At 47.3% G+C, this 72,089-nt stretch overlaps 1 protein-coding gene across 3 annotated transcripts; it reads right to left on the bottom strand.

Moving 5' to 3' along the window:
• Positions 1-26,800: 26,800 nt before the first annotated feature.
• Positions 26,801-64,546, bottom strand: OSR1 (odd-skipped related transcription factor 1). Of its 3 annotated transcripts, none has more exons than XM_086926290.1 (4): positions 64,297-64,546; positions 50,405-50,475; positions 37,746-38,443; positions 26,801-27,790 (listed from the first exon to the last, which is right to left on the bottom strand). In XM_086926290.1, the coding sequence occupies exons 1-4, from the start codon at positions 64,529-64,531 to the stop codon at positions 27,655-27,657; spliced, it is 1,140 nt and encodes a 379-aa protein (XP_086782416.1). In that variant the 5' UTR covers positions 64,532-64,546; the 3' UTR covers positions 26,801-27,654. The 3 variants fall into 3 exon arrangements, with proteins under 3 accessions (XP_086782416.1, XP_086782417.1, XP_086782418.1); XM_086926291.1 differs by lacking the exon at positions 64,297-64,546 and adding an exon at positions 58,869-59,047; XM_086926292.1 differs by lacking the exons at positions 50,405-50,475; positions 64,297-64,546 and adding an exon at positions 58,869-59,001.
• Positions 64,547-72,089: the final 7,543 nt, after the last annotated feature.

Here is a 72,089-nt window from a genome sequence, read left to right as displayed (position 1 = left end):
AAACTTACTGGGGCCAGCAGAGGAGCCCTCGCCTGCCCGATCCTGGCCCTGTTGAACAGCATCCGCCGCCTGCTGCTCCTGTGTCCTCCTCTCGCCCCTGGGGGGAGCTGACGTACAACATGAAAGAAAGAACAGAAAACATGGATGATTGTTGCTTGTCAATGTCAACCAAATCAAACATTTCAAAAGAACAATAACAAAATATTTCCGCAAAATTATATTGATTAGGGTTAGTTTTCATTTATTTGCGGACCTGTGACTTCGAAAGTCACGTAACTCACTAAACAAAGCACTGAAAGGTTCACCTAGGACTGGCAGGCAGCAGTCCGCAGGCAAGACGCAAAGTGACAGACAAACTCCATTGTGATTTCAGTCAGATCAGTGACAAAACTAACAGTTGCCTGCTACATTACCAGTCATTTAAATAGTCAAACTATCAATCCACCGCCACTATTTTTCTTATTGTCAGGGGTACAAAGGAAGGGGCAGATTTAAGCCCCTTGCGGCTCTTTTGCGCCGTTCTTGCGTGACTTTTGTGACGCAGCAGCTAAACAAAAAAGGGCGCCATGGTGCGGCATATAATATTATAACAACGTGACGCATTTGGGAGATGCATCCCGTTATAAAGCCCTGCGCCATCAGGGGGCGTTCCGGCGCAAGAAAGGGCATTCCTGCGCTGGAACACATCCTAAAAGTGGCTGAGGGAAATCTACAAAATTTCAATCAGTCACCTTTAGGACAATGATGCGTCACACAAACCCTGCACCTGCTTGAAGCAGACGTACGGCTTGACCCAGCATTGGGGAGATAGGGTACCCCAGAGCATTGCTGGAGCTGCGCCATCGTTGCGACGCAACTCCAGCAGTAAAGCTTCGGTGACGTTTTGGGCCCATGGTGCGCCGCATTGCAAATACGGCGCACCATGTTTGGTGGTGGTAGCGGGCCGCACAATTAATGGCGCATCCCTGCTACTTTGCAGGGATGCAACGGTAATTGCAATTCTGCCCCTTAGGGGCATACTTACTTACGCGTTCTGGCGCATCTCCAGAGATGCGCCAGATCAAATGCGTCACGCAAAACTACCCTTGCGACACGGCAGATGCGCCTCATTTACAATGCGGCGCGCCCTGGCGCAAGGGTAGGCACTTGCGTGACGCATCTCGTCACGTAAGAGCAGCGCATCGCTGGAGTCACGTCGCCAACGCAATGCAACTCCAGTAATGCTCAGGGCCACCCAATACTTAACATGCTGTGTCAGTCCTTTCGCCTGCTTCGAGCAGACATAAGGAATTGAATTGACGTAGCAGCGTCGCAGAAGTGCCTGCGTTAAATCTTGTAGATTTCACGCAGGCAATTTTGCGAGGCGCACAGCCGCCGGACCGCCCACCCTGCATACTAGGAACGCACCCATTGTGGTGCAGGCCCATGGCTTTATAACGTGACGCATCTCCCTAGATCGTCATGCTGTAAATGACTCGCAGGGATGCGGCACGTTTACGCCGCTGTTGCGTCACGCAAGGCAACGTAAACGTGGCGCAAGGGGCTTGTAAATGTAATCTGCCCCCTAGTGTCTAGCATTACGCAGTTCTGTAAAGTACACTCATACATAATAGTTACTCAGGCCAATGAGACCACGAAATAGAAAACAAATAAGCATAGTAGCAACGCCACTGAGAAGGAGAGCAGTGCACCTGAAATGCACAGAAGATTTTGAAATATAATTTAACTACAATGTAATCGTCATCAGCGTAATTATTGGCTTGCTCCATGTAAAAAACAAATATTTGCAATATAACAACACAGAGCAGGAGAAAACATCATAGTAGTGAGTGATTAAATGGCTACTACTACTCACCAAGCCCGGGGATCTCCAAGCCGAGCTGGTCCAGCAGGTCGCGCTCGCGGTCCAGGAGGTCCGTCCAGCGATGGGTGACCTGGCTGTAGGTGCGCTGAACCCCGTAGAGGTGGGATATGGCCCAGCACACCTTCTCCCACCGCTTCCGGCGCTCCCGCATGTTGTAGCCGCATTTCTTGGATCTCTCTCTGCTTCTAAATTGATCCCTTAACAGTACACATCACTTAGTCCACTCCACTATCACATCTGCACCACACATTGTCATTTGTAAGTGCTCCTACGTAATTCGCAAGTCGCAGCACGCCCCAGGCCGTAGAGGACTGGGATGGCCCCAATGATGAAGCATGTCACCAAGGGGCAACCCTGGTGAGTGAGGGGACACCTAGAAAAAAAGCAATTTCTCCTTTTCTATCTACTATACCTTCCAGACCAACCCCACTGAGTGTTGTTGTGAATGGATTTATAGTGACCAGCAAGGCTCTCGGGTATCTGGCTACAGAGACCTTATGTTGAATATCGTTATCAATAATTCCACACAGGCCCTGTACTGTCGCATTCTTTCTTCCACAGTTGTCGAAAGTACTACTTACTTTTCACTGACATGCATGCAGTAGTGCATGCACTTTCAAAGATTGATGGATAGGTTTGTACCCAAAGATTTGTTTATGTTCACAATTGTTTGTCTATGCTGTGCTATTTTTTCTTGTCTCCCAAAACCTTTCCCAAAAACCCCCGTACCATCCATTTTTCAAACCCTAACCCTCTTCCCCCGGGCTGTGTGGTTTTGATTGATGTGTGACTAAATTACAGCAATAAATCCACACACTTGCTGGGGAGGATAAGGTGATAGCAACAGGCTGGTGAAGAAATCCGAGGATATATTCTTACTCTGCTTGACAAAGAACCATGGCTAATGTCAAAGAACTTCAACCGAATTAGTAGTTATACTTTACCATTTGTTAGGCTACAATGTGGCACTGTTCTACTGTACTTCTGTCACCTGCTATATTCTCAGTTGTACCGTTGAATTGCTCAGGAGGACAAACCAGATTTCATTTTCTTTTTTTTCATAGGCATGCAACTGCCACTGTGTCACACCACTAGTACCACCGCTATGAGGAAATTTTATCCGACCAAGATTGCCAACCTTATTCGCTGTTTCCCGTGGAGCCAGCCCTGGGTCTAGCCCTACTTTCAAACACAAATTACAGGTAAGATAAGCGTTTGGTGGTTTGGGGGTAAAATGGAATATTAGTAGGAGAGACGAGAGACTGAAGGTAGTACTACTAAAGTCCTAGGACTCTTGGATTCACTTCACTCAGTCTGTGAGAGGCACTTAATGTTGAAAACATTTGGGCATTTACACTTAAAGGAAGAAAATGGAACTAAACTTTCAGGAAAACAAAGTCACTTTTAAACCCCCTCCCACCAGGCAAGCAGTAAGAAACGGGTATGCTCAGATAAAGTTTGAAAAAGTATATTTATATCCCTAACAAAATAATCTCCCGCAAGACCCTCCCTAACCCCAACGATTGTCCTTCAAAAGTCCCCAAAAACCCAACTCCCAATTCCCACCCCCCAAAAGTCTCTAAAAAAGGGGCAAGGGACACTATGGGTGGATGCTGTCAACTTTTTGGGCCAGGGCATCATGCTCCTGGCGGAGCAAGGCGTGCTCTACGCGGAGCCCCTCCAACTCCTTTGAAAAGTGGTGGAGCTCCTGCTGGAGGCGGGACACCATCAGGGTACTGCGGCGCAGGCGTGCCTTCAATGCCTTGCAGGTGCAACGGCTGTGAGAGGAAGCTGTTGTCCTTGCTACTCGGCGGTGGCGTTTGGCTTTGGCAGCCCGGCTCAGTCTGGGTGGACCACTGTGCTGGGTGGCACTGGCAGCCCGTGGGGGAACGGAGGCTGATGCAGACGACGTAGTTGTTGTGGTCGACTGCACACTTTCTTCGTCCTCCAAGGCCACCAGCCGCCGATATTCGGCCACAGTGGCATCGATCCTCCGTTGCCGGGCCGCTCTAGCCAGCTCCTTCCTCCTTGTTCGTTTGGAAGGAGAACCTATATGAAGAAAGAAAGACATAGTCTGTAACCAATGCTCTTTAAGATTAACTCAATCATTCAGCAGAAATTTGTGTTGCACTACAACTAGCAACTTGCAAGCGCATTACATAACTATTGAGGCCAGTATCTATCTAACCTCACACTTCTTCATCCTTGCTCTAACATTAGTGGGAGTTTAAGGAACAAATTCTACGAGCACTATGGACTTCCATTGGAGTCGACTATGAAAGTACACCAGTCTTATTCTTCTTCTTGTCTCTTGTTTAGGAAAATTGGTACGTTATCTTCTGCAAGCCGGCATAATGCCAGCGCAGTAAACTTGCACCGGAGAAAAAGAGACGCACGCCATGAGGAGTGACCTAGACTTGCGTTGCGTTACTGTACCCGTCCAGTACATGCAGGTGGTGAAGCTCTTACTTTTCTATTACGGGTGGCACTGAGAATACTCTGTTACAACTCAAGGGCTACTGCTTAATTAATTTAACTTTCACCCTACAGTGGAAATGAGTACTAGAAATGGAAAATTGAAGAAGATAAATAATCTGATTATCTATCACTTCACATGGGATGTTTTTGCTTATATATGGGATGACTTTAGGTGCTTTGCTTTTTATTGAGTGACCAGTGATACATCCACACATGAATGACTGAGTACTACTAAACTTATTAAGAGAGGTAGGGAGTGGCCACCGTAATAACCGGATCTATGCTGTGCTTGCAATACAAACTACTGCTACTATTGATGGTAGTATTTGGACAAAATTAAAACTTCTTTTCCTTGCCTTTCCTACACTGGAACGGACGTGCGGGTGCAGTGTTACATGCTCTTCAAAGTTACACTTAGTTCATCCACTGACCGTCTACTCTCTCTAGATCATGGGTACTCACAAACTTTCTCTCAGGGGCTAAATTTACAGTGTAGTTTGTGGCCGAGGGCCGCACTGGTGGGGGCGGAGTCAGAGGGGGCGGGGCTAAAACAAAACGATAACTTGTGACCATGAGGTTGCACACAGGTCCCTGCAGCAGATGCCCTCATCCACTGAGCCACCAGACCCAGCATTTACATACATCTCTCTCCCTCCTGCTCTCCCTCCTGCCCTCCCTCTCCATCTCTCTCTCCCTCCTGCCCTCCCTCTCCCTCCTCTTCTGTCATCTCACTGTGTGTGTGTCTATCTGTGTCAGCCTTCAGCCCGGGTTGAGACCGCTTCCTCAACGCGCACACACAGACAACAACACCAAAGTACTTAACAGGTCTTTAAAAGACCATTAACATATTATTGAGGCTTTGTTTGTTGTAGCGCCCCTGCATCTCCACCCTGACAATCACTGCTTGCCCGGCCCCACAGAGCAGAGGCTTTGTTCTATTTCACCTCTTTGTGGCCTTGCATCTCCACTCTGCTCTGTGGGGGCCGGGGGAGCAGTGATTGTCAGAGTGGAGCTGCAGGGGCGCTAACAGGTGAAATACAAAAAAGCCTCTGCTCTGTGGGGGCCGGGGGAGCAGTGATTGTCTGCAAGGTCTGCGCACCGCCAAGGAAGGCTTGCCGGGCCACCACCGGCCCGCGGGCCGTACTATGAGTACCCCTGCTCTAGATACACATATGCTATCTAAGAGTCAGATAGTAGCATGATCCAGGTATATGGACACATACAGTTTCTGTGTTACCCACCCAGGCTGTTGTCCTTCCACCCATCATTGCTTCATCATTCACCCAGCCATGCATCTCATATTCTTGCCTTCCCAGCTAGTCTTCAATCTCAATAAGTAAGGAATATATAAGAGCTTACCTCTGGCCGCCACCACCACCGTCTCAACTCTCACAGCCGCCGCCTCCTCCCCTGAAGAATCGCCCTCCGCCTCCGTGTCGAGCACCACCACCTCCACGCTGGCCCCGCCACCAGATGTTCCACCTACAAAGTACATTTAAGAATGTTAGAATAAAGCACTCACTAGTCTTTGGTCTAGGAATGAAGACATGTGAAAACAATGTAATTTGTGACTGTCTACTTTAAAGTTAAAAAAAATGTCCCTTTTTCCAGGGAAGGTTGTCTTGCTGCACTTTTTGGCGCAACTGATGAAGGCTGTTTTTTTAACACGCACCATTTTTCTCCACACAGACAGAAGATGCACTTCTAACAACAAGATCAAGTTGAAACCAGGTGAGAGCTCGGCTCGACCACAAGAAATGTATTCAATTAATCGTCAGCACTAACCACTTTTCCATTATCAGTTAAACGTTTAGTTTTATTATGACTTCATTTTAATAAATGTGTTTACTTTTAATAAAGCTTTTAAACTTAAATACAATCTGTGTTTTTTGGTCCGGACTAGAGTGACTGAGCGAAAGGTTTTGCAATTTTTGCAAGCATGAGTCCAGATAGAACACTTCAAAAGACATTATGGACAATCCCAGAGGACTGCACTAAGTTGATAGAGCTATTGCTGACTAGAATCATGGGAGTTTCGCCAACCGTGCAATCTTAGTTAGCTACACAGACAGACTAATAAGAATAATCTAGTAATACCACAGGGAGTCATAGTAGAGGCAGGATAAGAATTTAGATACAGTCTACAAGAAGATCAAAGACAATTTTGAAAAAAGTCAAATGAGGAACGCTAGGAAAAATAGGTACTAGTCTAAAATGAAAACTTACTGGGGCCAGCAGAGGAGCCCTCGCCTGCCCGATCCTGGCCCTGTTGAACAGCATCCGCCGCCTGCTGCTCCTGTGTCCTCCTCTCGCCCCTGGGGGGAGCTGACGTACAACATGAAAGAAAGAACAGAAAACATGGATGATTGTTGCTTGTCAATGTCAACCAAATCAAACATTTCAAAAGAACAATAACAAAATATTTCCGCGAAATTATATTGATTAGGGTTAGTTTTCATTTATTTGCGGACCTGTGACTTCGAAAGTCACGTAACTCACTAAACAAAGTACTGAAAGGTTCACCTAGGACTGGCAGGCAGCAGTCCGCAGGCAAGACGCAAAGTGACAGACAAACTCCATTGTGATTTCAGTCAGATCAGTGACAACACTAACAGTTGCCTGCTACATTACCAGTCATTTAAATAGTCAAACTATCAATCCACCGCCACTATTTTTCTTATTGTCAGGGGTACAAAGGAAGGGGCAGATTTAAGCCCCTTGCGGCTCTTTTGCGCCGTTCTTGCGTGACTTTTGTGACGCAGCAGCTAAACAAAAAAGGGCGCCATGGTGCGGCGTATAATATTATAACAACGTGACGCATTTGGGAGATGCATCCCGTTATAAAGCCCTGCGCCATCAGGGGGCGTTCCGGCGCAAGGGAGGGCATTCCTGCGCTGGAACACATCCTAAAAGTGGCTGAGGGAAATCTACAAAATTTCAATCAGTCACCTTTAGGACAATGATGCGTCACACAAACCCTGCACCTGCTTGAAGCAGACGTACGGCTTGACCCAGCATTGGGGAGATAGGGTACCCCAGAGCATTGCTGGAGCTGCGCCATCGTTGCGACGCAACTCCAGCAGTAAAGCTTCGGTGACGTTTTGGGCCCATGGTGTGCCGCATTGCAAATACGGCGCACCATGTTTGGTGGTGGTAGCGGGCCGCACAATTAATGGCGCATCCCTGCTACTTTGCAGGGATGCGACGGTAATTGCAATTCTGCCCCTTAGGGGCATACTTACTTACGCGTTCTGGCGCATCTCCAGAGATGCGCCAGATCAAATGTGTCACGCAAAACTACCCTTGCGACACGGCAGATGCGCCTCATTTACAATGCGGCGCGCCCTGGCGCAAGGGTAGGCACTTGCGTGACGCATCTCGTCACGTAAGAGCGGCGCATCGCTGGAGTCACGTCGCCAACGCAATGCAACTCCAGTAATGCTCAGGGCCACCCAATACTTAACATGCTGTGTCAGTCCTTTTGCCTGCTTCGAGCAGACATAAGGAATTGAATTGACGTAGCAGCGTCGCAGAAGTGCCTGCGTTAAATCTTGTAGATTTCACGCAGGCAATTTTGCGAGGCGCACAGCCGCCGGACCGCCCACCCTGCATACTAGGAACGCACCCATTGTGGTGCAGGCCCATGGCTTTATAACGTGACGCATCTCCCTAGATGCGTCATGCTGTAAATGACTCGCAGGGATGCGGCACGTTTACGCCGCTGTTGCGTCACGCAAGGCAACGTAAACGTGGCGCAAGGGGCTTGTAAATGTAATCTGCCCCCTAGTGTCTAGCATTACGCAGTTCTGTAAAGTACACTCATACATAATAGTTACTCAGGCCAATGAGACCACGAAATAGAAAACAAATAAGCATAGTAGGAACGCCACTGAGAAGGAGAGCAGTGCACCTGAAATGCACAGAAGATTTTGAAATATAATTTAACTACAATGTAATCGTCATCAGCGGCATTATTGGCTTGCTCCATGTAAAAAACAAATATTTGCAATACAACAACACAGAGCAGGAGAAAACATCATAGTAGTGAGTGATTAAATGGCTACTACTACTCACCAAGCCCGGGGATCTCCAAGCCGAGCTGGTCCAGCAGGTCGCGCTCGCGGTCCAGGAGGTCCGTCCAGCGATGGGTGACCTGGCTGTAGGTGCGCTGGACCCCGTAGAGGTGGGATATGGCCCAGCACACCTTCTCCCACCGCTTCCGGCGCTCCCGCATGTTGTAGCCGCCGGCCGCGATCCTGCCGCCTCCCGCGATGGTCCTGGGCAGGCGGCGCTGGACGAAGTAGACCAGCGCGCCCACTTCCTCCGGGCTGAATATCTCCCGTCGCGTCACCTGCTCCCCCCTCAATCTCCCGCATGCTGTCCTGGCACTGGGTCCAGCACTACTCCCCGCCGCCGCTGCGGCCCTCAAGTGCCTGGGCAGCTTCACGGCGCCTAGCTTGACCATGGTCTGGGCAGGTAAGGTAGGAAGAAGTAGAAAATTAAGAAAGAATAGGATAGGGAAGAAGAAAAGAAAAGAGTTTAAAAAAGTATTTAAAAGTAAAGAAAAATAGCAGAAAAGACAAAAATATACAGCTAGGAAAAGAGAGGGATAGATAAGAAGCAAAATCGTTAAAAAAAAACTGAAAACAAGCAAAGGATGGCAAAGATACCAAGAGGATTAAACACCATGCCCAGACACAAGAAATTAATGAAAAACAAGATGGCCGGCGCCCATTCACGAGCGCGAAAGTAAGTTCGCGCGAGACTTTCCTCGCGATCTCGTGCGAACCTCTAGATTTCCCGCGCGATCTCGTGCGAACCTCTACTCGCAATGCGCTTACTGCGCGAGATTATACATAGCGGGCGGAAACGGAAATACGTCACGCAAACAAAATGGCCGCGCCTGTACTCGACCTTGGGGTAAATTTGCGTGTTGCGCAGCAAGCGACTCGCGAATACTGCAAAAAAACTCGCGAAACAACAAGCCGCAAAAAAATAAAATGCTCATTTGCACGAATTGGCGGCTTCCGCGGTCGGTTTCGCATGACGCCGCGCCCCGCGAATAGCGCGAAAAAAACGAAAAACGATTTTAGCAAAAGCAAAAGCAATGAGCAGGTGCAAAAGGTCAACCTCATGATTTGTAACGATTCTCTGTAGTGCTTCCTGAGGGGGCCCTCCAGAATTCGGTTGCCTGCTTGCAACTATTGTGTGACCCTGCTCTGACCTTAACTGTATGCCACAAAGGTCCTGATTTACAGCTAAAGGAGCAGACAAGCAGGTGCCAGGCTGGAACTTCAAATTCTTTCAGTGACACATTAATTAGCCCCTAATTCATTATTGTCAGTTGGGGCAGGGCAGGTGTTGTTAATAAACTAACCCCAAATTAATTCATGTCAGTTCAAGCAGGGCAGGTGGGCTTGCTTTTCCCCCCCATCTTCTACAGTGATGATGAACCAGAGGGTGGCATTGATGTAACAGAGGGTGGCATGGGTCAAAGAGAGGGTGCCAGTGGTGAAACAGAGGGTGCTGGGAGGCTGTGATGATGAACCAGACGTAGAAACAACATAGTCGCGACCGTTGCGAGCCGACAAGTCAGTTCGCAATTGCGAACCAGTACTAAATCCCCGCAAACTGGCAGAAACCCTTGCGAACACAAAAAAAAAAGCCGCAAATTCGCTGGAATTCGCGGATTTTGCGGATTGCGAGTTCGCAAATCCGCAAAATTCGCGAACGCGAGATCCGCAAAATTCGCCCATGCTTAGGTTTGGTCTTCTTATTACTAAGCTTACCTGGCCCCAGTCTCAAAGTATATAATTGCACATGTATACAATAAGGGTTTAGCTGCTTTTTAAGATTTTTTCATAAAAGACTTTGGGTTTTTTTCTGTTGTTTTCTCTAACTTACTCGATCCTACCTTGTCCATATAGGATAGAGAGTACCTTGAGCACCACACCAGGGTTGAGTTGAGTTTACCCAACATGAACGGGTAACCCTAATCTCCTTTTCATAAAAACCATTGATATCATACTTTATGATCATATGTAAACAAGATTAAAATGTCCATGTAAATATTAGAAGGGTATTCGACTTGTCTCTGGGCGTTTTTGGTAGGGATATGAGACTTGTACATATCGCATGACCCATTATTGTGACTCAAATGGGCATTTGTTAGTTCTGACCTAGTTCTGTTTGCTCTCACATTTTGGTGGTTGGAATAATCAAGTTGTACATGTTTTTGTACAGGTGATTGAAAGTAGATCCTACATTATGTGGATTGCAACAATATCACTAGTTTTGTATACACCTTATTTTTCCTTTGTTTTTTAGCACATTATCAAGCAGAAGCAACAATTATAGGTCCTGATGAAAGCCACAACACCCCTTTTTGAGGGTATTAGGCAGAAACAAGTTGACCTAACATTTTGTTTGAGACTGAAATGGGCTGTATGTTGATCTCCTGCATAATTCTCGTATCTAATCCTGGCCCAGGGATGCACCAATAAAACTTTTGGCATAGTCTGTGGCTGTTTTTAATCATCACAGTCTCGTTTATTTTTTTGCTCTGCACCCCTAATCAAACTTGGCTCATATAGAAGGTAATTAGTATACCTCTTCTCTACAACATGCCTGCTCTCTTCCCTCTCAGACAAGGGATTGTAGCCCTCACCATGACTAGGTTTCACGGTGCGAGAAGGTTACCCAATGATGAAGCATGCCACCTTTCCTGGGTGAGGTAAAGCGAACTTTTAAAGGAATACTCCACCACTAATAGGTCTGTTCTCCTGTTTTCCTTTTGTCTTTCTCCCTATAGACCCAGGAGTTTCTGTTGTAGATGATGTATGAGTAGGGGAGTCTACTCCTGAAGGTCTTTAAATATCCCTGACCTTGTTGTGAACTGGCAATACGAGGTTTCCAATTCTGGTAAAATTGATACGTGTATAGCGCACTACTCACCCGTAAATCTGGGAATGCGTCAAAATCCATGGGAGCTGTGTGGGAACACCCATGCAACAGCCATGGAACGCCTTCCCAGTGCAGAGTGTGACAACGCATCAATTTGCAATGCATTGCTATATTTTAGATTTATTGAGCCACTCAGGGCCACACAAAGGGCCTTGTGTGGCTTCATGAACCTCACTTAAGGTTTGCATTGCGCTTGTACCATGTTGCGAGGTGCAAATGTGATGCAAACTGGGTCATAAATATGCCCTTTATGTATTTCTGCAGTACATGAAAGTGTGATACTGCTCAACCCAGTGTTCTCACACCTGGAATTTCCAGGCGCGGAAAGAATGAACCATAATTCACTCGCTGAAAATCCAGTCAAGACAAGTGCTTTTTAAATGGGCTAAAGTTGTAGAAAGACCCAGGCCCAGTCCAAACCCCTTCGAATGCCACCCATCCAGGTCCACTTTCTCCACTACTTCCCCACACCTTCCCAGTACCTTTCTCATATACACCATCCTGCACCGTGCTCCCAGCTCACTTTACCAAAGACTCAAAGAAGGCGGTAAAAGTGTGTTTTAAGTGCCACATAATTGGAAAATATGTGCTGAATTCTACCTGAAAAGACTGGGTCCACCAGTGCTTAATTTTAGCTGGTGGTTTCCTGTGCTCTGTACCAGCACTTAATTGTCAACACTGGTGCTTGTGACAGTCTGCCACAAGGTGGCACTGTCTGAGATGACCACAACAACAGACAATTATTAATTCAATATACATTAAAAAACGACTATTACCTGCGGCACAAGCTATTCGTATATAGTCCGGATTGTCAAACTTGCAGAAGTTTTTTGATGATTAGTAGTTGTGTTGTTAATCATTGGCAGTGTGGAAGGGATAATGTGTGGTGCAAGTTGTAATGTTGTCCTGAGGAGAGCTCTAGCACTTATTTTCCTAAAAATTAAGCACTTGGGTCCACACAGTTATTCCCCATTCCATGGGGATTCATTCACGTGTGTCAAAGTTATGTGTGGCCTGAGAGGAGTAATAAAAAAATGCTTTACTCGTGTGGCCACCACAAAGGTCCTGACCTCATCTGCGGTCTTCATGCCCAGGCTAGCCCTGCATTGTGTGGACAGGGCATTTTCTTTGCAATAGCTCAATGAATGGCCACTCCAAACGCCTATATAAACAGGGGAGCATGTGCCTCCGATAGCTCCCGCCTGCTACAGATGTTGAAACTGCGACGCATATCATCAAAGGCCTGTGTGCATTACGAGTTTATGTGTGATAGATTAACACCGCCCTGTCCCACACCGCAGTAAACTGGCCTGTTTATCCAAACACTCACGGCAGCAGACAAAGCAGCCCTAACCCATTTTATTGACTGGACTTCTCCCGCCATAAAGCTTTGTCTCGGGCCTCCCGCCCTTTCAAGTCCCTGCTGCGTGCACGGGGCGGTTCTGCTAAACACAAACAGTTGTTTTCACGCTAGTACACAGCAGCATCGGCCCCTCGCGCTATCCGGGTTACCGGCCCCTGGTAATCCTTTGTTCCTGGGACGAGTTATCTCCCCCTCACTGCATTTATCTGCTAATTGCGCCTGATTAGCACCGTGTCACGAAGAGCCCCCAAATGCTGTTGAACATTAGCCGCGAGGGAGCTCCCTCTGGGGGCGGCAGCGGGGCACGCTCAGGGCCGCCGGTATCTCACTGATATCTTAATAGAGTGAAATCCCAGCAGATAAGAGGGCTGCTGGGGAACGGAGGGCCTGCTCTTCGCGGTGATGGATAGAGCGCCAGATTGTAGCCTGGCAATCGCTACCAATTGACCCTTAAGTGGGGGGAGATGTTTCTGATATTGCAGGAAAAGTGCGTGCTCACTAGAAAGGGGTCTTGTGATGGAGCGAATGATTTGTAGGTATCGAAAGACAGATGAGGCGGATTTGCAGGGGCGCAATGCAGGCTGGCTGAGAGGCGGGCCCCCACTCGCACCCACCCTTCGTGGCCCCTATTCAATCAACGGAAGACTATGAGTATCAGCGAGGCATGGGAGTCTCAGGGCCCCTCCCCATAATCTTTAGTGGACCCGGCGGGGCATCATGTTTCGTTACGTTACTGCTTATTTGTACATCTAAAAGAGGCGCACGGTGATTATTTTCTTGTCCCACTGAGCAGACAAACAGGAATGGATACTTCCTCGTGCCAGTTTCGTTTTTAACATTTTTTATTAACCAGGTACATGAAAAGCACTAATAACTCATACTCTACTCTCTCAAAAAACTCAAAGAAGTTATATTAACAAAGTGTAGCTATGTATTCACTTGTAATGTACGGTCGGTAAAATAGGCAAGTTAGAAACTGAGATCTGTGGATGATATAACCCACCCATGCAGGGCCGTGTTCACCTTTCATCCTTTTGATGTCGGTAGAAAATACTCCCATCTTCGCTAGGGTGATAATGCGTGTGTGTGCATATTTTATGATATATGAATAGCAGTTTAGAGACATTACAGCAGTTCTTAAGTCCAATCATACCAGTACTCCCCCACCCCATAACCGCTACTCTTCACTAATGTGATGACTTGGTAGGATCCCAATTCGTTTTTAATCGGTCGTGTAGGCAGCAGTAACTTGTGCTAAACCCACTGAGACGCCTTGCCGTCCGCAGGCAGCATGAATGTAGATTTGTTTAGCGCACTGCACTGCAATTGCAAATTAGGGTTTTACTTTAAGTACGTTGGTAGAAATGGGCATGGTTGTTTTTCTTTGAAAAAGAGACCACCTTTTGGTACAATAAAATGCATAGTTGGTGTGTGACGTGTAAGGTGTGAAGCTGTACCAGTGGCATGTGACACACGGACTCTAGGCTCTGACAGGCATGGCGCCTTTTACTGCCGGGTCACGCTGGCTCTGTTTTCTCAGGACCAGGGCCTGCGTGAAGTGCCAGGGATACAAAAGAAGCAAGCTGCAAACATCAAATACCCACCTTGCAGCCTAAGTGTGAAAGCATTTTGCCCCTGGTGGGCACTTGTGATGGGAGGTGGAGGGTCAGGTCAGTCTCGAACAGTGTTCTCATCCTGTAAAAATGTCATCACCCCATCTTAGAATGAAAATATATTTTTAACTAGTTTTCTATAGAATTGCCAGCTCTTAATGTTTTTTAACAATTCAAGCATTGCAATTTTGTTCAGGGACCTCTTCAAAAGTGCAAATACCTGGTTACCAGCTGTGTTTGGGCAGCCTGGCATTCCTAAATTGTAAGCTTATACACAGTGGGATTTTTTAAACATAAATGGGGACTTTGAGGACTATTTGGAGTCTCTTCCACTTTGGCACCTACTTTCAGCCAGGATAAAAGATGTTACTGAAAATCCATTCCAGAGTGATCATTGTCTTTTTGCATTTTCCAGCTCAAACAAAAAAAATACAAAATGTTTTAAGCATGATGCTCCACTTGGGTAGTGTTCAGCACCCTCTTCCCCCGCCCCCATCCTCAGATCAATGTAGCCAACCCCAAGTAGAACCCCCCCACCCCACCAAAGCCCCTCACTGTTTGAAGACCTCTGGAATAGAGTGCAATGGTGCAGGGGTAAAAGAGAGCAGTGCAGAGTAGAGTGGCGTGAACTGCAGTGGTGTAGAGTGGTGCAGACCAGAGTGCATTGGCACACAGTCGAGTGGTGTAGAGTGCAGTGGGGTAGAGTGAGTGGTGCAGTGGCATAGAGTGCAGTGGTGTAGAATGCAATGGCATAGAATAGAGGGGTGCAGAGTAAAATAGACTGGCATAGAGTGCATTGGCATAGAGTGCAGTGGTATAGAGCGCAGTGGCCTAGAGTGGAATGGTGCAGAGTAGAACAGCATAGAGTGCAGCCATTTAGAGTAGAGTTGTTCAGAGTAGAATAGATTGGCATATAGCATACATGCCAACATTTTAGGACAGGGATGTGGGAGATTTAAAATAATAGATCAGGAGAATTAAAATTCCCCATTGACTTCTATTGTAGAAAATACAAATTCAGGCGGGAGACAGGTAAAATTAAGCCATTTTTGCTTGAAAAATTGGTAGTTTCCCACCTGAATCGGGTCTATTGGTATGTATGATATAGTGCAGTAGTGTGGAGTGTAGTTGTGCGGAGGAGAGGGGGTAGAGGGCCATGGAGGGCAGTGGAGTAGAGTATTTATTTATTTTATTTATTTGAAAGGTTTTATATAGAGCTGGCTAGACCCGGAGGTCTCAGAGCGCTTTATAGGAGTATCAGATCATAGTTGCAGTTTACATCGTTACAAAGGTTACACAGTTGTTAGAGCATAGCTACCCAGTTACATCTTAGGTCGAGACAAACAATAAGGAAATATGTGTAAGGTAACAAGCAGGCAACTCAGGGGAGAGGGGGTAGAACCAGGAAAATAGACAGCGAATGAAGGAAGGAAAGAGGACATGGAGGGTGAGAGACACAGCATGAAAGTAGAGGGGAAGGGTGACGGGGGCACAAACCGGTAGACGAGTAATGGTTATATCCAAAGTCCAGTAAGCAGTGATCCCAGGGGAAGAGGTATCGTTCCCCCGACTCCGTTGCGAGAGGCTCGCTTAATGCAGTGGACTCTCTCAGAAGGGTCTCCGAGAATCCAAGGCCTACCTACTGGATCCTTCATCCAAAAGGGGGGAGGCAGTGCTTTGGCAAGGGGCACTATACCATACCTCAACTGTGAGTGGATCCCTTGGCACTGTAGACTCTCTCAGAGGAATCACTGAGACTCCAGAGTAGAAGTAATTGGATCTTTCCCCAACAAGGGGAGAAGGAGTGCTTAGTTAAAGGTCACAAGGGACAGGGGCTAGGCGGCATAGCAGTCAAGGGGAGAAGGGATAGGACAGAGGAAGTAGACAAAGAATGAAAGAGGGAAAGTAGTAGGAGAGGGTGACAGAGAGCACGAAGGGTTTGCAGTGGTGGAGAGTACAGTGGTTAAGGGGGCACAAGCCGGTATATGGGTAAAAACCGTCTCCAAGATCCGGTAAGCTAAGAGCCCAGCAACAATGTTACAAGAATTCGTAGGAGGGAGGGTAGGTTGGAGCCATAGCAGGGAGACGAGGAAGAACTGTGGCCAATGTCCGGCTGGGTAGGTGATGGTCAAGGGGAAACCAAGGCCAATCTCCTCTATAGCTGTCTAACAGCTCCACCGGATATCAGCCATGTTGCTCCGGTCTCAGAGTTCAGGAAAAACAGTTTTAAATAGATACATAGGCTGCAGTTGCATGGTGAAGAAGCAGAAGAAGATCTTGTCCCCACTAGAGGACAGAGGTAAAAAAAAGGGGGGTAAATAAGACAATCTAGAGAAGGAGCAGGAGACTGCCATTTAGGCTGCAGAGGAAACAAAAGCTGAGGCGGACACCATTTTAAGGTCAGGTATGTCAAGTCCAGGCCTATGTAGGTCCCTGTGCAGATGTTGAGGCGGTAGATGGTCTCGGCCATGATGAAGCCAAGTTTGTGGGAGGCAGCAGCCAGCTCTGACCCCGCTGGATGCCATTTAGAAGCCACCCCCCTCTTTCATATCTGCAGTGACTGACCACACATGTTTGCCTTGGGGTGCCTCCAGTGTCCGCCTAAAGCCCCTCTCCACAACCAGCCAATTTCATCAACCTCTGGGATAGTCGTCGGGCTCTGGTCTCCTGTGTGACCACAATTGCCCCTCGATGATCAATTAGCATCTACTGGTAAAATTCCTCCAAACCTCCGTCTTAATGGGTCTTAGCTGATGTCTGCCATCTTAAAGTCAGGCAAAGTTCTAAAATTGATCCTGCGTTCACTTTAAATGATCTGGCCCCAAGCCTGCCCCTTCTTACTCCCAAAGTCTCCTACCGTATTGGGAGACTGTGGTAGGAGAGTGGCATAAAGTGCAGTGTCATAGAATAGAGTTGTGCAGAGTAGATTAGAGTGGCGCAGGGTGCAGTGGTGCAGAGTAGACTATAGTAGAGAAGATTGGTGTTGAGTGCAGTGGCATAGAGTGGTGCAGATAATAGTGCAGTGGCATACAGTAGAGTTGAGCAGAGTGGTAAAGTGTGGAGTGAGATAGATTAGAGGGGCATAGAGTGTAGTGGAGGGGCATGAAGTGGTGTAGAGTAGAGTGGAATAGATTAGAGTGGAGTGACAGAGTAGTGTGGAGTGGTTTAGAGTGCTGTGGAGTTAAGTGGCATAGAGTGGAGTAGAGTTGCGTATAACAAAGTGTTATATAATGAAGTGGAGTAGAGCGGCTTGAAGTGACATATAGAGTAGAGCGGCGTAGAGTGAAGTGGCAGAGAGTTAAATGGTGTAGAGTGACATTCAGTAGAGTGAAACAGATGAAAGTGACATAGATTAGAGTGGCATTGTGTGGAGTTAAGTGGAGTAGGGTGCCAAAAAGTGGCAGTGTGTAGCGTGGTGTGAAGTGGCATAGTGGCATACAGTGGAGTGGCACAGAGTTGATGGCATATAATGTAGGGGAGTGGAATAGAGTAGAGAGGGGTGGCATAGAGTAGAGAGGACTGGCGTTGAGTGCAGTGGCATAGAGTGCAGTGGCATAGAGCAGAGTGGTGCAGAGTAGAGGAGAGTGGCATAGATTGCTGTGGTTGAGAGTAGAGTGGTGCAGAGTACATTAGAGTGGAGTCCACTGGTGCAGAATAGAGGGGTGTATAGTGGTGTAGAGTCATGTGGCAAAGAGTGCATTGGTGTAGAGTGCAGTGGCATAGACTAGAGCAGTGCAGAGTAGTGTATTGGGGTAGAGTACAGTTGTGTAGATTAGAGTGGTGCAGAGTACAGTGCCGTGCCATAGAGTGCAATGAACTAGAGTGTAGTGGCAGAGTGGAGAGTGGTGCAGAGTAGAGTGGCAGAAAGTGCAGTGGCACAGTGTGGTTTAGAGTATAGTGGTGTAGAGTGTTGTGGTGTAGAATGCAGTGGTGTAGAGTATAGTGGTGCAGAGAAGAGTGGTGTAGAGTGCAGTGGTGTAGAGTAGAGTGGTGCAGAGTAGAGTGGTGCAGAGTGCAGTGGTGTAGAGTAGAGTGGTGCAGAGTATAGTGGCGTAGGTTGCAGTGGTGGAGAGTACAGTGGTCCAGAGTACAGTAGATTGGTGTAGAGTGCAATGAAATAGAGTGAGTGGTGCAGGGTAGAGAAGAGTGGCAAAGAGTGCAGAGGCCTAGAGCACAGTGGTGCCGAGTAGAGTGCAGTGGCATACAGTGCAGAGGTGCAGAATGGAGCAGTGCAGAGTAGTGTGCCATAGAATGTAGTGGCATAAAGTACAGTGGAATAAAGTGCAGTGGCATAGAGTAGGGTGGTGCAGAGCAGAGTGTGGAAGTGCAGTGGCATACATTGCAGCGGCGTTCAGTGCAGTGACATACAGTGAACTGGCATAGTGGGAGGTAGCATAGAGTTGAGTAGAGTTGCGTTGTGTGGTGCAAAGTAGAGTGGACTATAGTGCAATGGCGTAGAGTGAAGTGGTGTAGAGTAGAGTGGTGCTGAGTAGAGAAGAGTGGCATTGAGTGCACTGGTATAGGGAGCTGGCTCTTTATATGATACACCAAAATGAGGTGTATAGTGCAAAGATTCCAGGGGTTCCCTTATGGGTGGACAGAGGCTTGCTCTAGCAATCCCAAGTTGCTCTTCTAGGGGGTAGTGTGGTCAATCAGCCATAGGCTTACCAGAGAGGAGTGTTAGACATCTGCAAATACACACATTCGTCAATAAAGGATGCACACAACTCAATAAGGAAATCCACACCAATTTATACAAATAACCTGTGTATATATATGTATTTATATATATTTATATATATATTTATGCCCCAGAATCAATACAGTCAGGTAAGTACATTTTCAAGAGAAATACTTTGCGTTTTAAAAAGTTGACGCTTAGTGTATTTTTCAGACGCCGTAATGCTATCCTATGGGAGGAAAAAAAAATACGGCATTCTGCCACTCCACGGGAAATCCTAAGTCCTCATTGAAGGCAGGCCATCCTCCCAGGCCTTGGAGATACAACAGCTGTACGATGGGACATCTTTAGTGCAGTTTTGGCGGGGAACAGCAGACAGTCCGGCAGGGCTACTTCCAATTCAGCTGCTCTTCTTCAGTCCACTGCTCTCGCAGCTCCTCGGTGTCCTACTTCGTAGTTCATCAGGATCTGATTTTCTGGTGCCAGGGGCTGCCCTAAATATTAAAATTCGGGGCATTAGGGGAGTGTAGGGAAGTAGTCAATGGGTTCCTTACCCCTGGGTCAAACACTCCCTATATGACCACTTCTACATTAGGGGTGGTACTGGGCTGAGAGTGGACTCGCCTATCTGACTAACTAATTTTCTCCCCTGTCCAGGTGCCAATGGGCCCTGGAGAAAGGAGGTCAGCTTCTTCTCTTATGAGAGAAGCCAGATTCGCACACTTAAGGCAGTTTGCTCTTTGAAGCTTCCCTGCCTTGGAATGCTAATCTGCAGGTCATCATGTGGGTGAGGGTGTAGCCACCCTCTGTCAGAGTAGGCTTGATTTCTGGCTCCTGAGGGCAAAGGCCCTCACCCTTGGGGGTCAGAAACTTGTATTTGGTGGCAGGATGGTGAAAACTTGTCAGTCAGCACACAAGTAGCTGGTAGGTTTTCAGGTGGCACCTCTACGGTGCCCTTTGTGCATGTATCAATACTTCCAACACTTTCATCACCGTGGGCTCATTAATACGAGATGTTTGATACTAAAAATTCCTATTTTCAGTGAAACCATCATGTAGCTTGTGACCAGCACTGGGGCATATCGGCTCATGCAGATATGTCCCCACATGTAGTACAGTGCACCCTGCCTTAGGGCTGTAAGACCTACTTTAGGGGTGACCTATACTGCATGCAGTGTTTGTGGACATGGCATACAGGGATACGTGTCATGCTGTGTTTTCACTTTTATTTGCACCAAGATACTCAGCCTACAGTGGCAGTTTGTATGTGTTTGGTGAGGGGTCGTTTAGGGAGGTACAATTCGTGCTGCCCCCCCAAGGACCCTCTTTAGCCTTCTTCCCCTAGGCACCAGGGGTACCACTTACTAGGGACTTACAAGGAGTTCTAAAGGTATTGCCAATTGAAGTACAATCACTTGGGAACAAAACCTGCCACTGGGAACCTGACTAGCATGAATTTAGTGCACTTCCAGTCAAAATCATATCAAATACCAGGCAAACAGTGGGGTTGACCATGTCAAAAAGGTGCACTTTCCTACAAGGCGCATAGAGTGGAGTGGTGCGGAGTAGAATGCAATTGCATAGAGTGCAGTGGCAAAGAGTGAAGTGGTGTAGAGTAGAGTGGCATAGAAATGAGTTAGAGTAGAGTGGCATAGAAATGAGTGGTGCAGAGTAGAGTAGAGTGGCGTAGATTGCAGTGGCATAGAGTGCAGTGCATAGAGTACAGGCTATGGCGTGGGAGAGAAAGGAAGCAACATGGAAGTGGGGCAGGTGAAATTGAATAGAAGCAACATGATCAGGAATATGGGAGACAGACTGAAAAAACAGGAGGTAGTGCTTGAACACAAAGAAAAAAGTAGCTTCAAAATCGGGATCAATGGACGGACACAAGTACTTGGTCCATGCTCCAGGGTGGGACTAAACACAAGAAGAGGACATGATAACCGCATGCCATCACAAATGGGAGCGAAGAAAATGAGAACAACGCTGAAGCTAGCCAATGCGTGGGCTGTAAATTCACTGTATGTAAACAAAAGTCTTTTAGAGACAGCGCATGGCTGACTAGCTGAAACCTACAATCTGGGACATTAAACACACATGGAAGTAGGACTCGAATTTGGCATTGACCCGGGGGCACATAATGACCTCGACAGCATTCTTTAACATAGAAAACAAAGACAATGAGTGCTAAGGGCAATCAAAGGCAGCTTTTACATAAAGTGTCATCTGTGTTGCTGAAATTGCGTTCTGATAAGGGTCTGCTGATACTTCACTGGAATTCATGAAAGCTTGCCTCTGTCTATGGTCAGTTGACCCTCTCTCAAAACTGGGGCATACTAATTTTACTGAAATTTGCCATGACATATAGTGAAAAACATGGACTATCCCAGCAAATCCTGGCTGTCTGGTCACCCTTGGTTAGTGACTGTACTAAGTCGGACTGTAAAGCACTCACATAAATAAAATGCTTAGAGCACAAGAATCAACAAATGATATGCAGAGTAGGAGCTCCTTCATGCTATATCCTTTGCAGACATTCATCACCCAAGACCTGCCTTTACCAATGGAAAACATACTTTTTGAGGTTACTGATGTGGATTTTCACTCATTCCTACACCTAACATCTGAAGTGGATGAAAGAAAGCAACTTTCTCTCTTTGAATGTCAGGAAGACCACAATTCTGGTAATCAATGGTACCACGGTAGACAGATTACCTTGGAATTAGGGCCACTAAATCAACCCAACTCCTGAGTAGTTATAACATTTTGTGAGGTTCCTCTCTGGGATCTCCTTTGCACAGCAAATACCAATTGTTAAAGGCACAAACCCACCAACCCAGAGTACTGATGGATCCTTCCACTTTTGCAGATGCACCACTGCACAAAGTATACTACGTTGACGTGACAACTATGAAAGGTAGCTCAGTGATTTAATGCTTATCACTGAGATCTGAGATTTGACTTGCAGGTCAGAATCCTAGCAAATCAACACAACTTTCCATCCTTCCTATGACAGAAAATGTAGTACCATTAAAGTCAAGACACTTAGCACCATTTTCTAGAAATCATGCGGGCAGAGCCTAAAATTCCAATAAACATTGACGTTACACTATACCATCAACCACAATCTTAGGTCAGGCAAAGCAAACCTGCCAACATTGACCAGATTTAAATGCAATTGACATGGGGAGTACAACAATCCTCACACTGGATTCAAATCTTAAGAATGCCTTTAGTCCAGTCCAGAACTGAGGAATCAACCAAGCCTGGTAGCTTTGAAAAGAAACCTCAAGGCAGACAACTTTGGTGAGACCTTGATTTCACCAGCACCCCCTAAAAGGAGGAACTGGGTCCAGGCAAATGCAGATTGGACCCCATAAAAGCTTCCACCAATGATCAAGTCATGGCTATTATAATTAGGGGTGAGGCATAAAACATGTGAACTAAAGTCCTGTGCTTAACACAGCGTGTGGGCTGGCCAGTATTTGAATGCCTCTGAGTTTTCTGCTATTGCTTCCAGACGTGTCACACAATAACAGACAAATATATTAAAATCAAGCCAGCACTGCAGGCTATGCCAATGTTTTTAGCTGTATAAGATCAGTTTATCTATAACAACAATGATTTTGCTGTGAATAGTTAGGCTTGAAAATGTCTCAGTTCTGAATATGAGACTGTAAATTAAAGAAAATTCTAAAGTCTGAGGAAATGTTAGTGTCCTTCGGTGTGTCTCCCACACTCATGCTCTCCACCACTTCCTTTAACAGCCTTTCTCTGTTAAACATGCCTTTTTACCCCCTCCATCTTTATGAAATAACCAATCTGCATATCTCACTCTTTCCCACAAACATCATTTGCACATATGTACCTATCGCTCTGCACAGCGGCCTAGGTTTTGCTTTTATATGTAGACTGCACTCCTCAATGATCCAGAGAGGTACTGTGAGAATCTCGAAATGCCTCTGCCTCAACGTCAGAGCTCTCAGTTGTGCTCATTGATATCCACAACCTGAACTCACTCAAATAGGTGACAGCTCATTTACAAACGATTCAATATATAAGGGTCATATTTTGCAAAAGAAAACGACAGAAACACAGCTTAAAGACAAATCCTCCTAAGGAATGCAAGATAAAAGGAAACATGAATTGCAAACAGGAATTACTTGGCTGAGATGCAATACCTTATGGGTTTTTCATTACAGTCATTATTGAGAAATCGATTAGCCGTTTAACCAGTAAAGTTAAGGCCATTAATATAGAGCCCAAAAGGGCCCCGTTTAAAAGTCTATTTTAAATTACTCTGGGGTCTGAGACCAGTCAATACTCGCCCACTTAAAGCCCAGCTTGTATCTGTGGAGAAATGTCCTGAGGCTTGCCACGATTTTGGGCAAGCCAGCATTTATGGGAGGGCAAAGGTGGGACTGGGCTCATTTTAAGATGGCGAGCCGCTTGGCAGGGTGAGGTGTCCTGGGGGTGTATTGCCGACCTTCTTGCAGGATCTTGTCACTGCCAGGCCACACGGGATATTTTGTAACAGTGCTTGGTGGAGAGGGGCGTGGCTGCAGGTACGGTTCAAAAGGCAGGTCTTTTGCCCGCCACTCCTATCTGGCTGATGCTGTTGTTAGCCCGCACAGTTTCTGGGACCCGCATCAGGAGCAGCTGCGAGTGAGGATCACTGCCTTTCTCCAACCCACCCAGCCCTCCTTTTGAGATAAAGACAGTGTATATTCTTGTAGGAGTTGAAAGTTGCGCCTTTTTGTGGGAATTTTGCAGTGTTTTTCTTGCTTGCCGCGTTAAGGGATCTCCAATTAACCCCACCAGATCCACAACATTTTTTCCCAATACCATCTTCTCCTTTGCACTGCAACCTAGAAAGTCATTCAGCAACAAGATTTCTATTTCCAGGCACATACTCAATTTTCAAGTTATATCCTTCCATATCAATGAGCCACATAGCAATGCGAGGAGTGGTAATCTCTCTCCCTTTGGTTGAAAAGATGTACACCAGGGGTTTGTGGTCTGTATGAAGTGTAAAAGGCAAGCCCCATAAGAAATAATGAACAAAAGTCAATGTCCCTAAATGGCACAAAGACTGCTGTTTTAAATAATACTGGAGTTTTACAACCTAGTACAGTATGTTTTTACCCTTTACCTTTCGTTATATGATTTAATCTTCTGTTTTTTTGGTGTCATCCTCTGGATGATTCATATTTTGATTTTCTTTTATAGGAGGGAGAAGTGTTAAATCATGTTATTTCATCTTTGTGTTACCTTTACCCTCTTTTTTGGCCTCGTTCCTTTTCCCATTTTCTCTCCCTGTAACTTGGTTGTTCCAACATTCCAACGGCCGTGAAGAGCGGAGGTGGCAATGAAGCTGTCACATTTATTCAGAAGAAATATTTACCAAGAAACCATCGGAGTCATCTACTTTTAATACTGTATTTTCTATTTTGAAGGAACTGTCGTTTTGGGGCGGTAGGATTTCATGTGCAGCAGGAACACCTCAGGTCAACCCATGGCATGTCACACAAATACCATACAGACGAGAACGGTGTTACTGGGACCTCGAAGGGGGTGTTTGCAGCATTCATTACAGAAGTTGCTATAAGCGTGGTCAGGCAGTCACTATCTGCAGCCCTTTACCCACCTCTATGCATGCGCATTGGTGCCTTTGAGACATTGGCCTTTTTGGGGTAGGTGGATGCGGTCTACGGCAGGGGACCAAAACAGGTCTGGTTGCCCAGACTATATCTCAGACACTGTAGGGGGTGCCCCATGAAGGGCTGCTCTGCTGTGAGAAGGTCTCTAGCATGATTTTTAAGATTAAGGACTTCACATAGGAGTGAAGAGCCCAAATATTTTCGAGTAAGAGTGGGAATCATGATTTGGGCGAAGGGTGGGGCTTTTAGAGGGCCCCAACCAAAAGATGCAGAGGTACCAGGGGTGACCGGGTTGCAGGCCAACCAGAAGCTCACAGAATGTTTTACACAGTAAGGTTTTGGGGATAGGTGGGTCAATGTCTAACACACTGAGGGTCTATGTAAAAATCATGTAAATAGTTTTTAGGTCTCGCCTGAGCCAATGCGCTTGCGCATTGCTCCGGCGAGATTATAGTAAGCGGAAAAGAAAAGTCTACCAAAACGGCTGTGGATCGCATACAGTTCATGTGATCTATGCGCGTGCAGACCATCACCAGCCACATAACAAACCACCATTTGTCTGTGCCTCGGCATCAGACTTCAAAGGCTGCCGCTCCCCCGCCCCCCGCGTGCACATCGCGCACCACCATTTGTCTGAGCCTCGGCATCAGACTTCAAAGGAAGCCGCTTCCCCGCACCCCCATCAGACTTCAAAGGAATGCGCTCCCGAACTTGTTGGCCTCTCTCTCGTGAGCCTTTATTTACTTGTTTTCATGTTCTTCATTCAGCTCTCTCTCTCCTTACCTCTGTTTCTTCCCCTCTCTCTCGCTTTCAACCTTGTTGTTTCATATTGTTTTCCCCGGGTCTTCTCTTCCATACAGTCTCACTTCTGTTGCTCGCTGCTTTTGCTCCTGCGAATTTTGGCCTATCTCCAACCTCCTCCCTCGCTGATCTTGGATCTCGGCCCCCTCCTCCTCTTTCCTCTCTCCCTCGCCTCTCCCGCGCTTACTGTTCCTATCTCCTATTCATTCATCTTCCTCATCCATTTTACCACCCTCTCTTCATCTCGCAGACATACTTCCATTCTTGGCTAAGAAAATCATTGCAGTATTGATCTGTGCCTACTCGTCTCTCTTCATAACACATCCCATGCTTTGTTAATCAATGTTATATACATAACAAGGGTTTTGTTTACAGGTCTATTAAAAAGATACTTCACTCGGGGACACCACCACATCACTCGGGGACACCACCACATCACTCGGGGACACCACCACATCACTTGGGGACACCACCACATCACTCGGGGACACCACCACATCACTCTGGGACACCACCACATCACTCTGGGACACCACCACATCACTCGGGGACACCACCACATCACTCGGGGACACCACCACACCACTCAGGGACACCACCACATCACTCAGGAATACCACCACATCACTCGGGGACACCACCACATCACTCTGGGACACCACCACATCACTCTGGGACACCACCACATCACTCAGGGACACCACCACATCACTCTAATACAACACCACACCACTCAGCCCAACCACATCACTCAGCACCACAACAGCACTGTCCTTGCTTGCTACCAACAAGCATTGCCATAGCCAATAGCACTCGCATTAGGAAAGTGTAAGCTATTGGCTTTGTGAATAACAATGCTATTAATTTAGATATTTTCAAAGCCAACACATATTTAAAAAATTTGTCATTTACAATACCAATAGCTCACACTTTCCTAATGCGAGACCTATTGCATTGCAAATGCTTGTTAGTGGTGTGTTGTTTCCGTCACGCAGAAAATGCAGTTTTTACTTTGCTGGGATGTGTGACATGTGCTAGGTAAATGAGTGCCTCGACTGGTCCTTTACCATATGAGGAAAGGGTGGAAAGGTAGGTGTCACACCATCATCACAGGAAAGGCGGAAGATCTGCACCTACCTTCTACTGATTCAAAACACAATTTTCTTGCTCTGATGTAAGAACAGGGGAAAACAAAACTTTTTTTGTAACTTTACTTACATCTAAACACTGACTAACCATATTTCGAATCTAGAGTGATCATTTACGTCTTTCGGTGGAAAACCAAAGAAGGCGTGCGTTTTGTGTCACCCTGCTCCCTCTGGAATGTCATCTTCAAGGTCACTTAAAGAAAGTATACAGAACCCAATATAAACTCTTGGATAATTAGAGCCTGTAAAACAGTTTATTTCATACATTTAGAAATCCAGTGATAAATGATAATTACCAATAATCAGCATAAAGTGCCATACAACAATATTCATATTAAAAACATTGGAATGTCTTATTTACACACTGCTGGTAAAGCTTGCAGTAGAATATTTGGGGTCTAAACTGCAGCCCTTTTCATGACCTCTTTCAAGATCCTGGTAGCTTTGGTTGAAGGAAAAGGACATCCTTTTGTGCGAGAAGGTGTCCAGGTGATTGTCGATAACTGACACACACAGCAGGTTCAGTGTGACAGTCCCTCTGAAAGCAGCAGACCAGGGCTCCGAGGCCTACACACCAGTACATTGATTGCGCAGTCCGCTTGCAATCTTTGCCTCTTTGAGCTACTGCATTGCTTCACACATCCCACAAAAGTCTTGTTATTTGGTATCACTGCAAGAAAACACACCATGACCAGAATTTTAGGCTATTCCACAAAAATGCAGAGAAACACCAGCTCCTTGCCTATCCCTATAAGTTGTGCTCTGAGTTTTCATTTGCGCTAATAGCTGCAAAAAGTACAAGCTGACGAAATTGCCAATAGTGATAATTCCTCCGTTTTTTTAAAGTTAGAAGATTTGCAAGAGAAAGATGTCTATCCAAGGCAGACTGTGAATTTATTTTTATTTGCTTGGTCTTGTTCAAAGAACATGTTGTCCAGGTATCGCTCTCTTCCAACTGAATTGTCCTTAATGCATAGTTTGTGCAGTGTTCGCTTGGTCGGCAGTACTCTTCCACGTTTGGCTGTGAAAGTGTCTGTGTCTTTTAAAAAACACCAGCAACACCAGTTCTTGCTCAACAGCATCTCAGCATTTTATTTTGGTGGGTTTGAGTTCCTTGACCTGTGTGTGTAGTGTTTTGTGCACAGCAAGAGTTCTGGATTGGCAAAATCCTTTCCCGCACTCCTGACACTTGAACGGCTTTTCCTTTGAATGGATATATCTGAAATTAAAGAAGGCAGATATTAAAATGAATGATATGATTTTACAGGCATGTCAAAGACTCACAGAATCTGCTTTCACGCCTCCTGAGAGGGCACTTCCACTTAGGGAGGTCTGTGGACTGGCTGGGCTAGACAAGCCACACTGAGTAAACAACCTAAGAGCTCAAGTACTCCACACTTCCGGGTTCCTTTGGCTCCCACAGTTTTTAGATCGTGGATGATGTGGGAACCGGAAGTGTTACATCAAGGTGCTGCTCTCAGGACACTTCCTCCCCACCCCAACCTCAGGTCACCTCCCCACATCTCAGCAAACCACTGATAATTATCAAGATGCAAACGATCTTTATTACTGGGGAATTGTGATGTGTCATGATTTTATTGTACTAGTTATATTATAGTGTACAATACCGTCTGGTAAATGTGACCCAATATTTATTTACAGGTACTGGGCTGTGTGTAAGCGTGTACTTGTAAGGTGTGCCCACATTTCACCAGGTCCCCAGCCTGTGTGTGCCTGATCATGCTTTCTGCATTGCCATGATCTAGGGATCATTCTAGGAGAGCTGACATTAAAAGCTCGTAAATGCATAAACTGAGTTTTTGTATCTTTATTAATTGAAGAACTTTGTAGCATTTCTTACAGAAGTTCTTTCATAGTTCTCCTGATTACATCAAGCTGCTGGTGACTGAGTGAAGTAATGTACCCTCTGCATGGATCTTTGTTTCACCCAAAGGTCATAGACTCATATCTCGGTGGCCCACTCTGCCCTTTCAATAAAACGAGGACCATTGGGTTGAGAAACAATTATTTTGTCTGTCAATAGCGACAAGATTCCCCTTGTGATACAAACATGTGCACTCTTTAAACATATTGGTTATGTTATGCCGTGCTGTGCTATGCTATGTTATGTCATGTTAGGTTATGCCATGTTATGTTATGTCATGCTATATCATGTTGTTATGCCATGTTATGCTATGCTATGCTAAGTTATGTTATGCCATGTTATGTTATGTTAAGTGATGCCATTTTATGTTATGCTATGCTAAATTATGTTATGCTATGCTATATTATGCTATGCTATTAGATGGTGATACATGGTAATTTGATCAGTGGCACACAAACACTGGGCTGATTCACAAAGGCCCTCTGCACTCATGGCGGAGCCCCCTCAGTCGTGGGGGCCCTCCTCACTGCAGTCACTCATTACAAAGGACCCGCAATGACTGCGGGCCCCCTCCACCACGACTGCGAGGCCCCCGCCATGAGTGAAGAGGCCCTTTGTGAATCAGCCCCACAGTATGTTAGACACTAATCGAGACAAAATAGTTTAAATCATTTAAGCACAAATTACTCAGAGTTTAACCATAATTAGATTTTCTGTTCAGTAGCTGGAAATCAATGGAGGCACCTGAAATCAGGGAGGGCGGGCTTGGTGTTCAGTCAGTACGGCACAGCGCTCCAGAAGAAAGCACATGGGGCCTCATTTATGAGCCCTTGCGTCACTTTTACGCTGCCGGTGCGTCACTTTTTGTGACGCACCAGTGGCGTAAAAAATGCGCCTTGTTGCGCCATATTTACAAAGTGAAGCATCTAGGTAGATGCGTCACTTTGTAAACCCCTGTGCCACATTATACCTGCGCCAGGTATAATGTATGCAAGGGGGGCGAATTGAGGCAAGAAAGGGTCGTAGAAGTGGCGCAGGGAAATCTATGAGATTTCACTGCGTCACTTCTAGGACGCCATTGCGTCAAAATGTTGCGCCTGCCTCACAGCAGGCATAAGACTGACACAGGCCCTTTCACATGGGGCTTGCCCCATGTGAAAGGACGCATTGCTGGAGTTGTGTCACTTTTGTGACACACTCCAGCAATGCGTCATTTTTGCGCTTACAAATACGTCAGAAATACTGACGTATCTGTAGCTCCTTGCGCAATGATGTGTCAGAATGTAAATATGACGCATCATTGGTGTCGCAAGGAGGGCGCAATGAAAAGTGACGCATCGCTGTTTTCACGCAGCGATGCGTCACTTTTCATAAATGAGGCCCATGGATTCTGATTACGATCTTGGCGGATGGGATACTCTGTCACAAACCTGATGGCTATCCCGTCCACCATATTATGATCCATTATACAATGGAACTTGTTGTAAGGTGGTTGGATATCCAGCATGTTTGTGACAGAGTATCCCATCCTCCAAGATTGTATTTAGGCCCATAGTCTGAAAGATCTGAACTTAGAGGGTGAAAATTATTGTATTACTATAGCAAGGAGGAGGGGTGCTGTCTGGGCATCGGGGATGGTGTGGGATGTAAAGCAAAGCCAGCTGTGTGGCACAGGGAGAGGTGGCCTGGCTTTGGCAGGCAGCCAAATGGCTAGATGCCAGTGGTATAAGGTGGTACACATTCTGGCCCAGATAAATAGCATGCAGTTCGACATTATGATGATTTAGTCATTTATTATTAGAATGTGAAATGAGGCGTTCCCTGTTAAAATAGTCCAGTTTGTTCAATCTCAATGCATTGATTGAGAAGCTAGTTGTTTGAAAAGGGAGGGGCAGGCATATATATTTATTTTTAAATATTTAGCATCTGGAATTTAGCTACTGTCATAGAGGCTGAAATGGTTGTGTTGTGCATGGAATTAAAAAGGACTCCTTGGTATCTGGCTTAGGGCAGGTTTCTAGGTATAATGGGGGAAGGAGGCACGAGAGGGGCGCAGCTGAGATAAGGAAGTAAAGGGATCTCACAGGAGTTGAGCATAAGCGAGTGGAGTGTTCCTTAGTTACCTACAACAGTTAGAAAACCAAAATATTTTGTTTGAAATGGAAAGGGGAAGGAGAAAAATAGTGTTTTGTGGGTGTATAAATGCTATGAGAACCAAAGGAAGATATACTATCACTAAAGGAGAAGACAGACGCAAAAGGAGAAGTTCAAGGTGTGAGCTGCAGGGTACACCAGGAGAGATGGGTACTTGAGAAAATTGCACAATGAGTATCTACAATGAAGAAAGTTTGCATACAAAAGTAATTGTGCGGTTGGTCTAGGTGACATGGGAAAGGAGGGAGTCAGTCATGCCATATAGGCAGGGATGCTTGAATTCCGTGATTCTGTGGCTTCAGCAATTTCAACATAAGAATGGATTTGCTGCACATGACTGACTGACTGAAATATTTTTAGAGCGCTCCTATGCCGAGGCGTCTTGTCGCTATAGGACGAGAGAAGAGAAGATGGATTAGGACAGCGCGAAAATCCAGGTCTTCAAGGCCTTTCTGAACTTAACTAGGCTCTTTTCTGAACGAAGAGAGGATGGCAAACTACTCCATAGCTTGGGGACTTGGTGGGAGAAGGATCTGCCGCCCCAAAAAGCTCTCTGTATTCTGGGGATTTGAATGAGATCTTGAGAGCTAGATCTAAGTGTGCGCTCCGGCACATATGGGGGGAGAAGATTAGAGAGCTGTTTAGAGGTATTCCCGTAAAGGGATTTATGGGCCAGGCACATGGCCTTAAATTGAATTCTGCGCCTGACCGGGGAGCCAATGAAGTTCACGGATGGATTTGGAGGTGGGATGACGTTTGGGGAGGTTGAGCAAGACTCTGGCCGCTGCGTTTTGAATTGATTGGAGCCTGGTGAGTTGTCTTTCACCCGCACCAATGTACAGGGCATTACAATAGTCTACCCTGGACATGATCAGCGCTACCATCACCGTTTTCCTCAAGGAGAATGGGATGTAGGGTAGGATTTTTCGAAGGATCTTTAGTGTGAAAAAACAGGCTGATGTGACCTGGCTAATCTGGATGTACGACATTACAACGCATGCTTTTACATCGCATGCTTTTACAACACGGTTTTTACAACGCATACCATTACAACGCATAGTGCTTTGGGGCGCTGGATAGTGAATAGTTTAATTTACTATTCCAACTCCAGTCCCCTTGGATAGTAGGGAAGGTGTTGGACAGTAAATTAAACCTATTCCCTATCCTAGAGCGCCCCCCAGCGCAATGCATTGCAATGTAAAAGTTGCGTCGTAAAGGCACTGCGTGGTAAAAGTTGGGTTGTAAAGGATGTTTCCTGGCTAATCTGTGCTGTACAGGTGAGGTCCTTGTCCATTATGAAACTTAAGTTTCTAACCCTATTTGCTGGGGCCAGGCAGGTGCCGGCCTCTGAGGGCCACCATAGGTCGCTCCAGATGGAGGGTTTTTGGCCAAACTCGATCACCTCAGTCTTTTCGGTGTTAAGCTTGAGGAAGTGGGTGTTCATCCACTTTTTTACGTCTGACAGGCAATTCCTAAAACTGGTGGCGGTGGCTTCCACATGTCACATATTTTATTATTGCTGTATAAATTGCAGATTTTGACAAAAAAAACTGATCATGGCTCAAAAGTATCGAAAGTTACTAAAGAAATAGTGCCATGTGTAGCCGCACAGAGGAACGCTCTTCGCAAAGGTTGAGTACTCAAATTTTAGTAGCTTATTGCTGGATTTGGGTGTTAAAGTGATACTAATGAGGTGAAACATTTAGTGAGAAAATGTTAACAAAGGCAAAAATTACAAAATAATGAATTAATATCATCACTATATGTTCTGCATTATGCCTCATAATTTGCCTTTTCTTGCAGTATCATTTAGTCAACCCTGCCACATAATTTAGCCCTCTTCCACTGCATAACCCCAGTGGCCATGAATATAGCTTCTGTAGGCAAGATGTTAGGGAGTAAATAAGGTCTAGGTAGTACACTCATTAGGCTGCATCAAGGATTGAAGCTGAGTTTTGTGTTGTAGGAGTCGTGTTTCCTGGGTAAGAGACTTACGGCATTCACTGTAATTGTTTAGCACAGGTGACCAACGCGAACGAGGACTGTGAGTGAGGATAGAGGCGGTTAAGGAAGATAGCCCGAACTGAAGGTTGATCTGAGAATGCAGTTGAAGAGGTCATAAGAAATGCAGCCATCATGGTGGGGACTTAGAATGCTATGAAGTTTATTACACAGTCACAAATTGAGTCAGGGCATTATTGGATTAAAGATAGTTGCTGAGGGGGTAGTGTTATGTACTCTGACGGGTTGCTAATCGAGTAGTCAGATAGAGAAGAGGTTCTGATGGTGGAGGGGATCAATGTGGGTCAGAGAGCCGGACAAGGTTACCATGGGAGTAGATGGGGAGTGTGTAGTGAGCAATAAACATTCAGACAGGACTTGATTCTCAGCCTCAGGTTCCACTGCAACAAGCTGTCTCCAAAGTAACCGCATTTACGTGCATTGTAGACCTATGGGTGGAATGGTAAGTTAAAGACCTTAGTGATCCCGGACTTGTGCAATTGTGCCACTCAGGCTACATTTACTTTGCAAGCCCAAAATGACCTAAATATGGCTCGGGTAGCTTGAATCCCTGTGCAGAAGAGACATGCCCAGCGTTTTGGACTAGACTACTCCATTAAAGTGAATGGCCAAGACTTACCTGCAAATAGTTGGTCCTCTTCCTTTTATGCACATACGGGCTAAATAAAACAATGGTGGAAGGCAAGGCTGCCCAGAGAAATTCCCGTTTGTGCAAGCATTTCAACCTATGCAATGTTATTTGCTTTTATAAAAAAAAATAACAACATAGGTGGCATTATAAATAGACAGTGGGTGGATATTATTTACTAAGGTTTGGGGCAGGTGCTCGCATGGAGCAAAGCAACGTGAAGCATTCCTTCAGGTTAATCACCATTATAAAATCCTGCTGGTGCTTCACAAGAGCCTGCTCAACATTTAAGAAATCTAGGGGCATATTATCAAGGGGGTTTATCTCCGCTTTTTTGGCTTTAAAAGCCAAGAAAGCGGCGATAAAATGATCTCCCTATTACCTAGCTGTCACTAACACCAGTTAGCGACAGCTAGTAGGAGATAGCGACCATCTTGGGCCCCACTTTGCATTTCAGTGATATTTATCACTAATGACATGCAAAGTGGGCGTGCCAAGATGTTAGCGACTGGAAACAGTCGCTAACATTGCTATCTCCTATTACCAACTTTTGGAGATATTTGCGCTAAGCGCGAATATCTCCAAAAGCTAACACCTGCCCTGAGCAGTTCTTAGCCATGTTATCCAATGGGAGGTGGATAACATGGCTAAGAGCATTAGCTCGGTAATGCATGAATATCGCTGACTTTTCAGCGATATTCATGCATTGCGGCCGATTTGTATCGCATTTGCGATAAACCTCGGTAATACCAAGGTTTATCTTCGATAAAAATCGCCGCAGCTCTGCGGTAAATTTTGTCTCTAACCAAGCAATGGCGAAAATTATCGCTATTGCTTGGTAATATGCCCCCTAGACCTGAATCTACAGCAAGTGACCTAATGCACAATATGTTTGTGTTTAAGGGTCTGGGGGGCATATTACCAAGCAATAGCGATAATTATCGCTATTGCTTGGTTAGAGACAAAAATTTACCGCAGAGCTGCGGCGATTTTTATCGCAGATAAACCTTGGTATTACCAAGGTTTATCGCAAATGCGATAAAAATCGGCCGCAATGCATGAATATCGCTGAAAAGTCAGCGATATTCATGCATTACCGAGGTAATGCTCTTAGCCATGTTATCCACCTCCCATTGGATAACATGGCTAAGAACTGCTCAGGGCAGGTGTTAGCTTTTGGAGATATTCGCGCTTAGCGCAAATATCTCCAAAAGTTGGTAATAGGAGATAGCGATGTTAGCGACTGTTTCCAGTGGCTAACATCTTGGCACGCCCACTTTGCATGTCATTAGTGATAAATATCACTGACATGCAAAGTGGGGCCCAAGATGGTCGCTATCTCCTACTAGCTGTCGCTAACTGGTGTTAGCGACAGCTAGGTAATAGGGAGATCATTTTATCTCCGCTTTCTTGGCTTTTAAAGCCAAAAAAGCAGAGATAAACCCCCTTGATAATATGCCCCTGGGGTTGATGATCGAGTGCTCAAAGGGCATTACTACTGAATAGTGGATTCTAAAGTGAGAATGGAAAGGTATATAGTAGTCCTAAAGCCAGATTTGTGTTATGGAGAGATTTTCATTCTGGGTGCTAGGGTTCTATGGTGTTTGCAATATACATGTTGGGCAAAAAAGAATGTTGTGTCATAAATGTAGTCTTTATTTAAGTATTTAGCAATATAGAGAGAGTTTATAATACTATTCCTAAAGTCTAAACAACAGAATTGTACTTAAGGCGTAGGGTTATAGTTAAGGGTTTGTGGTGGGGTAAGGGTAAGGATTATGGGTAATGATTAGGGTTAGGTGTTAGTGTTAAAATTAGGTTTTAAGGAGTGTGTTGTGGTTTCTTCAAGGGTGGGCGTTAGAATTAGGGATTGGAATTAAGCGAAACATTTGTGTCACACGTTCTTTGTGAAAGCCTTTTTTTGCCATGGCTTTTCTTTATGATACTTAACATGCAATCCTCTCTATTTGCTCGCTTCTTAACTTATAGGTCTCACCCTTTTATAACCTCTTTGGAAAAGGCTTGAAAAATATATTCTAAATTATCAATGTATTGGGACAGGTGATGTACGCATCCATGGAGGAACACTACACACAGATCCATGTACTTTCCTTCACTGACTCGCTCACTCTCATTTGCTTTCTCGCCCACATACTCGCGACAAGACAGTGTCTTGTTTTGGACAATGTAAGTGATGCAATGAAAACTGCCTCTGGCATTGCCCCATTGATTCAAATGTTTGGGAAAAAAGATCCATTGAGACCGGTAGGCTGACAGGTTTTAAAAGTGAACAGTGAGCCTACAAAAAGGCATAATTCACATAATTGTGGTACCTTTCAAGTATTGTGAAAAGTAAAAGCTCCTTGCACTCCCTGGGCTCTGGTGATGTATGCTGTCTTCTAAAATGCTAATGACTCAGTCAGCAAACATTTTAGTGTTATGGTTGAAGTTTTCTGAAAATATGCCGACCTAGTGCTGATTTATAAACATGGAAAGGCAGTGTGGCATGAGGCCGGTAGCAAGCAACCAAGCCAAATGTGATTTTACAAATAGCTGTCCTGGTGGATATTGGTAGTGAGAAACCTGCAAACAAATCGATCAGGGGAATCTGTTTGCTTCCTGTTATTGAGCACTACTAGATATCATTATCCCAGGAATATAAATATTAAGATGATGCTAAGTGAAAGATCAGAGATCAGTGTAAATGCAGCAGCGTTTTCAACAATTAAAAAATAATATTCTGACTGGTTTGAGCCTCAGAACACAGTTTGAAATTGTAGCTACATGGTCCTAGGGTGGTGGCTACTTGGTCCTATAGAGGTGGCTGCATAGTCCTAGAATGATTGTTACGTTCCCTAGAGTGGTGACTACATGGTTCTAACGTGCTGCTACATGATCCTAGAGTGGAAGTTACGTAGTCCTGGAGTTTTAGTTACATGACCCTAGAGTGGTAGTTACGTAGTCCTGGAGTTTTAGTTACATGGCCCTAGAGTGGTAGTTACATAGTCCTGGAGTTTTAGCTACATGATCCTAGAGTGGAAGTTACGTAGTCCTGGAGATTTAGTTACATGATCCTAGAGTGGTAGTTACGTAGTCCTGGAGTTTTAGCTACATGATCCTAGAGTGGAAGTTACGTAGTCCTGGAGATTTAGTTACATGATCCTAGAGTGGTAGTTACGTAGTCCTGGAGTTTTAGCTACATGATCCTAGAGTGGAAGTTACGTAGTCCTGGAGATTTAGTTACATGATCCTAGAGTGGTAGTTACGTAGTCCTGGACTACATGATCCTAGAGTGGTAGTTACGTAGTCCTGGACTACATGATCCTAGAGTGGAAGTTACGTAGACCTGGAGCTTTAGCTACATGGTCCTACAGTGGTAGTTACGTAGTCCTGGAGTTTTAGCTACATGATCCTAGAATGGTGGTTACGTAGTCCTGGAGTTTTAGCTACATGGTCCTACAGTGGTAGTTACATAGTCCTAGAGTGGTGGCTTCAGGGTCCTACAGATATTCTAGTGGAAATTGTACCTGAAACTCTTCAGTGAGTATGATAAGAAGAATCAATGTTGTATTTTGCTAACCGGCCACCTAAAGTTTGGGTTTCTACCAACACAACAAGGAACCTTTGAGGCTCCGTGAAGTAAGACAAGTTTCGACCACAGCCCTGGTTTGTGCTCTCTCAGTCAGCCACCTAGGAGGTGCATTTCAGGCCCAATCAGCAAACAAATTCTGTGCCTTTAAGGGACACTGAAGCAGATTCCAAGTAGACCAGTTCATGTCGTGAAGAATTAGATTTCAGTTTTCACAAGTTGAAATCAAGTCTAGCCATTTCATGGAAGAACATTATCTACAATGCCAAAAAAGCCTATTTCAGGGTATATCGCAAATTATAACTTTCAAATAGTGACACATACATATGGTAAATATGCAATGGCACTAGCAGATTTTGGCAAACTTCACAATTTTGGACTTTATAAAACAGTAAAGTTGTTGACTTTCACCTAAATTCTCCTATATAAAAATGTTTGTGCAAAAATGTATCAGCTTCAATTTTTTTGCACGATCAATGTCCAACCAAAATTTAAATGTGCTTGCATTTTCTATTACAAAAGTTTAGGAAGTTTCCAAATGTTTATAAAAGATATCTTAAGAGTTAAAAATCCTGAATTTTCATGACTTTTCCCACTACTATTAGTAACGGGATTAGAGAAAAGATTTATAGCATAGTCAGTCTAGATATTTTTGCATAGAAAGAATCTAGAAAGGAGTTAGTATGTAGTCCATAGTCATAAAAAAAAGTAAGTATTTGCAGCCAAGTGACAGAGTTGTCTTTCTAAGGTGGACATTCTTGAAAGCATAAACATTGAGTTAAATTACACATACAGTTCAAAACATGTGGTCTTGCCTTCACTCATAGCATTCAGTAGGATTTCAAAGGTGAAGGTATGCTCTTGAAATCACACGAACACACAGTCAGCTACCATACCTGTGATCTCTAAGGTGGTCCTGTCTTCTGAATGCTTTATGGCAAATGTCACATGTGTAGGGTCTCTCATCAGTATGGGTTCTTTCGTGGATCAAAAGATTATAAGACTTAGTGAAGTGCCTGCCACAAAACTTGCACACAAACTCCTTCTTAGTCTTGGAAGGCAGCCTGCCTCGAGTTGGCTTCTTCTCTGAGGAGAGTTTGGTGACATCCAGAAGAGAGTTCAAGGCAGGAGAGCTGCGTCCATCTGGGTGGCCCAGCTTTGAATGGTCTTCTTGGGTGGCTGCCACTGCAAGGTTGGCAAAATCAAACCTTGGTTTCACTTTCAGAGAGCCATTTGCAGACTCTTGTTTGGTGTGGATCATGTGAGGAAAAAAGGGGAAGGCTGGCAGCTGAAACCTGGCGTCCACCAACCCGGACACCCCTGGTACTTTGGAGAAGGTGGATCGAGGTAAATGCATAGTCGGGTACCCTAGGGTCCACTGGTGGAGATGGACCGCATGAAGGGCACTGAAACCGTAGATGTTAGGCAGGTGGTCAGCTGGCACTGGAAGCCCATTGAAGGACTGCAGAAACGAGTAGTTGGTCAGCTGGAGCGACGGGTGAATGGGCACAGGGGCTGGCAGAGTCTTGCTACCCATGGTAGCTCCTTTGTGGTTGGTCTTCTTTAAATGATCCAGGGGTCCAGGAGAACGTGCCTGAAAAGAATAAGTATGCGAGAAATAAATTACAAGAGAAGGAAAAGTGACAATGTGATATGTATATAACAGCTGCACACATTCAGTACCAACAATGCATTCATCCGTATTGTACTTTTATTTGATAAGTGCAACAAATGCCTGTACTAAAACTGTATTGTAGGTGCCTATAAATAATTCATGAATAATGTGTACACAATAAATTACTAGCAGCGAGTGATACACTAAAACAAACAAATATCACATAATAAAATAAAATAAACATATAGAATTCAGAGTACATCAAAGTACATCTTCCACATTTAATGTTTGTCTTTTTACCATATTCGTAAAGCATTTAAGTAAGGTTGTTGAGTGTAGCCGGTTGGGTAACTGGTTCAACAACAATGTTCCTGCCAAATCAAGGTCTTAAGCTCACAACTATGGATGTTGACTCTCTATTCCAGAGTGTCAACACCCAAAGTAATGGGGCTTAATATCTCTTCTTCAGTGGCAGCTCGAGCGTCGCCCCACTGCTCGTTGATCAGTGCAAAGAAAAATAAAATGATAATAACAAGCAGTTATTATCATTTTCTTTGTGGGACTCCTACTCAAGCCAGGTCGGGAGGGTTGAGGCTAGGCTCCCCACTATTAGGGGGAGCAGAAGTGGTTTGCCCTCCCTCCCTAAGTGCGCATGAAGAATTGGTGGCCTTCTGGGGCCGTCTAAACAGTCATGCGCACTTGGCATGTTCTCCATTGGGCTGTGTGGAGAACATGACCAGCTTCCCAGTTACTGGCCCGATTCACAGACTGAACTTAAGACTAAATCCTAAACTTACTACTATTTGGTATTCACAGAATACACTTATTACTTTTGGGATTCACAGAGTGAACTTACTACTTTCGGGATTCACAGAATGAATTTAATACTTTCGGTATTCACAGAATAGATTTAAGACTACTAAATTTACGTCCGCACTCGGGCCGTAAATTCCGGCCCGGAGGCGGAGTTTCCAGCTTGGGGTGGGGCTTGCAGCCCAGAGGCGGAGCTTCTGGCCTGGAGGCGGAGCTTGCAGTCCAGAGGGGGAGATTTAAGCCATGGCTAAATCCCCACCTCCGAGCTGGAAGCTCCTCCTCCAAGCCACAAGCTCCGCCTCCGGCCCGCAAGTTCCGCCTCCGGGACGGAATTTCCGGCCCGTGTGCGAACGTAAAGTTAGTAGTCTTAAATCTATTCTGTGAATACCGAAAGTAGTAAGTTCATTCTGTGAATCCTGAAAGTAGTAAGTGCATTCTGTGAATCCCGAAAGTAGTAAGTGCATTCTGTGAATACTAAATAGTAGTAAGTTTAGGATTTAGTCTTAAGTTCATTCTGTGAATCGGGCCCTGAGTGTCCGTTTTGGCCACACAGACCAATCACACCGCTGCTCCTGCTGCGTCGTGTTTGGCTGGGAGAGTCCGGGAGACTGGGTGCTTCCGGCGCTCTGCGAGGACTGAGGAGAGAGCAACGGCAAAGACGGTAAGTACATTTTTTATTTTTATATCATGCTTTTCCCCCTCCCGCCGCCCTACCACCACCATACAGAGGCAGCCTCCGCTACTCTTTCACATCCTGTAGACAATGTTGGATCACTTGTAGACCAAAGAGATTACTATTCTTTTTACGAGAAAGTGATAACTATGTGGGATGATGTCAATATGTTTCCAAATGGCGTGCAGCACATTTTTGTCCGGAAGTGCCACATTTGGCTAACCAATTTGAAGTATAATCCTGGATAAATGGTTGTACTTTTGCAGACCGAACACCACTCGGAAATCTCTGTTTTGGAAGGCCTACACTTTGGTCATCGAACACGGAGGGAAACTGAGATGGGCTGTCGAGCAGCAGGTGACGTCTAGATAGTACATAAGGCAGAACAAGCGCGATACTGTGAGCTTCCGCTTATAAAGGATACCATGTTAACCGCATCGCTGCGGCGGTTATTTTTCCCCTACGCGGCTTTTTTCTAAAAGCTGCGTAAGATGACGAGCTCAGCTCGTCATCCGCACATGCAGCTGACGAGCTGAGCTCGTCATCAGCATCGAAGGGGTTAAAAGAATAAAGAGATGAAAGTGTGCTACTTCAGCTGCAGCTAACACCTTGGGTTCAAGGGAACATTTAAGTCAAAAATGTCACCAGATTTGCTGCCTGGGACAGAAGACGACCCAGGTAACATTGATTTTGTGCTAATATCAGAATCTCCATTTTACTCTCATTTTCAGGCCATATTTTTACATCAGATGAATTTTGGCCATTATCAGTGGAGCCTTCCTGCGGATCACAGGGATCAGGGATTTATCAGCAAACACCTCAACCAAAGGGCAGGATGGAGTAAATCAACAATCACGAGAAATACATCTTTTTTATAGCTGGGTTTGGCAACCTCCTGAATAGTTCATCCTAGTCAGGTTTAAAGGTATTCAAAATATATATTGATGAGAACATTTTGAGAATAAGAATGTTAATGGATATAATTTGCATGTAGTTATTTTGAAAAGCATAAATTGGTTTTGCTATATGGTGGTTTCACTTTTGAAGGGTATAATTGGCAATGGTTCAGAACCGTCCACGGTGGATATTTCGGATAATGAGTGTGTCAGAGTCTCTAGCTGTAGATAAAAGTTTCTCGATAAAGGACGCACATGACCGCAGTGGAAAACCCCCATGGGAAATGCTACTGGTTAAATATGATGCGCCCAGGAGCAACTGTAGTTTTCTGTATGCCAGTTCATTATCAAAGGCACTTGCGTGCCAATAACTGGATCCAGTACAAACCATCCTCAACTGGCCAATTGTAACGTCAAACAGGAACATGCAGTGTGAAGCAGGCAGACACTCCCAGCAGGACAGGTGCCGTAAAGATGTAAATGGCGCCAGACATATTAAAAATGTGCCAGGAGTCAATCGCCGCCTTTGGAACGCACAAACTTATTGCAACTGTGAGACGTTCCTGTCCCAAGGGCCAAAAGGGGACAAAGGCGGTTTACCATATACAGTTCCTTTACAGAACAATGGGAAAGCGTAAAAGGAACAACTTCATGCCAATGGAAGCCCAAACACCGTCTGCCTCTGTTTTTCTAGAACGTGTTGTACTCCAGATAGAGCCTATTTTGTAATTTTCTTTTATTAATAAACAGGCGTTTGCGCCATTTGGTTTGGGAGGCTGCCTTGTAAAGTTGGAAGAAGGGATGCAAGAATGAGGTCACGCCACGTGAGGCCAAACTCATGGGGGGGGGGCGATGTTTACAAACGGGAGGCCTGTGAAGAACAAAGGGCCCTTCGACTCCGCCCACAGCACGCGGGCGCCAAGACGAGCTCGTGCACCCGCGAATAGGATACAAGCAGGACACTGGGAAAAAGGACCTTTTTTGGTATGTCCCGGAAGCACTACCAGTTAGGTTAAAACCGAAATTGTGCTTTCTAACCTTTGTATAGAATACACACGCTATTCAAACTAATAGGTCGGTGCACGTGATGTCTGTAAAATAGTGCATCTTGACCGTGCATGTTTCTTAATCTTATTAAATAGCAAGTTCCGGTTCAAGTGTATAAAAACATGCCTCTCCTTTTTACCATGTAAACATCTTTTGTTTAATTGTACAAAAAGTTAAAAAGTGCAAAAGAAATGTTTGCATTGTAAAAACTGGTGGACACTCTGGTAGAAAGTACATTCTCTCTTTTAATATATTTACAACGTTCGTATATCGAAGACAGTTCGTATGTGTCGAACCTGATAAGAAAACAATATTTTCTCGTCTCGTAGGAAATCAATCCACTTAACGAGAACCTGTGTGAAAGAAACTACTTTTTTGTACAGTTTTCTTCGTCTCTTTCTCATTCCTACAAAGGTCTGGTGAATCGAGCCCCACCTGAACCCGTGAAATAACAATTATGGCTGTAGTTAATCCTGCACATGCAATCCCGTGTTTGCACACAAAAATGATCTCGCAATCCTTAATATGCTTCTTGCTTAAAGATATTTAAGATCCAAACAGACATTATGGTATCGTTCGCGGATTGCATTAAAACTTGAGAATGAATATTAGGATAGTTGGTGCCGGAATTTAGTAATGTTTTGTGAAATAGTGGATGTTCAGGGTTTTTCCCGCTAACGTTTAAAACTTTAAAAAAAAACTCAATAGGCACAATCAGAAACATTAGGCCATATCTTATTAGGCAGATGTACGGGATTGACTTATAAAAAACACATGTTGGCGACGTGGCTAAACCAACGGTAAATCACGCCAATTATATGTGAAAACCTATTCAGGTTCATAGATCAAATTCTGTCCTTTACTTCGAAGGCCTGCACTGCTCCACAAGCATTGAACTGCTATTGGAAGAGAGAAACGCCTTGGAAAGAAATCACCATTAATGGAAAACCACTAGTGAAATGCCAGATGTAGGTGAGCGCTGTGAAACATGCCAACTTAATTATGGTGACTAAATAAGTCATAAAATCACGTTTGAACAATAACAGACTCAAATTACAGACGCAGGAAAATGAGTCGATGAATTCCAAAAGGTGCGAAAAGGGTGTGCCTTTATACACCTAATCAAAAATAATCTCGTACACTGAAAAGTGTAACTCGCTTAAGCATCAGTGTAATGTCAGGGTTAGATGAAGGGACAGGTAAGAGGGGCCTTGTGAATAGGGGAGTGCCGATGCAGCGGCTCCTTGGAGTGTTGGAATAGAAGGAAGGGGGGGGGGGGCAGGTGAAAACACAGGGACAATGAGGCTCTGAGAAAGTAACACTGGCTCAGTTTAACGTCCATCGCTCTGACTCTGGGAGAAAGAATTAGTGGACAATAGATCCGATGTGAGAAAGGACAGGTGCACAGGTCAGGGAGCAAGCGGTAGGAGTGATAACTAAAGCGCCCAAAACATCGAAGAACTGGTGAGTTCTACACTGTATAAAAACTGCACACTGCTAACTTTTGAAGAAAAGAAAACTTTGGTGAAGGCCAATAGGTCTGGCATCACACCAGCCCTTTGGCTTTGTCAAGGCTTGTTTTGCTTTGGCAGTTTCCTCAAATCTTTATTGTTGGGGGAAGCTGCAAGACCATCAGAAATCAAAAAAAAAAAGTTAATTGCAAAAATATTCTGTGGTCTCAGAAACCACTCGGCCACAGTCCCCGTCGCTCAAGGAAACCTCTTGGAGTGTTGACGTGCCCTTTTTGAAAGGACAGAGTGCTGTCGCTCACAGTGAAGCCAGCCAATGGCTGAAGGGCCCCATGCTTTATGCTGCTGTAGTGGGTGGAAGAAAAAGCTGAATGACACAATACCAGACCAATGGATGGAGAGTGGCTTAAAGCCACCTATATTATGCACATAATAAGAGGAAAAGCGCTGAGTGACTGTCCTTATAAGGACATAGCAGTGTAATTTGATATTCTAGAAATTATTTTAGTCACATCAAAAGGACTTGGCTAACGCCAAACCTAATAAGAGACGGTAGAAGAAGAGAAAGTAGTCACATCTGGCAGCTCTATCCCCCTTTAGACAGATGCAGCAAGATGGATGCCTGATTTAAATGTTTGCTGCAGAGCTCTGTATCCGACTTGTCATTCGTTCCTGTGCTGCGTTGACGTCATGGCGCTCAGCAGCGTGGAACTGGGAGGGCAGGGCTCTTAGAATGGGTGGAAAGCCACTTTGCCCTCTTTATGCGTTGGGTCGAAGCAGGCCAACACCAGAATGTGGCTGGTACCACATCGCCATTTTAAGAGGGCGAGGGGCGTACGTTTGGTTAGTTCGAGTATTTGGGGTGTTTTACTGTTTATGACACTGTCAGGCTGAAAGTCTGTTTATGGATTGGCCGAACTGTGGGTCCTGATTCAAGCATATTATCACTGCATACCAGAGCAGATCAGACAGCATTTGATTTACAGTGTTCCCCAGCTGTGGTCTGAGCCAGTTGACTGGTCTGGCGCAGCTGTGGTCTGGGCCGGTTCACTGGTCTGGGGGCAGCTGTGGTCTGGGATGGTTTAACTGGTCTGGGGGCAGCTGTGGTCTGGGATGGTTCACTGGTCTGGGGGCAGCTGTGGTCTGGGCCAGTTAACTGGTCTGGGAGTAGCTGTGGGCTGGGTGGGTTGATTGGTCTAGGGCCAGCTGAAATCTGGAAAGGTTGACTGGTCTGGGGGCAGCTGTGGTCTGGGCCAGTTTACTGGTCTTGGAGCAGCAGTGGTCTGGGCCAGTTCACTGGTCTGGGGGGCTGCTGTGCTCTGGGCCGGTTGACTGGTCTGGGGGCAGCTGTGATGGGGCAAGTTCACTGGTCTGGGGGCAGCTGTGGTCTGGGCTGGTTGACTGGTCTGGGGCAGCTGTGGTCTGGGCCATTTGACTGGTCTGGGGCTGCCATGGTCTGGGACGTTTGGTATGTGGCAGCTGTGGTCTGGGCCAGTTCACTGGTCTGGGGGCATCTGTGGTCTGAGATGGTTGACTGGTCTGGGAGGGCAGCTGTGGTCTGGGCCGGCTGACTGGTCAGGGGGCAGCTGTAGTCTGGGCCAGTTCACTGGTCTGTGGACAGCTGTGGCCTGGGCCATTTCAATGGTCTGGGAGCAGCTGTGGTCTGAGCCAGTTCACTGGTCTGGGGGGGCAGCTGTGGTCTAGGTCAGTTGACTGGTCTGGGGGCAGATGTGGTCTGGGCCAGTTAACTGGTCTGGGAGTAGCTGCAATCTGGGAAGGTTGACTGGTCTGGGGGCAGCTGTGGTCTGGGCCAGTTCACAGGTCTGGGAGCAGCTGTGGTCTGGGACAGTTCACAGGTCTGGGAGCAGCTGTGGTCTGGGACAGTTCACATGTCTGGGAGCAGCTGTGGTCTGGGCTGGTTGACTGGTCTGGGGCAGCTGTGGTCTGGGCCATTTGACTGGTCTGGGGCTGCCATGGTCTGGTACGTTTGGTATGTGGCAGCTGTGGTCTGGGCCAGTTCACTGGTCTGGGGGCATCTGTGGTCTGAGATGGTTGACTGGTCTGGGAGGGCAGCTGTGGTCTGGGCCGGCTGACTGGTCAGGGGGCAGCTGTAGTCTGGGCCAGTTCACTGGTCTGTGGACAGCTGTGGCCTGGGCCATTTCAATGGTCTGGGAGCAGCTGTGGTCTGAACCAGTTCACTGGTCTGGGGGGGCAGCTGTGGTCTAGGTCAGTTGACTGGTCTGGGGGCAGATGTGGTCTGGGCCAGTTAACTGGTCTGGGAGTAGCTGCGGGCTGGGTGGGTTGACTGGTCTAGGGACAGCTGCAATCTGGGAAGGTTGACTGGTCTGGGGGCAGCTGTGGTCTGGGCCAGTTCACAGGTCTAGGAGCAGCTGTGGTCTGGGACAGTTCACAGGTCTGGGAGCAGCTGTGGTCTGGGACAGTTCACATGTCTGGGAGCAGCTGTGGTCTGGGCTGGTTGACTGGTCTGGGGGCAGCTGTGGTCTGGGCCAGTTTACAGGTCTGGGAGCAGCTGTGGTCTGGGACAGTTCACATGTCTGGGAGCAGCTGTGGTCTGGGCTGGTTGACTGGTCTGGGGGCAGCTGTCATCTGGGCCAGTTCACTGGTCTGGGGGCAGCTGTGGTCTGGGCTGATTGACTGGTCTGGGGCAGCTGTGGTCTGGGCCAGTTCACTGGTCTGGGGGCAGCTGTGGTCTGGGCTGATTGACTGGTCTGGGGCAGCTGTGGTCTTTGCCGTTTGACTGGTCTGGGGCTGCTATGGACTGGGATGTTTGGTCTGTGGCATCTGTGGTCTGGGCTGGTTCACTGGTCTGGGGGCATCAGTGGTCTGAGACGGTTGATTGGTCTGGGGTAGCTGTGGTCTGGCCAGTTAACTGGTCTGGGAGGGCAGCTGTAGTCTGGGCCGGTTGACAGGTCAGGGGCAGCTGTGGTCTGGGCCAGTTCACTGGTCTGAGGGCAGCTGTGGCCTGGGCCATTTCAATGGTCTGGGAGCAGCTGTGGTCTGCGCCAGTTCATTGGTCTGGGGGGGGGGGGGCAGCTGTGGTATGGGTCGGCTGACTGGTATGGGGGCAGATGTGGTCTGGACAGGCCATTTGTGCTGGCACGAGTCAGCAGTTCACACACCCTACAGCATTTAGACCTCGCAGTTCACGGCACCTGTAGCCCACCGGGTGGGCCCAATCCTTCTGGGCCAGAGGGTCCCGGTTGGGGCTGCTTCCTTGGGACTTGCACTGCACATTGTTGGGCGCTCAGCACTGCAAATATGTGGTTCACTCACCCGTAAGAGGGCGATGATGTGTGTAAACACAAGCAGATAGATTTAATAATACTAACATTTGGCCTGCTCTGTGGTTAGTGTGAGCACACCCTGACACCGTTATTAATCCTTTACAATCAATCAATCAATCAATCATAGGCATTTATACCGCGCACTACTCACCCGGAGGGTCTCAAGGCGCTTGGGGGGTGCAGGGGGGGGGGGCCCGCACTGCTCGAACAGCCAGGTCTTGAGCTTCTTCCTGAAGGAGAGGTGGTCTTGGGTCAGGCGTAGGTCGGTCGGGAGGGAGTTCCAAGTCTTGGCGGCCAGGTGGGAGAAGGACCTTCCTCCTGTTGTCGCTCTGCGGATGCGGGGGACGGCGGCGAGGGCGTGACTGGTCGAGCGGAGATGGCGTTTGGGAGCGTAGAAGTTGAGGCGGCTGTTGAGGTAAGTCGGGCCATGGTTGTGTAGGGCTTTGTGTGCGTGGGTGAGGAGCCGGAAGGTGATTCTTTTGTTGATCGAGAGCCAGTGCAGGTCTCTCAGGTGTCTGGAGATGTGGCTTCGTCTGGGGACGTCGAGGATGAGTCTCGCCGAGGCGTTCTGGATACGCTGGAGTCTCTTCTGGAGCTTGGCGGTGGTTCCGGCGTAGAGGGCGTTGCCGTAGTCCAGACGGCTGGTGACGAGGGCCTGGGTGACCGTCTTCCTGGTCTCGGTGGGGATCCACCGGAAGATCTTACGTAGCATGCGCAGGATGTTGAAACAGGACGAGGAGACGGCGTTGACTTGTCTGGTCATGGAGAGGGAGGAGTCCAGGATGAAGCCCTGGTTGCGTGCGTAGTCTGTCGGTTTGGGTGCGTTGCCCAGAGTGGGGGGCCACCAGGAGTCGTCCCAGGCGGAGGGTGAGGAGCCCAGGATGAGGACTTCCGTCTTGTCTGTGTTCAGTTTCAGGCGGCTGGTCGTCATCCACTCGGCCACGTCTTTCATCCCTTCGTGTAGGTTGGCTCTGGCGGTGGCGGGGTCGTTGGTCAGGGAGAGGATCAGCTGGGTGTCATCGGCATAGGAGATGATGTTCAGGTTGTGTTGGCGTGCGATGGCCGCAAGGGGGCTCATGTAGACATTGAAGAGGGTGGGGCTGAGCGAGGAGCCCTGAGGGACGCCGCAGATGACTTCCGTGGCTTCTGATCTGAACGGGGGGAGGCGGACTCTCTGTGTCCTTCCGGCGAGGAAGGAGATGATCCATTCCAGTGCCTTCTCCTTGATTCCGACGTTGCTGAGGCGCTGAACTAGGGTGCGGTGGCAGACAGTGTTGAATGCCGCGGAGAGGTCCAGGAGGATGAGGGCCGCTGTTTCTCCGTTGTCCAGCAGGGTTCGGATGTCGTCAGTGGCAGCGATGAGGGCGGTCTCGGTGCTGTGGTTGGCCCGGAAGCCTGACTGAGATGGGTCGAGGGATCCAGTTGTCTCGAGGAAGGCTGCCAGTTGCTTGTTGACGGTCTTCTCGATGACTTTGGCTGGAAACGGGAGGAGCGAGATGGGGCGGTAGTTCTTGAGTTCGGTGGAGTCCGCCGTTGGTTTCTTTAGTAGAGCGCTGAGTTCGGCGTGCTTCCAGCTCTCAGGGAAGGTGGCGGTGTCGAAGGAGGTGTTGATGATGTCCCGCAGGTGGGGTGCGATGACAGCGTCGGCCTTGTTAAAGACGTGGTGAGGGCAGGGGTCGGTCTGCTCTCAGGGAGGGGAGGAGAGTGGTGTGAATTGTGTAAACACAATAGGGCACTGCACCAATGGAGAGCGGTGGGCAGTGACTTAGATGTGAACAGTAAGGCTGGAGGGATGTTGTCAAGTACAACTCTCTAGCCTTTGTCTTCATTTTACAGCTTTGGAGATGTGTCTTACTTCTTCAAGAACAGGAAAGAATAAATTGTCTGTCTGTGTCCCTTCTTTTGCGCTTGTGGCGTAAATATTTGCTATGTCTTGGATCTATATAAACCCAAGGGTAGGGTGCTGAGCCCAGCAGGCCACCATACTTGCGAGGTCCTGCCATTCCCAATTGGCTCACAAATTGCGAGAGGCTCATTAATATTCATGACCCTCGCAATTTGCGACCCCATTGAGAATCACAAACAGTGTCTGAGACACTGTTGTGCATGGGATTTAGCGCCTCGCCCAATAACCATTACGTCCACCAACGCTTGTACAGTAAGGTAAGAGTTTAGTTACTGCTCTTACCTCCACCCAGTTAAGAACAGGGCATGCTTACCCGAAAAGATAATCGTAGGTCGATATAATACTGCCAAACAAGCTCTTATTGTCAAGGTCGTGTGTCAGCTTTTTGAGATATCTACAGCACACAGATGTGCACACAAGGGGTCCAGATGGGGTGAAACACGTGGTTCACGCATGTCCTACACATCTGGCGGGGATTAGCTGCCGGTGGACCAATTTTGGACAACCGTGTTTCAATTTGTAAGTTAAAACAGCGTACAGAAAACGTTTTCAATTAAAAGACACAAGATGCAGAGGTGGGCAGCTAGGGTGTACACTTCTCTCCAGGCTATTCCGGGTACTGTTCACAGTCCTCGACTTTTCTCCCACAAATCATTGTTTTCAGGTATATTTGTCTAAAATTGTCAGTGCAGGCATAATAAGACTTCAACACCCAGAATGCAATAGGCTATGACACAAAGTCCAGAACTGGAATCGATGTCTGTAATGACCTGAAAAGGGTAAGCCACCCCGATGGGAACACATTCAGTAAACCATGATATGGGTGTCCTTATGATGAAAGGCGGAGACAGTCTAGTTAATATTTTTATTCTATAAGAAGGCCGGGGAGGGGAGCAGTGAAAGTTCTGCTCACAAGAAAGGTAAACGTGGACGTAAAAGTCTTGTTCGTGACCCATAGTGCTGCTCTTGCAGGAGAAAAACAGAAAGGAGATAAAACCCACGCTCAGCCTTGTAAAAACCTTCCGAAGAACAGCCACGTGTGTGATGGGAGGGGCATCTACTTTTCAGGAGACACAGATGCGAAGAGACGCAGCTTAACAATGAATAATGACCCAAGGCACCATTGAAAAGAATGGGAGATGGCTACCTGGGTCTTGTCAGCTGGCATCTCTATGATCTTAGACCATAGAGTCAGCAGGCTGTCGAGGGAGCGGCAAACACAGACACTTGGCTACAATGTTGGAGACTTCAGTGTGCAGCGAGAATGTGACGCGCCCAGAAACCACAGATCACCAGTGCCTAGAAGCTCCCGGCTATTAGCGCTATATAAATATCGCAAAAGAGTACTCGCAGGAGGAAACGATCACAAAACCAATAGAAAATATTCTCATGCCTTATGTGGTTGGCAGGTATGCCGTTTTTGAAAAATAGTTTTGCCCCAAAATGATATAATTCCGATAAGGCAGTAGTGTAAACCTGCCTCTTTCTCTATCTTGTACTCTAAAATAACAACTTGGCATGAAAAAAATAAGAGTATCGCTAACCAATGCGAGAGAACGCACTTGGAGGGCACGATCCGCGCCCACTTTTGCTTCCCACCCATGAAGTGGCCAGCCCTCAATCAACCAAAAATGTAAAGCGCTGTTACAATGAGGACTGGTGCGTTTATAACAAATATATGAAAATATGCACAGGTACTACTACTTCCACTAGCAACATACAATGGGGACTCAAGTTATGACTTTTGATGCAAATACGTAATATCGTTCGAAATAAACAGCAGGCGTTGGTTTTATTTACACACTTCGTGAGTTTGGGCATCATAGCTCACCTCAGACACGTGCTGGGCAGCGCTGCCAGGTAGAATCCGACAAGACGCTCGGTCCTCACTTCTGATGCCACCTGGGGAGAGAGGTACAAACACGTGTTTATTCCAACGTGAGGTGCAGAGGCTGAAGCGCAGGTGCCCCCCCCCCCGAGGCGTGGGTACACGTGCCCCAACGTCACTGCGAGGGCACAGCTCTGCCCTGTGGAACTGAAGCATTAAAAAATATTACTCTTGAGAGTAAAGGCGTATATTGCAAATACCCCCCCCCCCCCCACAAAAATACATAAATAAATAAATAAAAACACAGCTGGTAACCACGCCTGCTGCAGATTCTAATTCGGGCAGGACTTGTACCACCCCAGAGGTCACTATTTGTATTATATCATGTATTTATGGCATTTATGAGGCGCACTGTGGCCAGACAGGTATTTTGGCACTAAACGGAACACTGATGAGTTAGAAAATAACACATTGACGTCGTACAGGCGCCAAACGATGCCCTCTACAGATGCCACTAACTACTGTCTTGTTCAAAAATATAGATTTAGGGACAAACATGTTAGCCTTTGTAAAATGTTTGGTTATTGTACAATTTTTCAATGTGGTTTGTTTTTGTTTACCGCTGCCTTTATATTAAAATAAAACTATTTCAACTATGATAGGGATATGATGGGTAACTGTGGGGCTGGGGTCACTGTGATAGCGAAATAAATGCAATAAAGAAAGTTAGACTAGAGCAATTCTTCTTTAAACCCTGTCTCACAGTGGCAGTGTTTTTTTATACTGCTGTTTTTGTTATTTTCATTAGGAAAAAGCACTCTTGCAGACATATTTTGCAATTGCAACGAAACTGAATCCCCTACCGTTAAATTCTCTTCGAAGTTCTGTTTTGTGTTTGGAGTTCTCACGGTATGAGCTTTTGGACGCGGCCTCGCGCTGAAGCCGCCCCGGGGTCCTAGAGTTGGCCCTGGCACAGTCGTCTCGGCGCCTACCCGGGACACGGGCGGCATCTTTGTGGGACTGGCACGGCGGCAGCTTCGCCATTCTGCGCGGCTTTTTATATGAGAACACCGACCCGGCGGAGGCGCTACTTCAGGTTTATGGAATCTTTTTTTTACATTCTAAGCGCTAGTGGCTGGCCGGTAGTCCATCTTAGCGCTGCAGAGCGCAGCATCGACACACCCTCCATAAAATAATACCGGGTTAGGGATCAGCCGACACATCAAAGTGGTCTTCCCATGTCTGAAGTGCGTGCCACCCTCTCCGACAGTATCTCAGCTCGGAGACGTGCTCAGTCTGGACACTTTACCCAAACTCATATTAACAGAGCCTTTTATGATTTTTTTTTAAATTAAGAATGTCACATCCTTCATAAGAAAAAGTGCTGCGCTGTTACATGCAGCCGAGGGTTTCGAAAGCGCCTCAGGCACCAGGGTGGGTAGAGGGCGCTGGGCGCTTTGTTTTCTGCACCAAAACTGCTGTGTCCATATTGTTCCTGGTGGGCTTGTGAAGGATAATATTAAGAAGAAGCGCGAGTCAAGGGTGAGGGGGTACACATGCATTTGAAAAAGCGGTATCATATTCTGAGGCAAAAAACCCGCCTATGCCATGTCTTTGAACATACACAACGCCACGGTAACTTCTTCGCGCACACGAAACGGCACGGCCACTTCCTTGAGCAACAGACAAAACGCCGCGGTCATTATATCTCAGGCAGGCCTTTGCGCGTTTCATCTTCTAAACTTCATAGTTTCGGCAAAATCGCAGAGATCCCGGTGGATGCCACCGCGCTGACCCGGAATCAAAGAGGTCAACCTGCTGCTGGGCCGGCCTGTTAATTGGAGACAGTCCGATCCTGGCCCTGTCCCTTGTTTAACGCTTCATGGCAGGGGTGTGTTTGGGGGGGGGGGGGGGGGGGAACGCAGGTACCCACCCATGTTCACAAAAGAGCGCAGAGCTGTGCGCACAGCCGGTGAGCCTCCTGCTAAACGCACGGGCTTCTGTGGGCTGTGAATACGGTCACCCGTGCGGATCCCTTCACATTCCAAGGCAGCGCGTCTTTGAAAAGGGTAGATGACCGTCCAGGGAGCACTGGCTGGACACACCTAAGGGAAACCATTATGCCGCCATGTTTTATTGGTGTTTATGTGACCCACCAGAGCATCGCGCGCACGTCCATGCCCAGTCTATGTCCCTGGTAAAGTTAACTGGAAGACCTTTTTTTATTTTTAAATTTATCTTAAAAGTTTAGAAGTCAAAATGCCTTTTTGGTGCAAAAAAGAAACAACTGACCTAGAAATTCAGGGCAATTCTTCAACCTAGTTTGAACAAATTAAGACAATATTTCTTTTGAAATAATAATAAAGGCGCACACCGAGCAAAATGCACTGTAATGACGAAAGCACGTCAGCTGTTGTTCGCTATTGCTATTATCATTATTATTACTCATCTTATTATTATATTCGTGTAGTTTTAGTTGTGAAAATTATTTTTTATTGCAGTTTCAGTTTTAACAATTGGTTTCTGGAATGATAGAATTACAAATATACCAACCGCAAAAAACAACCATTCTAATTTCTTCAGCGGGAATCTTCATCAAAGATCTTTATTCGGCCCAGTGTAAGAGCATGAAAGCACATTTCAAAACACATAACACAATTCACTCATTAAGCACATATTCAAGCCGCAGTCATGTCAGTGAATATAATCTTAAAGCCTTGTTGAAACGGCCATTTACAAGTGTTTTCCGCTGAATATTACTGGGGCCAATGCGCTTTTGGACGTGGTGTTGCGCGCAGCAGGAGGGAACAAACATCATGCAAAATTCGCCAATGAAATAAAAATAACCAACGACCGGAAAAAGACCTCCCTGTGCAGAAAGAACCAGACACGCGAAACAAACGGAATCTCATTGGAATTTTTCTACGGGACATTTCATCAAAATTGCATATATCCTTACCCGATTCCAGCAGCCTCCATTCGAAACTGGTCAAAAATTATTTGTAACTGGGCGCCGAGCCATGGGAGGAGGTTTCACGATCAGGACGTTTTGGGCATATCACCAAATACATGATGCATGTTCGAAGTCTGCACTAATACCCGGTGCAATACTGTGTGCGGGTGAATCGTGGAAGGGAAACTGGGTGGCTGGTAGTGAGATGCATATGAATTCAGCAATAACATGCGTGTAATCAGTCACACTTACACACATTCCTGCTTACATGCATGCGGTAAACGTGTTTACAACCACAGCTAAACGCATGTAAGAACAGCTACACCTACATGCATCCATACATGCTTTCCAATACACATACATGCGCACCGACATATTCACATACATGCACGCACATGCACTCTTACGTGCATGCAATAAACATATCTAAACGAATCTACAAATAAAACGCCTTCCGTTGCACACACACGCACACATTAATGCGGACAAGTACCCCACACATACTAGCATGCATGCATTAATACGCGCATGCATGTTCATACAGTATACATGCAGCCATTCTTGCATGCACAGGCGGGTGCAGGTCGTGACTCGGACACTTCGGTACAATCCGCCCCGCGAGAGAGCAAACACCTCGCGCCCTCCATGGCTCTCTGTTGTTCCTCTCCGGTTGTAATTGGGCTTCGTGTAAACATGTCTTTATCTCGGTTTTTACAGAGGGCCCTCGAGAGCTCTCCGAATCCACTGGCAATAAAACGGGACGGCTTTCAAGCACAGGGCTCGGTGGCCGGGTAATTGAGAGCAGACCCCTCAGTGCACTGACATACGAGTGAAACCCAAGCCCCTCTGCCAAGATAAACCCGCCGCAGAACCGCACCGTAAAGCTGAGGGAGTCCATCTGTCCGGGCGCGCTCCTCCCTCCTTCCCTCCCTCCCTCCCTGGGTGCAGCAGTGCTGGGGCTGGGCCTGCGCTGTTGTGTGACCCTGGCCCAGCGCCTTGTGTGACCCTGGCCCAGTGGCCCTACTCCGTTGTGACCCTGGCCTGCACTGATGTGTGACCTGGGCCCCCTTCCAACATCCCCTTGCAAGACCTGAGCCCCCAGTAGCCCTGGGGTAGGCCGGTGCTGGAATGAGTCTCCGGGCTCGGGTCTGCGCCATTATGTGCCCTGGACTGGGCCTGCGGCTTCTCTGCACCCTGCGCTGGGCTTGCGCCGGTGTGTGAACCTGGGGCAGGGCCGCTGCGCCCTCTGGCGTTTGACCTAAGCCACTGGACCCCGAGCTGGACCTCCGCAGGTATGTGGCCCTGGCTGGGCGCGAGGCCTGCGCCACTGTGTAACCCTGGGCTGGGCAAGCGACTCTGTGCGCCACTGTGTGACCCTGGGCTGGGTATGCAACTTTGTCCACCACTGTGTGACCCTGTGCTGGGCATGCGACTCTGCTCGAGCCTGGTTGGGCTTGCCACTGTGTGACCCTGGGTATGCGACTCAGTTTGACCCTGGGCTGGAACTGCGCCACTGTGTGACCCTGGGTATGCGACTTGACCCTGGGCTGGAACTGCGCCACTGTGTGACCCTGGGTATGCGACTTGACCCTGGGCTGGAACTGCGCCACTGTGTGACCCTGGGCTGGGCTTGCGCCGCTATGTGGCCTATCTCTAGTTAAGACTTCTGCAAGCCGCCAACTCTAACACCACGCATATAGAACAGATGATGTGGACCTGAGGAAAATATTGTATACATCTCCGAACCAATCTAAAGTGGACACTCCGCAGTTTAGGTGCCCTATCAATTGGTAATGTTTCATAATAAAGCGATAATCATATTTATTAGAGCGCTAAAGGCAATAGGTTGAGTGAAGAAAGCAAGACGGAAAATCAAAGGCCATTATAGAAAGATAATAGAGAACCGGTCGGTGCACTGATTGTTGAAAATATTAAAGAGTTCCCAATGTTACGAATCCTGAGAGAAAAGAGCAGGTGTGTAAGCGAAAGCCTCACCTTTCCTCACACATGCACACACTCTAAACATTCACGTATGTCGAAGCAGCAGTGGACCAAACAAGCACTCCTTTCTTTACTGTGGCACCTTCATTTCCACCGCACTTTCTACCATTAGTAGGGGCATCGAGGCGCTTTCTCAATCAGGCTGCCTTATCATATGACGGCCGTTTACATCGGCCGCGTGTACTTGGTTGTGTGTCTGCAATGGTAGGTGTTCTTTAATGCAGAAGTAAATTGAGTTCAACTCTATTCAAGAACGTTGTAGTGTGATAGGAGTCTGCTCTGGAACAACGTGCATGCGTTGCTAAGCCACGACCTCGTGGTCTGCGCAGTGCGCACCATTAAATGTGCGCCTGAAAAATGACCAGGTACAAGCGGCAATATTGCTTTTCGAAAAGGGACACATTTCTGGAGAAATTAACCTTTTTGTATTACTCACCTGAATGCCACAACCCAGTGGAGCACGTAAGGGTGTGTGCGCGCATTTGCAGGTGTGTGTCAGCGTTTGTGTCCTTGTGCCGCAGGGAATACGCGCAAATCGCTTTCCGTAATCCCACCTCTTGTAAAACATGCTGTAGTGGCATTAACTGCTTTACTCGCTGCAGAAATGTAACGCTCAATTGATTATAAGTCTTGTAATGATTGCGACATCGCGTCCGTATCTTGGCCGGCCTTCGCATCTCTTTGCACCCGCGTCATGTTTATAGCAGTGCAACCAGGGGCACGTGGTCGTGTGATCTACATGGGAGACTGATGTGCGGCACAGATCCAGCCATTGGGGGCGCTGCGCGCGACTCCGGCCCAGGCAAGTGTCCCATACGCAAAAGCCCCCTTCCTCTTCTCTGTAACCAAGTGTGCAAATTGGACAAATGGGGCCTTTTGAGGTCTAATTGAGCGTGAGAGAAGGCGCTGCCCAGTTAATGAGGTCTGAGAGAGCTCCCTTTTCATGCCTTCAAGAAGACCCCCCTACCGTCCCTATAAAATCACCAATCACGTGACATCGCAGAATCTGTGGTGACAGGCGCGCGGAGCGCTGTATCAGGAATGTTAATTAGTGCGGCGATTGTTTCTCTCTATTGACTCCCCACCGGGGCTGTCTTTGAAGGCACGGGGGCTTCGCAGGTAGTGCACACAGCGGCACCGCGTCGCCTCTGAGTGCGGATGCACGAACTAGGTGAACACACCCCGTGCAACAGCCGCGCGACTTATTACAAAGGAGGTACATTAATTGCAGGGTTATAGTTTTGGGGCCAGGCGGGAATCCGTTTGACAGCTCCTGTCCCTGCCTTGTTTACCCATCTGTGCGGTGATAACGGTTCTACTCCATTTGTGTTTACACTGGGAGCGACGTAAGTCTGGTCTTGCAAACACTACAACACCTCATGTTTACTCGTGGTGTAGATAGGGTATCATTAAAATACATCATATCTGCCCGTGTTGCGTAAAAGAAAACTTCACGTCCACCTGGGATGAACACCTCAACAGCTCACGTCTACCCGTCGTGCTCTCTAGAGCACCGCACACATACCTGCCGTGCACTCGGCAGCAGCTCGCATCTTCCCTGGTGCACGTCAGAGCACCGTAAATCTACGCTCGGTGCACTCAGTGACACTTCACCTCTGCCCGGCCATTGGTCCTCTCAGCAGCAGTCACGCCCGCCCGTGGTGCACTCAGTAACAGTCTGCACGCAAGAGCACCGCACAGCCACCCGTCGTGCACATAGTAACAGGCTAAGCTCACGTCTTTCAATGGTGCAACACCCGTGGTGCACTCAGTAACAAGTCACATATACACGTGATTGCGCGCGCACTCGGATCGGATCGTTTGAGGTGCAGCATGTTGGAGTAGTGACAACTGATTGTGTTTTGCACAAACCAGCCTAGGATTACAGACACTCACTCATCTCACTTGATGTCATTTGTCCACACATAGCTCCCAGAAGCCCCTGGTTACAAAAATGACACAACCGCACATACCGTGGATAGTTACACTACATTGGGTTACTGAGGGTGGCCATCCACACGCGGGCATCAGAACATGGCTACACCGTGGTCACTCACAGCCCACATCTTGGTGTGCACCGGACCAGCGCACGCCCGCCCTGTGTCATGCACGTGCGCGACGCACACCCAGGAGGCTCAGCTAAAACGCACACCATCCCTCTCAACACACACACACGGACGCCGCACACATCTGCCTTTGATGCACTAAAATGCACAGCTCCACCTGCCCTCGGTTACACACACCTGACCGGGCGATACACATGAACTCCATACATCGATTTGTTTGACAAACACGCACACTGGTCGCGTTTGTTGTGAATGACACAATGCCTATGGTTAAACACAAGGTTCCAGCTCATACGCACGTGAATTATGCTCTAAAAGTCTTACAAGGTGGGGTGAACAGACCCGTACAGCGAGACACCCGCTCTCAGCAGTTCAGTTGTGAAAAGAAACATTTCAGCTGGGGCAAAAAAGACACAGAAAAATGACTGAAACTCGTACACAGCCACCTCGGTTGGAACCAATGGCCTCGCGCAGGACACTGCCACCACCCGCAGAATAATACAGCAACCACAGAGCGGGCCCCACGTCCCACTTCCAACACACCCAGGCGGTCGCTGCAACGCGAGACCGCCTCACGTCGAGAAGGAGGGGTCGCCCCACCAGTGGGGTTATCTTTAAAGTCAGTGTGGTAAAGCATGTCCATGTTTAGCAATAAGGGTTGGACAGACCGACATGCACCTGCTTGTGGCATCCCGTGGGGCACCGGAGCCAGTTCAACCCCCGGTCCTCATGAGTCCATCAGCAGCAGCGCCACCACAGACGTCTTCTATGCGCTGAATTCACCACGGGAAGAGTTCCCAAAAAGTAAAGCAGCCTGCCAGCACTGCACGTGTGCAAAGCATCCCGCAGCCAGCATCAAGGCGCGTGCATCGAACAGACATCAACAGCGGCAGCCCCGGCAGAATAGCTTCACCTCCATCGCCAGGGCTCACATATATTATGTGCGTGTGTTCGTCTTTTCACGCACACCTATACCACACGCATCAACACATTCGTACAACCAATAGTTGTTCCAAATGTGACAAAGTAACGATTCCAAAAAAAAGACACCTGATTTAAGAAAATCGTGCATTCTAAATAGTTACATAGCATGAAAAATGGAGAATGCTATTCATCACCTTGGCTAAACCTATCACTTTTATCTATCTATCTATCTATCTATCTATCTATCTATCTATCTATCTATCTATCTATCTATCTATCTATCTATCTATCTATCTATCTATCTATCTATCTATCGATAGTTTCAGACTGCAAACTGGGGGTGTGTGTGCCAGACAAAACTTATGCATGCAAATTCATTTTTGAGGCATACTTATATATAAAGTTTAGTGCACAAACACCTCAGATTTCGACCTCTGTGTAGATCTCTCCAGTGACCTAAGCCCCACCCGGGGTTTTGCCTCCTGCTGCCCCCGGTAACCCTCCGGGTGTACGCCGTCTTTACCTAGTGCCGGTGCCCAGGGGTGGCCCCTCGGGGTGATCCGCGCTGTCCCAATCGTGTGCTGCGGCTGGGGGCCCAGCAGATCCGGGCATAGTCTGCGCCTGGTGCCTTCTGTCACTGCCCCGCTCTCCTCCCGGGGTCCCGCAGCCAGTCCAGTGCGCGCCTCAGTCAGCCTCAAACTCCTCTGCACTCTGCAGGCCGCCGCCTCCTTATTTCAAGCACTGGAGCTCGGCGCATGCGCAGCCGCCGCTGGCCGGCCCTGCCCTTAGAGGGAGGAGAAGTAGAGCTGTGGAGAGCGCTACCACACCTCCTCACTGCTCGTCACCTACCGCACTCTGTTACAGAACCACGACAATGACAACAAACAAATAACACCCAGATATAAACGGGACAGTTGCACACTTGGAAACTCTCGGGTGATCTCGAGAGGCGGGCGCGCCCTCAGAAGACGGAGTGGAGCTTTTCCGCACCTCGCTGTCTATACCCGACCTGGCTCCGTCATGGGTGTCACCAATGCTTGAAATGGAAACTTTAAAGTGCAGGTGTGTGTCACCAGTGCTTGAAATGGAAACTTTAAAGTGCAGGTGGGTGTCACCAGTGCTTGAAATAAGACATTAAAGTGCCGGTGGGTGTCACCAGTGCGTGAAATGAAAACATTTAAGTGCTGGTAGGTGTCACCAGTGCTGGAAATGGAAACATTAAAGTGCAGGTGGGTGTCACAAGTCCTTGAAATGAAAACATTAAAGTGCAAGTAGGTGTCACCAATGCTTGAAATTGAAAAATCAAAGTGAGGGTGGGTGTCACCATTGCTTGAAATGGAAAAATTAAAGTGAGGGTGGGTGTCACCAGTGCTTGAAATGGAAAAATTAAAGTGCAGGTACTCTATCAGAGTACCTGCTTGTTTCTGAGAAGTGCCGGTACTCTCCAAAGAAAGTATTACGTCTCTTGAGAACTGCCGGTACTCTCCCTCTCAAAATAAAAAAGTGCTGGTACTCAGTACCGGTCCACTTGAAGCACTGGGTGTCACTAAATGAGGAGACTGTGGTTACAGATAGCAGAAATAAAACCAAACAGGCCCTAATGCATGGATGTCAGCTCCGCTGGGCACCCAGAGATGGTGCGCCCAGGGTCACCTAGACACCTCTCAATCCTAACCATTAGTGTCCTCGGTGTCATGTGAGCGAATGACTGAGGCGAATGGTTTCATCACAACAAACACATCAAACTACACAGGGGCTGTTGCATGCTCGCCAACCTCACAGAGCACCCAAGAGGCAGGTGTGGGGGACTTACACACCTCTCACTCCCAACCCCTAGCTCCTCGGTGTCACGTGAGTCAGTGACTGAGGAGAATGGGCTCAAAACATACACAGAAAATAAAAACACACAGGAGGTGTTGCATGCACGCAAACCTCAAAGAGCACCCAGAAGAATGGTGGGCTCGCCCTGATGGTGGAGGGGGTGGTCAGTTACACATCTCCTGACGGCCCAACCCCCAGCAGCCTCTGTGTCTTGGGAGTCCAGCCAGTGCTCCCAGCAAACACACATCAAAGCACACAGGGCCTGCTATGCACAGGTTAACCCCGCAGAAGCAAACAAGGCCGGTGTAGACTGAGGTCCCCCCAGTGAGTCCTTTCTCTGCTACTACAGACAGTAACCTTCACCTCTCTCTCCAGTGCCCTTCGGGCCTCCCCTCAGTCCCTACAATGCCCACTGCTCCCAGGCGACCTTGGGTTGGGTCAAGTGCTGCAGATGTTACAGACACTGTGAGAACACCGACTTACAATGGAGAGAGAGACGGGTGTTTAAGAGAAAATATATTAAAAAGTTGAGAGAAAAATAATCTAAGAAACTGTTTAGCACAGTATAGGGATGTGTTTCCTGTAAGCATCATGGCATAACTAACAGTCTGAAGCAACGCAACGTCGTGGAGATGCAGTGCTGCTCCCAAAATCCCTTGGAATGGTCGGCATTAAATGCCCCTCGCTATGGGTGTGGGGGCACTATAAAACATCCGATTAAAAGATAGACCCAGAGATCGACCCTTGCCATCACCGACCACGCCCCCCCCCCCCCCCCGCCAAACCAGTCGACGAGTAGGTGATGTGTCGACTGATTCGATAGATTTGCTTTCACTGCGCCTTAATTCATCCATGTCGCACCTAGGCGCTGGTGGCAAACTCACAGGGGCTTTAAAGCAGTCATTTGGATAAGCAGAGTGACATACACAATATGTAATGAACCGTAGATTTTTTCAAAAATTTAGATAAAAACAAGAGTAAAATAATCATCATAATTGTAGATAAATAATATTGGCGAATTAAATGTCAAACATTTCCTCTCGTCAGAATCCTGCCCAGAAGGCCACGTTTAACAAACTGTGACATCAATGCCTCTGCAGTCAGCAGGAGCAGCAAATAAACGTGGTGCTGACACTATAGTAATGTTAATAATAGATAATGAAAATAACGGGCAATTCATTTTTATTATGATTCTATGAGTATTATTTTAATGGTATTAATATCATTACTACTATTACTATTATTACCACCGGCGGAATAATATAATAATAATAATCAGAAACGTAAAAATACTACTATTATAACTACAATTAATAGATGCTGGTTATAATTCTAACACTACTACTAATCTACTATAACTCGTACTACTACTAAGAATAAATAGTGACCGTGTTATGCTGCAAGCGCCTAGAAGCCCTCGGGTAATAGTGCGCTATACAAATATATAAGTATTTTTTTTTAATAATATATCAGCATTTTTCCTTCTTCTGCTTGTTATTCGTGCTGCTCTTCGATGCGGTGGGCCCTGGGCCCTTGAGCTGTGTGTCCGGGTCACATCTCCCTCCCCTGGAAGAAGTGAGTGTGCCTGCGCCCCGCCGTGAGCGCTGGCTCGGTACAGTATAGAGTGACTGAACCAGTGGGCCGCTCCACTCGTGAAACACTTCCACGGCGTCTTTGTAAATAAATGACCCGCACACTGGCGGGAGTTTGACCCTTTCGCCGCCCCGTAGGACCACCTCGCGCTGTCCACGCGCTGCCTCTCACCTCTCTGCAGCCGGGGCCGCGCGCCACCGCGCAAAGCAGCTGATAGGTCATCTCCCACTAACGCTTGCGCGAGATAAACAATGCAAGGTGTGTCCGGGTCAGGGTTCACGAGCACACTCCAGAGCCCTTGACCTACTGCCCCTTCGCGGCTGCCCGGTGGAGGTGCAACGGGATGCGGGTACTGCAAGGTGGTCCCGGCAGAAGATGGCTGTGGTTTGGGCACAGTCGGTGCACCGCACCGGCAAGGAAGCCAGCAAACCTTTTCACAAGAGGGAAATGGGACAAAAGGGACGCGGACTGAACTTGAGGCAGTCACCGTGTATTATGCAGCCTTAACTATATATATCTGTTTGATGTACACATTAAATGTGTGCACTCTGCACCAGTAATGCTTTATGAATTCAATGTGTACCCTACAGCACAAGTGTGTACTGTATATTCACTGTGTGTACTCTGCACCAGTAATGTTTTGTGCATTACTTGTGCACTCTGCAACATGATTTTGCCTTCCCTATGTGCTCTGTGAGGCTGTATGAGGTGGTCAACGTGTATTCTGCAGCATCAACACAGATAACTGTGCCATTCATTGTGTGTAGAGGTCGGTCGCTGGAGCACATTCCTATTATGCATTCACTAGGTGCACTCTGTTCACAATGTGAGGGCGGTCATGGTGTACTCTGCATCACTAAAGTCTGTTGTGCAGTCATTACGTGTTCTCTGTTCACACCACATGTGACCTGTCACAGGGCGCCATGCGTGTACTCTGATGCACGGATACCTCTTGTGAATTCATCTTGTGTATGAGGTCGGTCTCTCGGCATCATACGGTCTTTTTTTTAATCCACTGGTGTTCCCTGGTCAAACTGTATCGGGTCGGTCATTAGGTACTCTGCATCATTAAGGCCTGTTGTGTATTTATTGAGTGTTCTCTACGCATATTCTATGAGGACGCGACATTCACCGTGTACTCTGAGGCACTCATGTCTGTTGTGCATTCACTGTGTGCTCTGGTGCTGTCCTCGCCCGCCGTATGGGGGTGGTCACAGGCAGTGTACTCTGCTGCACTAAAGTCTGTTGCGCATTCCCTGTGTTGTCTTGTGCTGTATGAGGGCGGTCACTGTGCACATAAAGGCACAAATGACTGCTGTGCATTTACTGTGTGTTCTTGTGGTCTCTTCTCCCACTGTATTAGGGTGGTCACAGAGTACACTCTGCTGCACTAAGGCCTTTTGTGCATTCACTGTGTGCTCCTGTGCTGTCTTCTCCCATTGCATGAAGGTGGCTCTGTGTACCATGCTGCACTAAGGTGTTTTGTGCATTGAAATGTGTGCTCTCTGCTACCACGGTTGGAGGGTGGCCACACAGTGTACTCCGCAGCACCAAGGCCTGCTGTGCATTCACTGTGTGCTCTTGTGCTCTGTGATCCCATTGTATGAGGATGGCCATAGTGTACTATGTGTCACTAGGGTCTGTTGTGCATTCAATGTGCCCTCCTGTGCTCTCTGTTCCTCCTGTATGAGGCTAGTCACTGTGCGCTCTGAAGCACTAATGCCTGTTGTGCATTCACTGTGGGCTCATGTGCTGTCTTCTCCTACTGTATGAGGGTGGCTCTAAGTACTATGCTGCACTAAGGTGTTGTATGCATTTAACTGTGTGCTCTTTCCTTCCACAGTATGAGGGTGGTCACACAGTGTACTCTGTATCACTAGGGCCTGATGTGCATTCACTGTGTATGCTTGTGCTCTCTGCTCCCACTCTAAGAGGGCTGTCATACAGTTCTCTGTGTTCTATATGACGCAGTGACTTATGAAACTACTACGGTGGGGGTGTCATACTTTTCTGGAAATTAGTGGGTTCACGAAGAGGGGAAATGGCGAAAGGGACAAATCCAGGCAGAATGTACCAAGAGATTGAGAAGAAAGAAATCAAACGAAAGGTTGGACACAGAGAGGCCTAGGTGGCAATTTGGAATGGGCTGTATAGGCAGAAACATGACACAAACACATATACATACCGACACAGAAAATAGATAAGACAGGCAGAAAAACAGAGGCCACCATCTGCTGGCTGACAGGCAGATAGACTGGGAATACAGATAGTCAGGCAGGCAGGCAGATAGATAGATAGATAGATAAATAGATAGATAGATAAGTGGGAAAAGAGAGAATAGAATGTGAGGAGAAAGAAACGAGGGTGGAGGTGTGGGTGAGCTGACTGTTTTAACGGAATAACATAACGCCCAACACATATCAAAACTCAAAATAACCGCACGCAGTTTGCGCCACGACAAAGCACGTTTCTCAAGCCACTGCGCATCTCGTTGGCTGCCTCCCGCCCTCTCCCACCCACGCACCCGGTGTACTTACAGGCGACACTATGGGCCGTTTGTAGGGGGGCTGGCCGAGCCCTGCTTGTCGCAGGCCGAAAGCTTCTCTGTCGTTGTCGTAACAGCTGCACGAGCCCCGGGGCCAGCGGTGGCCGCTTCTCCGTGGGTGTCTTCAGGGTCGGGGGCCTCGCCACACAGCCCCCACATCCCCTCCCAGCCTGCAGCATCGGTTGTGCACACCTGCACTGCACGCAGCGCCGGTGAACACGGCTCATTGTGCTTTGTGTCTCAGCTGGTTTGTACCTGCTGCTGTCCCCTGCCAAATGTGCGCGCATGTGTCGGGGCAGTGCCTAGAGGCAGTCACACCTCACAGGGCGAGGCGGAAAGATGACACCCCGAGGGAGGCAGAGGAGGCCTCCGCGGGGAGCTCCGAGCCTCCGACCTTCACACTCACTCTTTAATGAACCCCCAGCACACGGGCTGGCCTGGGCGCGCAGCCACCGGATAGCGCCAATGGCCAGGCAAATCAACGCGGGGAGCTATAGATCATTATTAGCATTTTCTGCACCTCTAGGAGCCAGGAGTGGGAAGAGTTTCTAGATGACAGAAACCCGAGTCCGCGGCACAGGCTGTTTTCACCACAGCATTCGGGTATCTCTGAGAAACTTTGCGACCCGTTAACACCTCACGTCTCTCAAATGGATGCCATTTTTCGAAAGCGGGTTCATCATAGGTGATGTGCAAGCAGTAAAAACGTGCTAAACGCAAATGGAAAGATAATGTTAGTTCAAAGAACACTGCCATTGCAACTCTCATCGCCAGTGATTCTCCCCTTTCTTTCCTTCTATCTTTCTTTCTTTCTTTCTTTCTTTCTTTCTTTCTTTCTTTCTTTCTTTCTTTCTTTCTTTCTTTCTTTCTTTCTTTCTTCCCCACCATCAACTTAGCTTTCCTCCTTCATTGTTTGGATGTTTGGTTTCCTTTCCTTTCCTTAAATTTCCTTTCCTTTATCTACCTGTCTTCCATCTGTCATTCTTTTCCTTTCAGTCATCTACCTATGTTCCGTTCCTTTCATTTCTCTGCCCCAGTCTATTTCCTTTTCCCTTTCCCTTTTCCTTTCTCTTTCCCTATCCTCTCCTTTATCAATTTTCCTCTTTTTCATCATGTTTCATGCTTCAATGTTTTTTTTGCATCTCTTCCTCCCGTTCTTCTTTGTTTGGTACTTTCTTGTTCTCTTCCTAAATCTTTCTCTTAGTGCTTTCCGGTATTTGTTCTCCACTTGTCTCTCTCTCATCGGTTTCTTCATCCAATACCCGAGCGTGGTGCATAATTAACTCGGATTGATAAATAGGAACAGCACATATAGTTTCCTTCTCTGTGGTTTCTAAGTGGTTACCGCATTTATTCTTATCTTCCTCATATCTATTTTCTAAGACTTAAGGAACATTTCATTATTTGCAGAGGACGGAGAATACTGAACTAAGTGACACGTGTACAGAGGAGAACTCGTTTTTTAGGAATATATACTAAGATAAAATATTTATTAACATTTGCATGATCTGCCCTCATTATAGTTCACAATTACAAAGCTTCATGGCGAATAATGTCATGAAACATGTGCTTTAGATACTTGTCTACGAAGCTGTAACTTAAAAGTGCATGTTTTTATAACAGATACAGTTCACCATTAATTGGTTATTGATCGAACACACTCGCCACACCCAAAGAAGACCAAAAGATGAAACTGTATTTTATAAATAACATTCACCTATAATACCTAAAATGTTGCTTTCCACATCGGTGCATAAGATTTGTATTTCGGCCAAAGGTACAATTCGTTTAAAAATAAATACTAATAAATATTTATTCTGGAAATAGTCATTTTCTAATTTTAACAATTAAAATCATACTAACAATTACACCATTTAGGCATAAAAATATATAAACGTATTTTTTTAATAGCACAAAGGGAAAAGGCTCTGTTTTACTCGCACTTTTAATATTTAATAAATTGTCGGATCGTCGGGTTTAGGCGATTTTTACATTCAAAGTATTGCATGTGTACTGCAGACCCGTATGTGGATTATGCGATATCAACACGCATCAGAACAAGTTCGAACCAGTTTGTCTACTACACACATAAATATAAGAATATGTAAATTAGCATAATTTCCAATGAACGCTTACAAAATAAAATAAAAAAACGCGCACTTCCCAAAATAGGTGAAAGAATCATACATATATTATTATGTTTTTTTTCCAATGAACTGAATTCACGAATGCGGAAAAAGTATATTGCGTTTGATTTTGTAACTGATTATTTAATTCGCTATTTGAACAACAATCCAGTCTGTTTATTGGCAAGTTTAACATCGTCTCCAATCGTGTTACGCTCACTTATAACGACGCTTCTTGTTTTTTGCTAATGCTTTATATTCTCCTGTTATTGAAGTCCCAGTGTGCTTTCGGGTGAAGGAAGTGTCTTTAGTGAAAACTGCGCCACCTGCTGGGGAAAAGTTTTCGTATCAAAGGTACAACAGAGCCGTTAGAAACTGTTCGCTTTATTTCGACCATTTAGCGCTCTTTTTGAGCGCGCGTTCTGTTCTTTTCTCAGCACTTTCCTGAATGTAACCACTCATATACGTGTTTTTCTTGTCGACATTCCTGAGGATTCCTCCCTTTCCTTCCACTGTATCATATACTCTTTCCCTTCTTGGTACTGACTCCAGGGCACCTGCCGCGCCCTGAATCTAGCCCGAATGCCGAAAGTATCTAACCCCAGCCAGCTTCTCTTCTGTTCCAGCAATGTTTGAGCAAATGCTTAGTTTGTTTACTGTCCTTTCTTTATTTTCTGCACCTGAACGCGCGCGGCAGCATTTTGAAGGTGCAGAAAGTGAATTCATTACACAGAACCGGGATTTTAAATCTAAAGTGACAGAAAGGTGAGGGACTTGGACGGGAAAAGAATCGTTGGTGTGAATTGGTGTCGTCCCATTTCACTGTAGCGCCTAACCAATAAGTACCGCGACTCAAACACATGTAACTTGTTTGGATTTTTAAGATTAGATATATCATTTAATAATCGAAATTAAAAATCGCCGAATTCGTAATGTGAAGACGCGGAGTGGGGAACTTCTGACAATTCTCGCTTACTGTCCATAAGCTGCGAAGTTCTATTCACTTATGTTTTCATGTGAAAATCGGAACTTATAGTTAGAAAACGACATAAGAAACAGTAAAAATCAAGCAAACCACAGATAATTCCCGAGTGTCCACTGTCATCAGTAGACGCAGGGGCTTATTTACAAGCCCCGTGCGCCGCCGGTGTGTCACTTTTAACTTGGGAAAAAGTGACGTACCGGCGGCGCAAGGGGCGTGTTAATAAACCCCGCAATCTTTTTGTGCTGGTGTCCAATCAGTGTTGCAAACCATTGATACATTCAGGCGCGCAACACCCATTGGACTCACCAGGCTTCAGCCCCCTCCCCCTGCCTCCCCCCCTCTCCCCCCGCCACCCACCCCCCCCTCCGTCGTGTGTGGCACCCCGAGATGAGACAGATCCAGGGCACACACAGAGCCGCACCCGAACGTTTCACAGGTCTTTAAAAGACTATTTGAATGTTAACCCCTTGCATGCTTGTGACGGAACCGTTCTGTCACAAGCCTCGGGTAAGCTGTGCTTGTGACGGAACGGTTCCGTCACGGCCCAATCGCCGCGCCTGCGCGGTGCGAATTCCGCGCCTGCGCTGACGAATTAATGGGCGGGCGGGTTCGTGACGGAACCATTCTGTCACAAGCACAGCTCACCCATGAGCCGTGCCGGAGCGGTTCCGTCACAAGCACGGAACCGCCGCGCGGCCGCCCCACCCCCTTAGCGCTGCGGCGGAATAGCCGCCGCAGCGAAGGGGTTAATTAGGCCTTGCTGCTGTTTCACACCTTGTTGGAGGCCCTGCAGCTCCACTCTGCCTACTCATTAAAGGTTCAGCCCCCACCACCCCGAAAATTTTTCTTAGCCCCCCCCACCTCCGAAATTTAGCTCTAGTTGCGCCTCTGACATACATTGCATTGTGATTCTATACAAGACCCAGGACCTACTAACCTTCAGGAGGCTACTCAAGACCTGGCAATTCGAGCAGTAGCAGCAACTGCCCCCTTTTACCCCCCCCCCCCCCCCCCAGCGCCTTGAGACCCTCACGGGTGAGTAGTGCGCTTTAAAAATATTCTGATTGATTGATTGATTCTGGAAAGAGGAGGGGACGCCATTTCACACCCCCCTTTTTCCAATTCTCGAGGGATCGCAGTGCTCTCAATATTTATTTATTTATTCAAATATTTATTTAAGTACGGATTTTTATATAGCACAAAAGTTACCCAAAGGTGCCAGATCGCTTTGCAGCAAACATATGTTGTTACACAAATAGTTACAGAGGGTTTAAGCATAACCAAATATTATATATACAGTTATAAAAGCCCTAGAATTACAAAAATGGTAAACTATTGTAAAAAAGGAAATAAGTTATACAATAGACATATAAAGTGGTGAAAAGTTCGTTAAGCACCCGATGAAGTAGAGGTATTGTAGTTCTGTACTGAGGGGCGAGAGATAGCATGTTCTCAGTGGAGAGAATTAGCTGCAATGACTTACCTAAAGTTTTGTGTAAGGTGAAGGGCTTTCAGTTCCGTTTAAAAGGTGAGCAAACTTTCTCGATGGAGGGGATTGGCTGCAAAGGATTGGTTGCAATGTCTAAGCTGAAGTATCGTTGAAGGAGGAAGGCCTGGAGGGCTTTCAGTCCCAGTGGAAGGTCGTCACCGAGGTGGTGGTGCAAAGGTTTGGAGGTAGTGAGGTCCAAATTCTGGTTGTTCTACATGAAAAGGATTGTGCCAGTAATCATTCCTTTTTAGGTCTCGACCTAAAGCATTGCTTTTAGCAATGCTTGTTGTCGAGATTTTTAGTAAGCAGTCCGAAAAGTCTGCCAACGGCGGATTAGCCACAGATCATGTGATCTATGCGCGTGCACAAACCAGCCACGTCACAAACCACCATTTGTCTGTGCCTCGCATCAGACTTCAGAGGCTGCCGCTCCCCCCCATCAGACTTCAAAGGAATGAACTCCCGCCCCGGCCACAGCAATGCCGAGAGCTTGTTTACCATCCTTTTACCAAGCTGACTTTTCTCCTACTGCTGCTTACATTCAGGAAATTATTAACACTGTGGGATTGCATGCTTTTTCTTTCTTTCTCCCTGCGCATCCATGCCTCTTACCACCTACTCTCTCCATGTTGCTCTCACCCCTCCTAGCCAGTCTGTTTATTCCTCTTCCCATTAACACCCTGCTTGGCTTTTTTTAATTTAAATAAACCATCCCTATTTGCCAACCCTTGCTGCACTGCCCTTCCCATTTTTTTAATTCACACTTTTTAAAAACTTCTTTGGAGTGCTCGTCGGTTTGATTTTTCTACCATGGTACTTTTTTCTGTATGTACCCTTTCACATACCTTTTATCTACCTTTTTAATTACCACTCCAAACACATACTGTCAGGTCTTGAACTATGTCTTCCCTGAGTAACAGTGCGCCTACCTAAGTCTTTGATTGATGATGGGACTTCATCTCCCAGAAGGCTTAGGGTGGGTGCGGAGCCTTATCTGCATTAATTCTGTATTCTTTTGTTACAGGTCACCCGCTCCCCGCTGTTCCTTCCCTAATCCCTTTTTTCCCTCACCTAACTGCCTTACTACTCTGCGTTGTGTTATCCAGAGTTGGGGAAGTCTCGAGGTGGACCCATTTTTGCATCATACGAAAACACAGGAGTGGCTACGACGCTGACACATACACCATCTTGGTAACCCATTCACACCTATAGGTCACCATGCTGGGGCCACCATAGTAAGTGAGCTGACTGCCCGCTCACTCCGGTGCACTTCGCTGCACCACGGAACAGCACTCTCGAGTTCCCTTCATGTTCGGGACCAATTTGTAATTTCGAGCAAGTCCCGACTTGCCTGTATTCTTAACTTCCACAGCTTTCATTAGTTCCAGACTGGCCTCAGTTTGGCATGTGCCTGCATGCCCTTGCTTAAAAAGTTTGGACATCAGGCCTCACACACCCCCCTCACCCTCACAACCCCCCTTACCCTCACTCACCCTCTCACCCACCCTCACCCACCCTTTCACCGTCACACACCCTTTTACCCTCACACACCCTCTCACCCGCACACACCCTCTCACCCTCACACACTCTCACCCACCCTCACACACCCTCACCCTCACAACCCTCTCACCCTCACTCACCCTCTTCCACTCACACCCCACACCCTCACACCCCCCTCACCCTCACTCACCCTCTCACCCACACTCACCCACCCTCTCACCCTCACACATCCTTTCACCCTCACACACCCTCTCACCCTCACACACACTCACCCACCCTTGCCCACCTTCACCCTCACAACCCCTCACCTTCACATGCCCTCACCTCCTAACCCTCACACACCCCCACACACCCGCACACCCTCTCACACCCCCACTCACCCTCAGACCCCATACCCTCTCACCCTCACACATGCTCTCACACACCCTCACTCTCACACCCCCTCACCCTCACACCCCTCATCCTCACACCCCCTCACACACCCTCACACACCCTCACCCTCACTCACCCTCTCACCCTCACACACCTTCTCACACCCTCACACCCGCTCACCCCCCTCACCCTCACACCCCAACACCCTCACCCTCACACCCCCTCACACACCCTCACCCTCACTTCACCCTCTTACCCTCCCACACCCTTTCACACCCTCTCACCCTTACACCCCCTCACCCCTCACCCTCACAACCCCTCACCCTCACCCTCACACCCCCTCACCCTCACACACACACTCACCCTCACACACCCTCTCACCCTCTCACCCCCTCACCCCCCTCACCTCATGCCTCACACTGCTGCATGCCACACAGTGCTGCACACCTCACACTGCTGCATGCTGCCCACTGCTACATTACTCATACTACTGCATGCTGCACACTGCTGCCCGCCTCACACTACTGCCCGCCTCACACTGCTGCATTACTCACACTGCTGCATCCTGCACACTGCTGCACGCCTCACACTGCTGCACGCTGCACACTGCTGCACGCCTCACACTGCTGCATGCCTCACACTGCTGCACGCCACACACTGCTGCACGCCACACACTGCTGCAAGCCTCACACTGCTGTGCGCCTCACACTGCTGCACGCCTCACACTGCTGCACGCTGCACACTGCTGCACGCTACACACTGCTGCATGCTACACACTGCTGCATTACTCACACTGCTGCATGCTACACACTACCGCACGACTCACACTGCTGAACTCCACACACTGCTGTACGCCTCACACTGCTGCACGCCTTACACTGCTGCACGCCTCACACTGCTACACGCCTTACACTGCTGCATGCTGCACACTGCTGCATGACACACTGCTGCATGCCTCACACTGCTGCATGCCACACACTGCTGCATGCCTCACACTGCTGCATGCTTCACACCGCTGCACGCCTCACACTGCTGCACACTGCTGCATTACTCACACTGCTGCGCACCTCACACTGCTGCACGCCTCACACTGCTGTACGCCTCGCACTGCTGCATGGCTCACACTGCTGCATTACTCACACTGCTGCATGCTGCACACTGCTGCATGACACAGTGCTGCATGCCTCACACTGCTGCATGCCTCACACTGGTGCACGCCTCACACTGCTGCACACCTCACACTGCTGCACGCCTCACACTGCTGCACTACTCACACTGCTGCGTGCTGCACACTGCTGCATGCCTCACACTGC

This window comes from Lissotriton vulgaris, chromosome 6 (genome assembly GCF_964263255.1).
Source record: "Lissotriton vulgaris chromosome 6, aLisVul1.2, whole genome shotgun sequence".
Classification (NCBI taxonomy): domain Eukaryota; kingdom Metazoa; phylum Chordata; class Amphibia; order Caudata; family Salamandridae; genus Lissotriton; species Lissotriton vulgaris.
Note: the sequence above shows the minus strand (reverse complement) of the source record. Positions and strands in the feature narration are given on the sequence as shown.

What these genes read in the sequence shown, in the direction of transcription:
- OSR1 (XM_086926290.1), bottom strand. Translation starts at nt 64,531, where the DNA reads ATGAGCCGTGTTCACCGGCGCTGCGTGCAGTGCAGGTGTGCACAACCG. An exon ending in AACGGCCCATAGTGTCGCCT is followed by an intron (nt 50,476 to 64,296) that starts GTAAGTACACCG and finishes CTCTCTCCCCAG; the next exon opens with GTGGCATCAGAAGTGAGGAC. An exon ending in GACCACCTTAGAGATCACAG is followed by an intron (nt 27,791 to 37,745) that starts GTATGGTAGCTG and finishes CTTTAATTTCAG; the next exon opens with ATATATCCATTCAAAGGAAA.